The following is a 61,771-nucleotide window of genomic DNA, read 5'->3' as shown; positions in this document are numbered from 1 at the left end:
TATCTAATAAATGTATACAGGCTGAACAACCACCATATAGAACACAAGCAGAGAAAATATGATGGTTATCAGGTGATCAGTGTCTTATCCACGTTGTTATTAGTTTTGTAGGTTAGCCTATGTCTGAGGTGTTTGAGAGCCAGGAAACGATACAGCAGTGGTGGAATGAAAAAGCCATTCAATGACAACAAATAGGGTAATGGGCTAAAAAAAAAATATTGATAATGTCACCAAATAGATTTAAAGTAACAAGCCTGGTTTAAAAATTTAAGAAGTAGAAAGTACAGACATTTGTGCAAAGAATTAATGAGTGGAAGTAAAAATTTGTCAGAATAATAAATAGTAAAATAAGGTACTGATACCAGAAAAATCTACTTAAGTACAGAAATGAAGTATTTGTATGTTATTACTTCCCATCTCTGCTCACATACAAACACACACACACACACACACACACACACACATATATATATATGTATACACACATATGTGTGTGTGGTTGGGTGTGTGTGTGTGTGTGTGTGTGAGCAAGGAAAGAGAGAAAGGGAAGTTTTTTTATTTATTTCATTTATTCCATTTCATTCTCTTTAAACACCTTCCCGTTTACTGGCCATGATTTGCATTTATGCTCAATTTAAACAGACTACTTTTCAGTCAGAGATGTCATTTGGAGGCATCTATGGAATTATGCCCTAAAGGTCCAAAGATTTACAGATTAATCTGAAATATAGCACAATGATATAAAGCATCCTAGTGAACACAGTATAGAATTTCCTGTAATGCTGTCATTAGGCAGTTTATCATGTGTGTCAACTGTGGAGGTGAAAAATAAAAAACAAACAGATAATTTCACATCAATCAGCTGAAAAAGTAATTTCTATTCTCAACTGAATTGGAAAAATTTGTCCTGCACTGCCGTCTCCTGAATTTTTGGCCTCACAAACACAGACAACTGTACAGTAGCTTTATGTGTAAACCTGTTTGAGGTGACTGTGACAACGCCCTGGTTGCTCTGAATGTGCATGCGCAGACGTGACATTTGAGAAGACAATCTAAGCAAACAGAAACTCGCCAGAGGGTTCAACACGTTGCTCACTGAACAGAAACTACACATGCAGACACACAGACACACACACACACACACACACACACACACACACACACACACACACACACACACACACACACACGCATACACACGCATATACTACATACACTGGCACAAAGAGCTGGAAAGGTATGCTTCGATTTAAATGATGTCATTCACAAATAGAACAACAAAAATACTTTCAGCACAGACCGAAATTGGTCTAAAACCAAAACACATTATAAAAAAAATAATATTATAAAACATAATATTAAATATAAGGTTTTATACCATATACCATATAAATAAATATAAAATATAATATAAATAAATTATTAATAAACATAAATAATAATGTTACTACTACTACAACTACAATGCTACTATTATTATTTTTATTATTATTATTTTCTTATTTTTTAATAATAATAATTATTATTATTAAACTGTTGAGGAATTACAAAAAATGTAGGACGTACTAACTATACACTCTACTGTACCACTTAAAGTGAATAAGTGCGGTTTTTCTACCTATAAAACACTCTCAAATCTTTATATAGAAGAAAGAAATGGAAACTTTTGGGGAAATTCAGCAGCAGCATTGACAAGGTTTGTTCTGTATTAAAAGATAAGTAATGTTGAAACTTGGAGTAGTTTTAGTGATTTATTCATTTCATATGTTCATATTGAAACTTTGCAATAAATGAATAATAATCTGGAAATGAAAAGTTAAACAAATCATTATTCATAATTCTAGCTATAACATACTTTAGAAAATACAAACAGTATAACTTTTAAATATAATTAAAATACTGGCCCAAGTATTGTGCCTTTAAATGGTTCTACTAATGAGCACAGTAATTTTGGCAGCAATGTGTAATCCAGTAATAAAAAAATAATAAATCATAATGCTTTCTCATTCACTTTGCTATTGTGTTGGACCTGCTTTCATTTCCTCCTTGACTTGCCCATAATCAGTAATTAATCGCACAGAATGAACAGTGTAAACAAACGATGCTTTGCATTCTGTCCATCTCAAGATAAATCAAATTTAAGGGGTTTAATGTTATCAAATTTTGTCAATGTTAAATTGTTTATACATACTGTACAAACAAATAGTACAAAATATAAGCAAATAGAGATAAACATTATATATTGGATTTAGATAAGTTTACTACATATGTATTATATGTCTGCATATGTATGCTTTGTTTTTTTAAATACAATACCATAGTACAACAAACTACTTGTAAAGTCGTAAATCATAGGATTGACAGTATATTTCAAGCATAATATTTCTGAACTGCCCATTTACATTCCCATGGCAGCTACTGCAACAATCAGATCCCATGTCTCCTCATTAGACAATCAAAAATACCAACCAAGAACCAACCAATCATCACGATTATAGGCATTTACAGATTCACAAACAAAGTCAAATTACTCTAATAGTGTGGTTATTATGAAAATGTGCACAATAACATTTTGCCTATTTATTGGAGCTTTTTGATATTTTCTACAAAAATCCTGCATATAGTTTGGACTTATTAAGGTTGGACTTATGAATAGAAGTATAAGTTGTATGGTGCAAACAAACAAAAATGGACATCTACAAACAAAAGGAAAATTGATTTAGGATTCTAATATGATACTCCAGAATCTATGCATTTCACTGTTTCACTTAAGTTCATTTGTGCTTGAACAAGGTGTTCTGTTGCATTACTGAAACCCTAAGCCTGCTTCTCCAAAACATACCCATAAACTGTTGTGCATTTACAGTGATATGATTCTTTATAGAGATGATTCATTATACAACCAGTTTTATGGTCGGGCATAAAATGGTTTAATATTTCATACTGGTAGACTAGATTTATATCATATTACATGCATAAAACATAAGACTAATGAGTATGACAGTGATGTTAAAACTACAAAAGCTCAGTCCTAATAATACATTTTAAAGCTCTACATTAGTCATTGTTAATACTGTATGTAGACATAGAATGTAGACAAGATAGAAGAGAGAAATTTCCCCTAAGTCTTGTTTCACACACCTGCCAACACCAATGAGACTAGCTAACCATTAACCATCAGGTAACAAGACAAGCCTTGGCAGTTCATTATCGTGCAGTTTCTTTCAATAAACAAACCATTGTTGAAACTGTGCTATGGGGCCAAGGGATAATTGAAAGATCAGACCTGAGGAAGGCCAACCAATGCCAGAATTGCATCTTATCATCTGATGTCACCACTTAGACTTTTTTTTTCTCTCCTAAGCATCATAAAGGTTACGAAGGGCAGGTCCATGCAGCCATATCACTCTGCTTCATTCTGAACACAGCATTCTGAACCAGGACATGCTACTAACACACTTGAGTTTTGCTCAGATTCTATGATTATTGAATAAATTTTCTGAAGAAAGAGAAATTAAGCAAGAGATCTAAGAGCTTCGTTTACCAAGGAAACAAGGACACTATGGCTGCATTGGGGCTTGAGATCCTGGGCATATCACTCTCTGTTCTCGGCTGGATCCTCAGCATTGTCTGCTGCACTCTTCCTATGTGGAGGGTCACTGCATTCATTGGAACCAACATCATCACAGCTCAGGTTTACTGGGAGGGCATTTGGATGAGCTGTGTGTTTCAGAGTACCGGACAGATGCAGTGTAAAGTCTATGACTCCATTTTGGCTCTTCCTCAAGACCTTCAGGCAGCCCGAGCTCTGACCGTAGTGGCTATTGTGCTGGGTGTCCTGGCACTTTTGGTGTCCATTGTCGGAGCTAAGTGCACCAACTGCATCGAGGGCGAAGCTGCCAAAGCCCGTGTGATGATTGTTTCTGGTGTCACCTTCATAACTGCAGCCATCACGCAACTTATCCCTATCTCCTGGTCGGCCAATACCATCATACGGGAATTTTACAGCCCAATTGTGCCTGAGGCCCGGAAGATGGAGATTGGTGCCTCACTGTATTTGGGCTGGGGTGCTGCAGCCATGCTGCTGGTTGGAGGCGCTATTTTGTGTTGTAGCTGTCCTCCTACAGAAAGGGACGCGAAATACATTCCGGTAAACCGCATGGCTTATTCTACAACTAACCGCTCAGTGGCTCCGAGCACCTACAGCAGGAAAGACTATGTCTGAGGACTTTTTACTTGCATTAGAGTGCTTCAGGTCATTTTCTCTGTTGCTTTGGAAGGAAGAAATCTGAGCTCAGATGTCCCACGCTGGTCATGTTTTATTTGGGAGTGTTTGTCTACACCATTTATCACAATGCATGAACATCTAAAGGACATTCTGAAATAAATATTTATTCGTGTTTACATTATATACAAATAACATTTTATACTTCTTTACAATTTAACCATATATCTCAGTATCAATTTAGACACAGGGTAAGTAAAAATGTGTTTTTTTTTAAGTTTTGAAAATGAATTATTGATATTTGTGAAAATAAAAAGTTTTCAAAGTTTTTTTATGACTTAAAAAAAATATATTATTTCATTTATCCATAAATATTGTAAATGCCATTTATCATTTGGATTTTGTGATCACGTTCCAATCAGTATCTGTTTTTAAATGTACTACCATGCAAATAATTTCATGTTTGTGAATAATCAAAATGTTTTTTATTTCAAAAATCTTTCATTATTTAAGCTCAACTTCCTTTAAATGTATCATTTATAATTATGCCTGGCATTAAAATACTTTAAAAGCTCATGCTTACAATTATTATTTAACACAGTATTTAGTCATTAATCACCCCAAAATATTTTTGCTGCTTAGTTAAGTCAGTTGACATAGTAGGAGTTCATATATAACCAAACTATTCTTGCATGAATGACTGCTAGTACCACAGCAAACCTACTTGGTATATTTGTGATCATAATCTATTATTATAACAAAGCTGTTGGAATCTTGTTGAATCTTCTTAAATGCAGAACTCAGACATTGTAGCAGACTGTTGATATTAATAACAGCTTAAATCTGTCCTCATAGTTCTCAAGAGTTCTCCAGTGTTTTTTTTTTTTTTACGAAAAAGATCCAAAAGAAAAGATGGTATATAACATTCCAATATAAAGGTTTCCATTATAAAGGTTTATTTCAGATTCTAGATAATTCACATTTACAAATGAGCTCATTTAGGTGACTATTTTATTCAAACCCACTTACAGTTGAGACATTGAGCAGCAGTGAGTTAAGAGATAAGTAGCTAAACACTAACTGAGAGAATACTAAGACCAACACATTGTAAACAAAACAATGGCTAATGATTGCTATGTTTTTCTATCTATATTGCACAGTACCATCATAAAAACATAATAAATGATCTCTTTGAGGTGGGAACTCTGTAGCAGCCACTGAAGATCATTCTCTTCAAGCTCTGTAAACATTGCCAAAGACATCTCATACAATTGTGTACATCCTATATTATAAATAATGATACAATAATATACATATGTGTACATCCAGTATCTAGGTCAGAAGACTAAATGTCTCATCAGACAGTCCAAAGCCACAACTCAGTGACTGTCACAGAGAATATGTCATTGTTGTTCAAACAGATACTTTTGAATGTAGATTTTACATCAGGAGGTCTTATCTAAGGGGTTGTTGGCACAAGAATATTAAACACATTTATGGCAAAAAGGACAACAACAAAAAAATCCGATTTATGAAGTGATCAACTTTTAAAACCTGTAAACATATTTCACCCAAATAATGTAAAAATGTTTGCGTTTTCTTTCAAATCTTTAAACTTAGTTAATAGTTAAATGCAGTTTTTTGTTATTGTTTGTTTAATTGTTGTTTTTTTTGTTTTTGTTTTTAATTATGGAAGTAAGATTTGAAAATCATCCATTTTCAGAAACATTTTCAGTTCAGGAAATCTGTCACGAATATTACATAAAATATTTCAACATTTCTTTTCATCACTTAGCTCAAGGCACTTTAAAAATGACTAAACAAATAGACTCTTAAAGGTATTAAAAGCCCTTTACTTTTATATAGTTGTATTTGACCTGTATAAATACTCATAATACTGTCCCAAGCTGGCTTAAAACAGCAATTTGCTTTTGCTACTTTATCATAAATTGTTCACTATAAATTAAAGGGGCACTTTTTGGACACATTTTTACTTTTACTCATATAATTTTACACAGATATCTTACATATTAGAAACAGGCTCGTTACTTTAGTTTTAATCTATTTGGTGAAATGTCAATATTTTTTCTTCTTATTGTGCGCAATTATCAGCCCAGCCCATTTCTTGTATTTGCGCAGCTTTTTCAATCCACTGGTGTATCATTTCCTGGTTATCACACACCACAGATGTAGACTAGTTTACAAAGCTAACAGCGAGCAAGGCAGAAGGCATAGTATGAAGGTATGGGGGTAACGTGGATGAGACAGTGAAAGTCAGCAATGGAAACATGAGAACAGAGACAGTGCTGCATGAATCGGCAACGAAGTTCCTTAGCTAGAAGACTCAGAAACAATCTTTTTTTGCCTGTCCACCCTGTACATGCCTTGTGCAAAATGTAGGCATTCACCACTGCCAGGTCCAGCATATTGTAAAAATGGCTACTGGCCACCTGCGTGTTGCTGCTCTTACGGAATACATCCGCACCATTTGGTCCAACACGTCTACACCATACTGTAAAAGCAGAGATAGAGAGAGTCATGAGTATATGTGCTTTTTTTCTATAGGCCTGTATAGTACACATCAGAAAACATTGTAGCACTGGTGTAAAATTATACATACATTCACATACCTTTTTGTGGTTATAGTCTGTTATCGTGTTGGGTTTCCTCTTTCTGCCGTCACCGATCTTGGTGCATGGAACTTAGAACACACACAGTCTTGCTTTTTTTAGGTGCTTAAGTTGTAAAGGAGACACTGCCACTGCCAGACATAATAAATGCATGTATATAACCTCGAAAAGTCAACTTTTAAATAAACCAATTCACATTGAATACAAATATTCTCTGATTACGTAATCCTTATAAAAGTTATGAGGTACAGTTTCTCTGGTATCACCTCGTTTAACCTTCCGTGAAGAAACATAGCAAAGGTTCCTTTTTGTGTCCTGATAATTTACGTGATTTAAAACACCATAATTACTTTAAAACGTTTGCAAGAATCTTTTGTCTTCATGTTCTATGTTGAGTTTGATTTCACAAATAATAAACATACATTTTGCATAAAGCATCAATATTTGTCCATGCACATGTTGATTAGAATATAAAAATGGAAAATATTAATTTAAGGTACATTTAGAACAGATAAAAATGTGCTATTAAGTTGTAATTAATCGTGAGTTAACTCATGACAATCATGCAATTCATCGCGATTAAATATTTAAATCGATTTACAGCCCTAATATTGGTTGGTAGTAGTAATGACTACATTTTACTTAAGTACATGTCAGAGCACAAACTTCTTTACTTTAATTTGAGCAAAAAAGTATAGTCAGTACTTACTTAACTTTTATAGTAGTATATTAAAACATGAGTATCTGTACTGTACTTCTACTTAAGTGTAAGTACTTAACTTACAGAACCCAAAGTGTTTTCAAATAAACAATTGTGACTATAAACACGAGACAACCAACAGGTTCGAGCACTTTATGTTATTGGAAACAAATAAAACTAATCCTAAAACTACTGTTTTCAGGCTCTTTAAGACATTAAATCAGATATAGGTTTGATTATTTTCAATTATAATTTTTTATGATTATTAAACACTAATTATAATGAATTAATAGTTACAAAAAAATCAGTAGTTTTGGGTTGTTGTTTTTACACATGTTTTTAACACATACAGGGATAATGCAGGCAATCAGGGTTTTACAAGGAACTGATTATAAACTGAACTGATAGTTGTTTTTCAAGAATTTGATTGTTTTCATGACACAAGGCTGCCAAACACTCAGTATAGTTAAACAAGTACTGAAGCCTGAACTTTACCACAATTTGAAGTCTCATAACATGAAACAAAATAACGCTGTAAACCATGAAAAAAAATCATGTTTATGATGTTTCTATACTAAAAGGAACCTGTGGTTAATGTGTTAGACTCTACTGAGAATGTGTCATACTTTTTGTGCTTCTGAATATAAATTGCTGTGTTTATACTCCAAGACTTTCTACTTGCTATACAGTAAACTCTGTCCAAAAGAGCTTGCATCTAGATTTTTGTTAAGCTACGTTATGACATTGATTTTGAACCCAGTGGTGGGCAGTAACAAAGTAAATGTAATTTTTTACTGTACTTAAGTAGCTTTTTCACGTAGCTGTATTTCTCTCAAGTGTTTCCGTTTGAGGCGAATTTTCAAACTCAAATATTTAACTTATTACGCAACTACATTTTGCAAAGTCAGTAATTTATGATCAATATAACAACTTTGATTAATTATTGTATGAGGAAGTCAGGTGTGTCAGAGAAGTATGTGAGGGTGGTGCAGGACATGTATGAGAACAGTGTGACAGCAGTGAAGTGTGCAGTAGGTACGACAGACTGGTTTAGGGTGAAGGTTGGACTGCATCAAGGATCGGCCCTGAGCCCTTTCCTGTTTGCAGTGGTGATGGACAGGTTGACGGACGAGGTCAGACAGGAGCCTCCCTGGACAATGATGTTTGCGGATGATATTGTGATTTGTTGTGAGAGTAGGGAGCAGGTTGAGAAGAGCCTGGAGAGGTGGAGATATGCGCTGGAGAGAAGGGGAATGAAAGTCAGTAGGAGTAAGACAGAATACATGTGTGTGAATGAGAGGGAGGGCAGTGGAGGGTTGCAGTTGCAGGGAGAAGAGCTGGAGAAGGTGGAGGAATTCAGGTACCTGAGGTCAACAGTGCAAAGTAATGGAGAGTGTGTTAGAGAAGTGAAGAAAAGAGTGCAGGCAGGGTGGAGTGGGTGGAGAAGAGTGACAGGAGTGATTTGTGATAGTAGGGTATCTGCAAAATGAAAGGGAAAGTTTATAGGACTGTGGTGAGACCTGCGATGTTGTATGGATTAGAGACAGTGGCATTGAGTAAAAGGCAGGAGGCAGAGCTGGAGGTAGCAGAGCTGAAGATGTTGAGGTTTTCGTTGGGAGTGACGAGGATGGATAAGATTAGAAATGAGTTTATTAGAGGGACAGCGCATGTAGGATGTTTTGGTGACAAGGTGAGGGAGGCGAGATTGAGATGGTTTGGACATGTGCAGAGGAGGGACATGAATTATATTGGTAGAAGAATGCTGAGGATGGAGCCACCAGGTAGGAGGAAAAGAGGAAGGCCAAGAAGGAGGTTCATGGATGTGGTGAGGGAAGACATGCAGGTAGTTGGTGTAAAAGAGGCAGATGTAGAGGACAGGGTGGTATGGAGACGGATGATCCGCTGTGGCGACCCCTAATGGGAGCAGCCGAAAGAAGAAGAAGAAGAAGAAGATAACAACTTTGATTAATAGTGTACAGAGTAAAGTTTTAAGTAAACAAGGATGTATTGCCCCTTTAAATAATAAACAGAGAGAATAATGTGAGAACAGCGGCCCGTGATTTGGAGTCGCAAGACAGAAGAGTCTGCACGACGGGTGTGAGTGAGTGGGTGGGTGGGTGTGTGGGTGGGTAAGTGAGTGAGTGAGTGAGTGAGTGAGTGGGTGAAAAAGAGGTAGGAAGGACATTATAGCCATAGTAAAGTTGGACATTAGAGCCATAATAAATATAGTATTTTGGATACTTAAGTACATTTGAAGGCAAATCACGCCCCTTGATTTGGAGTCGCAAGCCAGTCTGCACGGTGGGAGTGAGTCAGTGGGTAAGTGAGTGGGTGGGTGAGTGAGTGAGTGAGTGAGTGAGTGAGTGAGTGAGTGAGTGAGTGAGTGAGGGAGGGAGGGAGTGAGGGAGTGGGTGAGTGAGGGAGTGAGTGGGTGGGTGGTAAAGAGGTAGGAAGGACATTATATTCATAGGAAATCATTGGACATTACAGCCATAATAAATATAGTATTTTGGATACTTGAGTACATTTAAAGGCAAATTCTTTTGTAATTATACTCAAATAGAATTTTAAAGGGAACACCTTTACTGGAGTATTATTTTATTTAGTGTATCTGTACTCAAGTACAAGTATATTTACCTCAAGTACATGCTTTATGTAATTTGTCCACCACTGATTAAACCTAAACAGCTTGTATTATTAGGCTATGTGTGTTACACGTACCCAATGGACGCACTGTGTGTGTGTGTGTGTGTGTGTGTGTGTGTGTGTGTGTGTGTGTGTATGTGTTTGTGTTCAGCATGGCAAAGCAATGCCAAAAGGGTAAAAAACAAAAAAGTAAGTCCAACTCTGTGGCACTGTTTAAATGTTACTGTCAACAAATAACATCTCAGCAGCCTGAACAATCTGAAGCAACACTTCCAAGAACAATGGATGAAAATCAATCATAAACAGCAAAATTATTTGGAATTACTCCAAAGAGACTGAAAGCTGTTATTGCATCAATATATGGTTCTTCCAAACATAGTCTTCACCTACTGTATGTAAACATTTTTAATTTTTGTTTTAAATGTTTTTATATGTTGACAAATAATGCATTGCACAATACACCTTTGTTAAATTTACTTACTTTAAAAGCATATTGGTTTGAATTTTAAATACTGTTAAATAAGTGCCACTTATTTTAATTCATTTAATCATAAACCATTAATGGAAGTTTGTAGTTTGTAGATTATTTGAACAAATGGGAATCTATTACATACAAGACAAATGATTTATCTTTACCTTCGTCTGCAGAGTGAGCTGGAATTGATTTTATTTCCCTATTACTGGCCCAATTGATCCATTTAAAGCATTTATAGGATTTGGCTTTATTTGCCCTTTCAACATGAATCCGCTTTATGTGTGTCAGAAATACTGGTTTGACTAAGCAATATGTTCCCTCCCTACCAGGTGACATTTTGTAAATAAAATCAGCTGCCTCCTGCCTCTGAAATGATGTCACCACACTGAGAACCTCCTCCTCTCACCTTGTTGTGGCTTCGGGATTATAAAAGGAGCTTGTTTTCCCTACAGTAGCAGCACATCCTATAGCCACACAAAGAGGTTAGATTGGTTTCTAATATTTTTTGCCTTTGTATCATCAAGGCCAAAGCATCTCTAGCTCACCATGTCAATGGGAATGGAACTTGGGGGCATTGCCCTGGGTTTAATAGGCTGGATCATATCTATTATAACCTGCGCTCTGCCGATGTGGAAGGTCACTGCTTTTATTGGAGCTAACATCGTCACAGCACAAGTCATCTGGGAGGGCATATGGATGACCTGTGTAGTTCAGAGCACCGGACAGATGCAGTGTAAGATATACGACTCAATGCTTGCTCTTCCTCAGGACCTTCAGGCAGCCCGAGCTATGTGCATCGTCTCCATCATCCTAGGCATGCTGGCTGCATTGATCTCCATTATGGGTGCAAAGTGCACAAACTGCATTGAGGATGAGGCATCTAAAGCAAAAGTCATGATTGTCTCTGGCATCTGCTTCATCATCTCTGGCATTCTGACACTCATCCCGGTATCCTGGACTTCCAGCACTGTTGTTCAGGATTTCTACAATCCGCTGGTCCCGCCAACTCAGCGCAGGGAGCTGGGAGCATCTCTGTACATAGGCTTCGGGGCTGCCGCTCTTCTTATCATCGGAGGAGCATTGCTGTGCTGCACCTGTCCACCACGTGAGAACAGCTACAAGCCCCCCAAAAAAGCATACACTGCTCCTCGCTCTGCCAGTGGCTACGGGAAGGACTATGTATAAAAATCTTTCAAAGACAGGTAAAGATTAAATCAAAGAAGACAAAGGATCTTCTGAAAAGACTCCGACATGAAGGGCTGTGTAATGCTGTTCATATTTGCTTTGTTGCTCTGTTTGCAGTGTATGTGTTCAAAATTGCTTTCAAGAATGTACCCTTTAAATGTGGATTTGCAATGTGAAATGGTTAAATATGCTGTAATTGCTGGTGAAGATGGTTACATTTTTATACACAGTTTTTCATTTTTTTCTTCCGATAACCTTGCCCTATAACTATACTCAGGAAATAAAGAAGCACTGCTTTTTTTTTTTTTTTTTTTTTTTTACATGTATTTGCTTATGGAAATTCGACCAGGGGCCGAAACTGACTTGAATGAATGATGACTAAGCTTTCCATTGTTTTTATTCTCTTCTACAAGGTTTAAAAATGTATATGGACTTCTGTTTTCATTCATTTTCATTTGCAGCCCTGCTTTTTTTTTTTTACTTTTTTGTTAAGATTCCACTTAAATTGTTAAATCATTTTATATGGAGTGCTATAGGCACTACTGTTTTTCAGTATCTTATCTAAATACTTACTTTTTTTTAGCAGATACGTACTCACTAAGACTTTTGTGATATATTAAAAAAAAACTGAAAAGGTGTGTGGTTTAAATGACTGATTATATTTACTTTGTTGTTTTGTAACAACAAAGAACACTGACTGCTTAATGGTGGACTGAAAACAAATATACTAGCACTCAGATCTTTAAAAAGCAGATATTGTTTGCCAGGGGTGGCGGTCAATAAAATACACCAAAGCCTTTAGAGAGCAAGGGGGGGTTTGGGGTATATATATAGTATCTGTAGTAAGGGGGTTCCAAATATATTATAAGTCTTCTCAAAAAAGCTTTGTTGCATGACATAATATTTATTGGTCATCTTTCATGTTTTTCTAATTGATATTTCCATTTAATGATTTTAAATATCAATAAGACAAGTTAATTCCTCTTTTTGTGTACAGTTATTGCCTCACCAATTGTCACTTGAAGAAGATAAACATGCAGTTTATGATGTGAAAATAGGACATGAAAGTGCAAGACTCTGGAAAAAACACTAGCCATCAATACCATAAATGCTGATTAAGTAAACTTCATTCTGTGAAACACTGGTATATTAGATATGGGTTTTTTTTGTTGAATAAAAAGACCTTTAAAAATCTATTTATTCCTTACCTTAGATTATGTAAATTACATGTCACTATAAATCAGTTGTTGCTATCGAAACAATGTAAGAAATAAGACCAGGCACAGAAGCCTGTAAATGATAAACATATCAATATAAAATTTAATTACAGTACTTGTTTACAGCTCATGTCCAATTATCAGCTTATATCCAAGGTAAAAATGGACACACACACACACACACACACACACACACACACACACACACACACACACACACACACACATGGAGTGCAGTATTCCAATTCAACTCAAAGATGGTAAATAGGGTTGAGATCAGAGCTCTTGCAGACTAATCAAGATCTTCCACCAACCCACGTAAAGAATATTTTAATTGAACTCTTTGTGCACTGGGACATTGTCATGTTGAAACAGGTTTGCAACTCCTGGTTTAACTCCTGGTTCAGGTGAACCAAATATTTTTAAGATACTGCATCCAAGGACATCCCATACAATAGTGTTTGGCAAAGAACCACATATAGCTGGTAATGTCAGGTGTTCCAATACTTTGGCCCAAATAGTATACAAGAATAATAATAATAATAATATTAATAATAATAATAAATAACAAAAATATATATTTGCCTGAAAAAATATTTAAAAAATTAAAATCCTCTTAGTTTTAAGACATCACAGTTTAAAGACCGACATCAAGACTGAGAATATTCTAAACTTGAAGTTAGTTATAAAGGTTAATTTTGGACATGTGTATAATTAGAGATTTTTCACATCATCACAGGTTGTTGGAAGAGGGGGTAGTACTGTAGTACAGTACGGTAGTAGTGTCTTACAGCTCCAGGGTCTGGGGATCAATTCTAAGCTCAGGTTACTGTCTGTACCTTAGTGGGCTTCTCAGCAGGTTCTCCAGTTTCCTCAATCCTCCCAAAAACAGATTAGTAAGTGGCTTAGTTACTACAAATTGCCCTCAGGTATGAATGTGTGTGAGAATGAGTGTGAGTAATGTGTTCTATTTGAGAAATAAAGTCGCAATCTCGTGGCAAAAGGTTCTTTATGGGTACTTTATAGACTTTAATAGATAATTATGAGATTTAAGCGCCTTAAAACAGTTCTAAATGGAGCCCTGTTGGATTGAAAAAGGGTTGTCATTTTCTCTATGAACCTTGGCAACCAAATAGCTATTATATATATTCATAGAATTGATCATAGTCATAGAACAAAATGCACCCTTAAATCCTTCAACTATATGTTTCTATTTATCAGGATCGATATAATAATTGTGTGGTCCCTAAATGTGGAGAAACATGTTACTAAAAGATTGGGTGAACTTATTCTTACAAATTTAGTTTCTGTATGTTGGGGTTTTATATAATATATAGAACTTACTGCGTATTTGTGTGTATCTGTGTTCTCTTAGTTTTGTTGATAAGGCAGTCTTAATTAAATAAGATGCAGGGTTTCTCACAAAAAGCATCATCAATGATTAGACAGGCTTTTATTCTTTACAGATGAACTGTTTACAAAGGTTGGGAATATAGTTGCTCCTTTGCTGTAAACTATGATTTTTCATCTGCCATGTTTTATTCCTAATGTAACACATTATTTGAGTCTATGTGATACTTTATTGAATACTTAATGTTTCTTAGTTTGGTCACAAAAGCTATGCAAACAGTTCGTTAGTCAAGAACTACACAGAATAGAGAATATATAAGGATGTTAACACAATAACTAGGATGTGTTTGCAGTTGAGCTAATACAGCCTTTCCCCCTGCATCATATTACACAAAGGAACAGATGGATCACATCTACCTTAAGCAAAGTCACCATAGAGACAATACACTTGGGATGAACTACCTGTTTTTCTACTTCTTGAGAGAGCAATCATGCCCACTTTTCATAGCACAACATCTACATCAATCTCTATAATTCGTTTACCGCTTGATTTAACCTAGTGTCCATATAAAACATAGCAAAGCAGAGATTTTCTAAGTGACTTTAGTTTCTCAGTATCTGACAAGATTAGCTGTGGTTTCTAAAATGGCCTGATTACAAAGATTATTGTACAGTTACATATAAAAGCAAATGCCAATAATCTTGTAAATTAGGAATATGTTGGGAGAAAAGAAAGAGAATCAGACCATTACTGGGGTGATGTGGATGTGGTCATACAATTATAGAAGTAAAAGGAGAAACAAATAAAAAGGTCAGCATCAAAGCAGAAGCAGTACATTTTGAAAACAATAAAATATCGCAAATGGTAATTTTCTTCCCCATTGCTTATTCCTGCTGATTGTTAAATCCTTAATATTTGTGCTGATTCTGTAAAATACTCTAATGAAACATCTATATGGACTACAGACAAGATGTACACATTGTAGAACCCAACACAAATCAGTCAGCTTAAACTAGTTCCTGGATGAACATTCCCAAGCAGTCAGACTCAATTTTAAGGCAAAATACATAGACTAATAACAGCCAATGTTTAGATGTGAAGATAACATTGAAGATGAAAAATAAGATTTTATAACTCAAGTGTCTATGATTATTTTCAAAACTAGGATTCTTGTCACTTGGGGTTTCAGAAAAATCTAGAACCCAAAAGCAAACCTTTAACTTATGTAAGCTCCAATGATGACATGCTGGTTATCATGCCTTTTTCTTCTGTCTCAAACAATTTGACAAAATGAAAAGAATTAGTAACTGGTCATAGTTTATAAAACATTTATTTAACTATGTTATACCTTAACCAATTTGTAATCTGCTGTTCTCAGTCATTTTCTGTTCTTGTTCTTGTCAATAACACTTGTAATATTATACAAAATAATATACAGTTTTAATGCTATTAGTTTCTGTGACAGTACTATAACATAATGGATCTTAGGTGCATTCCAATGTCACCTAATTTGCATTTTGATACTCCAAAGTTTTCCCAGGTTCTATTTCCTGTGGCTTATCTGAAAATGGGACAGCATTTGTGGTGAAACCTCTGGCATTGAATAACTAAAGTTCGATAGAAATCATTTCCTTTTTTCTTAGACCCGGAACATTTAAAACAATGAGATATTAGTGTTGATCATCCTGAAACTGGGTCAGCCAGTTTACAAATCACAGTTTAGACTTAACGGACTAAATATGTTTTCATCAGCACTGATAACAAATGCATAACCGAAATTAGGTGTGTAGTGTTTCGCAACCCCCAAGCAAGGTTACATGATAGCATGGAATTTATGTTTAGTGTCATGGTAATAATGCTGTGTAAAGGTCACGTTAGATCATGTAGTGTTACTACAAGCATATTCGGATATGATATGTGCTTTTCTGGACAAAAGGAGAAATTATGATCTTTTCTCAAACTCACTGTACAGAATCAACAATACTGATCAAATCATCATTCACTTTGGTCTGTTCATGAATTTCATTTTAAAAACCAAAACAACATCCTTTAACAGCGCAATTAGGAATATTATTATTATTTATTATTATCATTTATTTATTTATCTTACATAAAGATATACATATGCCAGCATCTCATACACATGCTTAGAAATGAAAAAAATTGTGGTCAGGGCACAAAATCAACAGTCATACAACATCCCTGGGTTCAGGGGACTTTTAGTCACTCAGAGCCTTTTTTATTTGTATTTGATTCAAACTAAAGCCTAAACTAAAACCTAGAAGCTATTTTGCATTTTATTGTCCACTTACTGGCATGTTTTTTGAGGTAATAGGAAAATGAAGAACCTGGAGAAAACCCAATAAAACATGGTGAAAACTCAGCACCGATAGATAATCCAAACTTAGTATTAAAGCAGTAACCTGGAGCTATAATGCTCACAGTGCCTTAGCTTTTAATTAGTTCATACATCTTCAGCTCCACCCTGCAATTTCCATTATCAACAACATCGGCTTCCTGCTTATGGTCTAGTGTCTGCTGGGCTCCTTATATATCCTTCACTGTTAGCTATTGGCCTAATCATTGTAATATAGATATTTACTCAAGTTTTCAAGTAAACATCATTGTATTTGTTTCAGTTTGTTTTTGCGTTATGGTCACCCTGTGCAAATATTGTTTTTATTTTTGATCAATTACAGAAAAAGCACACAGACTCTACATGATAATGATCACATGATTCATATACATACAAAAATCCTCATTATAAGTGTAGTTTGATTTACATATTTCATGCATGATTCATTTTGTCATTTTGTCATTTCGTTATTTTATACATGATTCATTTTACATGCATTTTTAACCCATTGTACGTTTATTCTCACATGTATTTTTCAACAAATATTACTATAGTTTTTTTTTTTTACATAGAATTATTTTAAACACAATTTATTTTCTTTCATGTATTTTTCTTACCTCTAATTTATATACGTCTAATTTATTTTTACAAATAATTATATATATATATATATATATATATATATATATATATATATATATATATATATATATATATATATATATATATATATATAATTTTATTACATTTTAATTTTTTTATGAATTTATTTGCATTTTATGTAATTTCACTTGTATCATCTCTCATGTTCCTATCTGCAGTGAGGGAATATCAAGTTCTAATGTTCTTTTAGATGTTTCTTCATCATATATTGCTTGTATAATGATAAAAAAAATTTTTTTCTATAAATAGATAAAGGTTCTTTATCTGTCACTGCTTCAAACCCATTTTGCTTCAGTCCCTCTGGCTCTAGAAGCCATTCTCCTGGCTGTTAAGTCACCCTCACCTCACATTTATCTGATTTTAGATATCTGAAAAAAACCCAAAGTGATCCTGTCTTTTACATCATAACACTTATATCCACCTAATGTTTCAAACTTCATAATTCCCTGAAAGTGAGGTGAGAAATTCTTCAGCATCTTCTGAAGTTAAATCTTAAAAATAGAGTAACAAAATACCTGTATATATAGTCTCTGATACTGAGAAAACCAACCCAGTTTTGTTGCTTCACACCTCTTTACACAAAAATGTACTCTTTTTCATGTTCTGAAGTGTACGTATTTGCCACTGTTCAAAGTGCAGCTTGCAAACTGATTAAAACCCCCTAATAATCTTTAGCTTTTAACAACCACAAAAGGTCAGTGGTGAACAGTAACTGATTACATGCACTTTGTTTTTGCACTCAGATGTTCTTTATTGGGTATTATTGAACCATCAGTACTTTTACAACCACTTTAGTGCAATCCACTAGTCCTTATAAAAAGTTTATTGGACTGGACACACGAATCCACAAAAATTTGCAAACTGTGCTCTAAGAATGAAAGAAATTCGAGAGATTTGTGTGTGTACTATTAAATTCACATTATGAAGCTTTTTCTTTTATTATTGTTTGCTTTTATGTTTAACACAGGAAAGGATTTTTACACTTTATCAGATACACTGCGGGTCAGGTGACCAGAATAAAGCCCCAAGTCATGTGACCGAAACTGCCACAGGTGTGTTTATTTGCCTGTGACATTATGAGTCTACTGTATATTCCGTCTTCTTTCAGTGAGTCAGATCATTTGAATCACCTCACCATTGAACCGACACTTTCAGGTACCATTTAATTCCCATTTATTTCCATCACTGTGGTGAATGAAGACTCAAAACATACATTCATGTCATAATGTATAAAAGGCATTTAATATAATTGGTGCTGTCTTAAATGAGCAATGTACTACACACAATGTGTATACTAATCTTCATACACACATAACTCACTATTTACACAAATAAATAAATGCCAAATAAGCGAAAATAAACGAATGAATCGAAATTTCATCTTACAAACGCAAATTGGTGCCAAAAAGCAGACTCAAAGAACTGAATCTTTTGCAAGTGACACATGAATCATTACAGAGGCTGTAACTGCACTTGGTAAATTAATTGTCCTGTTCGCAGAACCCTTTAGGGGTGTTTCTGAATTTCCAGAAACATTTACTGCTATTGTTTTAAAAGAAAATAATTCCAGCTTTTGCGCCCGTTTGAGAATTCACCATGGCTACATTGTGTATAGTTTTATCGTGGTGTTGTCTTTTGTTCCAAGCACACACAGCCACTGACTCTTTCCTTTCACAATACTGTCATAGTTAGCCCTGAGTAAAAACATGCAGTGGCTGTAATAATTTGGAGAGGCCAGGAAAGGGAATTTACAGAGAAACATAACTTCAGATTACAATGGGGGGAACTATTTAAAAAATCAAAACCATGGCTAATATCTGATATCATTGTTATTGGGATTCGGACAAGGTGTGATAAATAATATACACTGTAGTGTTTATACTTTAATAAACTTAAAATATATACTTTAATAGTTTTTTAATACTGCACAAGTGAAATATTGTTAATAAGTTAATGATGACTTGCACACATCTTTTGTCAAACTATCCTACATGAAAATGTATACAAAAGTCGTTAAATTAACATGTGACATTTGTGAATCATTATTCACATATTCATTCCACATTTTGCTGTTTACTTTATGGGATTACAGTTTACCATTTACATGAAGTTTTAGAGTTTTGGTTATAGAATATTATTTTAGCCCTGTCGCTCTGGAGCCATGCAAAAAGATTTGCCTGAAAAACATTAGTCAAGTAATGTTTACATGCATGTAGCTCAAATATTATAAATTCTTACAGTGATATGTTCAAGTCAAATCAATTGCAAGTGATTTATTGTGTTTTAGAGTGTAAAAAACAGGTGTTTTGAATAATGTAGAAGTTTTTAGACCTAAAATTGTAATTTAAGTCTCATGATTGACATAATGAATCTGTGCATTAAAAAGAGCATAGATTTAAAAAATGTCATCTGATTATGTTTCTTGATTACATTTAATGCTACTTTGAAAATATGGAAAACAAGTTGCATGCAGGCCAATTTTGATGGCATAAGTTAAGATTTGTAGTTATATTTATATTATTTAATACAATAACGGTTTGCAAACTCACAAAGCAGGATATCATTTGCATTTCAAATAGGCTAGGATTCATTGTGACAGAAAAACATTACGTCAAAATTTCAACATCCCTTCAGAATGAGTGTAAAACACAGGTTGAAATATAGGGCCAATTACATCAAGTTAAAAAAATTAATGAAGGAATGAAAAAATGGCTTGGCCTAAACACTGACTAAATATAGATTAGTCAAAAAGATTCACAATTTTTATTTTTATATGTACAAGCTTTCTTGCACATTTTCCAGAGTAGGGAATATAAGATCAACAATGACCAATACTAACATCAATGTAAGAAATTTGGCTCTGTCGCCACCTTTTGGTGTACACACATACACACACACACACACACACACACACACACACACACACACACACACACACACACACACACAATATATCGCCAAATGTGTGTGGACACCTGACAATTGGCTAGAATGTATTTGTGTGCTGTCACCCAGCCATTAAAAACTAATGTTGGCCAAAGAAGGAGAAGGAGAGGAGGAAGACGTCTACAGAGAAAGCAGAGAAAGGAGAAGTGGAGGTGAGTGGAGGTTAGAATTGGTATTTTAAATGTTGGTTCTATGACTGGTAAAGGGAGAGAGTTAGCTGATGTGATGGAGAGGAGAAAGGTATATATGTTGTGTGTTCAGGAGACCAAGTGGAAATGGAGTGAGGCCAGGAACATTGAAGGTGGGTTTAAACTGTTCTATCATGGTGTGGGTGGAAAGAGAAATGGTGAAGGGGTGATTCTGAAGGAAGAAGGAAAAGTACAGTAAAAGTGTAGTGGAGGTGAGGAGAGTTTCTGACAGGGTGATAAACATGAAGCTGGAAGTTAAAGGGGTGATGAAAAATGTCATCAGTGCCTATGTGGGATGGAGGAGAAGTAAAAATTCTGAAGTGAGTTAGATGAAGTGGTGGAGAGTGTATATAGGAATAAAAGATTGGTGATTGGGGCAGATTTCAAGCGAACAGAGGTGATGAGGAGGTGATGGGTAGGCATGGCCACAAGGAGAGCAACGTAGAAGGGCAAATGGTGGTAGATTTTGCTAAAAGGATGGAAAGGCAGTCGTAAATACTTATTTTAAGAAGAAGGGTGACGTATAAGGTGGAGTGGAGGAAGGTGCACACAGGTGGACTATATACTATGCAGGAGATGCAACCTGAAAGAGATTGGAGACTGTAAGGTGATTGCAGGGGACAGTGTAGCTAAACAGCATCGGCTGGTGGTCTATAGGATGGCTATGGAGGTGAAAAAGAAAAGGAGGAGAGTGAGGACTGAAAAAAAGAATAAGATAGAGGAAACTAAAGGAGGAAGACTGTAGTGTGAGGTTCAGGGAAGAGGTCAGACAGGGGCTCAGTGGTGGTGAAGAGGTGCTGGATGATTGGGCAACTACTGCAGAAGTGATAAAAGAGACAGCTAGGAAGGTACTTGGTGTGACATCTGGAAATAGAAAGAAAGACAAAGATACGTGGTGGTGAAATGAGAAAGTGCTGGAAAGCATAAAGAGAAAGAGGTTGGCAAAGCAGAATTGGGATCAGCAGAGAGATAAGAAAAGTAGGCAGGAGTACAAGGAGTTGCGGCAGCAGGTGAAGAGGGATGTGGCAAAAGCAAAGGAAAAGTCATATTAGGAGCTGTATGAGAAGTTGGACTGTAAGGAAGGAGAGAAGGATTTGTACCTACTGGCCAGGCAGAGGGACCGAGCTGGGAAGGATGTGCTGCAAGTTAGAGCAATAAAAGATGCAGATGGAACTGTGTTGACTAGTGAGGAGAATGTGTTGAAAGGATGGAGGGAGTATTTTGAGCAGCTGATGAATGAGAAAAATGAGAGAGAAGGTTGGATTATGTGGAAATGGTGACGCAGAAAGTGGATAGGATTAGTAAGGAGGAAGTGAGAGCAGCTATTAAGAGGATGAAGACTGGAAAGTCAGTAGGACCAGATGACTAGTAGCAGCATGGAGATGTTTGGGAGAGATGGCAGTGGAGTTTTTAACAAGATTGTTTAACAAGATTCTGAAAGGTGAGAGGATGCCTGAGGAATGGAGAAGGAGTGTGCTCATACTCATTTTTAAGAATAATGGAGATGTGCAGACCTGCAGAAATTACAGTTGAATAAAGTTGATCAGTCAAACCATAAAGTTATGGGAAAGAGCCTGGCTGTTAGAAGAGGTGACCATCTGTGAGCAGCAGTATGGTTTTATGCCGAGGAAGGATGTAGGACATGTATGAGGACAGTTCGACAGCAGTGAAGTGTGCAGTAGGAACGACAGACTGGTTCAAGGTGGAGGTTGGACTGCATTACAGATCGGTTCTGAGCCCTTAACTGTTTGCAGTGGTGATGGACAAGTTGACGGACGAGGTCAGACAGGAGTCTCCATGGACATAGAAGAGTATCTGCAATAGTGAAAAGGAAAGTTTATAGGACTGTGGTGAGACCTGCGATGTTGTATGTTTTAGAGACAGTGGCATTGACTAAAAGAAGGGAGGTGGAGCTGGAGGTAGCAGAGTTGAAGATGCTAAGATTTTCATTAGGAGTGATGAGGATGGACAGGATCAGATAGGAATCTCAGTAAGAGAATGTTGAGGATGGAGCCACCCAAAAGGAGAAAAAGAGGAAGGCCAAGGAAGAGGTTTCTGGATGTGTTGCGGGAATACATGCAGGTAGTTGGTTTGAAAGAGGCAGATGTAGAGAACATAGTATGGAGATGAATGATCCGCTGTGGCAACCCCTAATGGGTGCAGCCGAAAGAAGAGGATGAAGACTTTGTGTGCTGTATCTGTACACTGGAACTAAGGGGCTTGTTTCATGTTCATGTTTTCATGTTCATGTTTTTGTGTTAGTGACCAAAAGTGGGAGTCTGAACATTTATTTAATAAAGAATTCTGTAGGACAAAAAACAGACAAGCTTACAGCAGCCCTAAAGACATTTACTGTGTTAGTTTTAAAAAACGTTTTTCTACAAGTCGGGAAAATGAGCATGTCTCATCAAAGTCATGATATTTTGAAATGAAGGAATTAACAAGTTAAAATTACAAAAATTTTAAAGTGGATTTCCTTAACCTTGTTACCACATGTCGTATCCTTAGCTAACTGCGCACGGTCTGTGCCATGACTGAGCTTTGCTAAACATGGGAAAACAGTTTCTGAAATAGCTTATCTGTTCTGTTCTTATCGTCAAACCGAATACTAGCAGCATGCGGTATTGTGCATGGCAGACTTTCACTTCCTGTTCAGTGGCAGGTTACTGTAAAAGTGGCAAAGCAGTTTGACATCCGTTTGTAACATCTTCAAAAGACTGTGCAGTGTTTCAGTCTGATCAGATATTACGGGTTTTGCACATACAACCAGATTTGGAAAGCAGAACCACATCTTAAGAAATTCCTGATAAAATTGTTGTGTCCCTGCTGAATTAGGTAAATGCATTTTTTTGTTATTGTTTGTTTAATTGTTGTTGTTTTTTTCCTTTTTAATTATGGAAATTAGATTTAAAAATGGTTGTACTTTTCTTGCAGTTGAGAATCATACATTTCCAGAAACATTTTCAAATCTGTCACGAATATTAAATAAAAGATTTCAACATTGATTTTTCATCTTTTAGCTCAAGGCACTTTAAAATGACTAAACAAATAGACTCTTAAAGGTATTAAAAGCCCTTAACTTTTATATAGTTGTATTTGACCTGTATAAATACTCATAATACTGTCCCAAGCTGGCTTAAAACAGCAATTTGCTTTTGCTACTTTATTATAAATTGTTCACTATAAAATAAAGGGCATAACATTGAAATGAGTTATTATAGGCATTATTCAGAAGTTGAAAATAACGACGTACAAATACTTTGTTACTGTACTTAAGTAGATTTTTCTGTTATCAATACTTTACTTTTTTTGGACAAATCTTTACTTTTACTCATATAAGTTATACCCAAATATCTGTACTTTCTACTTCTACATATTCAAAAGATGTTTGTTACTTTAGTTCTAATCTATTTGGTGAAATGTCAATATTTTGTATTTATTATTTGTGCTCTATGTGGTGGATGTTCAGCCTGGACACATTTATTAGGTTACAAAATATTTAATTAGTAATATATATATATATATATATATATATATATATATATATATATATATATATATATATATATATATATATTAATTAAGGCTGTCAAAATGCTAATTAATTTTAACAGCACTGTTTTTTTTTTTTTATTAATGCAGCACGCATTTCTGTTTGACCATTTTGTAAAAAAAAATATAAATTAATAAATATAAAAGAGGTGAAATTAAAACCTTTATCGCAACACACATTTATTCACTACTTTCTTTGTTTACTCAGATATAAAAAATTATAAACCTCCACCAAAAAATCATTTTAACGCAGTAAACATTTGTTTTACTGATGCACCAAGTCTCAGATCCGCCATAATGCACACATCCGACAATTAACCCTCTGGTTTCGACAAACGCACCGGTGTAAAGGGTCTACTTTTATTTGTATACTCTCATAATAAAGTAAAATAAAGTAAACAGACGGTGCGTATTCTCCCGTCTCTGTCTCCTCTATTTACAGACACACAAATTAAACAACCTGAATCTCACTGAATATTTGCCTCACAGACATAATAATTGTATGTATATAACCTCAAAAAGAATCATTTGTCTTCATGCTCTATGTTGAGTTTGATTTCACAAATAATAAACATACATTTTGCGTAAAGGATCAATATTTGTCCATGCCCATGTTGATGGTAAAAAATCAAATAAAAAAATTGGAAAATAATTTAAGGTACATTTTGAACAAATAAAAATGTGCTATTAAGTTGTAATTAATCGTGAGTTAACTCATAACAATCATGCAATTAATCGCGATTAAATATTTAAATCGATTGACAGCCCTAATATTAATATTATGTGACTTTTAGTTACACCAAAACAGATAGTAGTAATGACTACTTTTTACTTAAGTACATGTCAGAGCCCCCTGCACCAATAATTTTAAATATTATTTAATATTGTTTAAATAAGTAATTCAGGTAATCATAAACCATTATTGGATGTTTGTAGATTATTTGAACAAATAGGAATCTATTACATACAAGACAAATTATTTATCTTTAACTTTGTCTGTTTAACTTAACTGATCCATTTAAAGCATTGTTGGCATTTGGTTTTCAGATTGGTTTCTAATATTTTCTGCGTTTGTGTCATCAAGGCCAAAGCATCTCTAGCTCACCATGTCAATGGGAATGGAACTTGGGGGCATTGCCCTGGGTTTAATAGGCTGGATCATATCTATTATAACCTGCGCTCTGCCGATGTGGTGGGTCACTGCTTTTATTGGAACTAACATCGTCACAGCACAAATTGCCTGGGAGGGCATCTGGATGAGCTGTGTAGTTCAGAGCACCGGACAGATGCAGTGTAAGATATACGACTCAATGCTTGCTCTTTCTCAGGAACTTCAGGCAGCCCGAGCTATGTGCATCGTCTCCATCATCCTAGGCATGCAGGCTGTAACAGTCTCCATTATGGGTGCAAAGTGCACAAACTGTATTAGGGATGAGGCATCTAAAGCAAGATTCATGATTGTCTCTGGCATCTGCTTCATCATCTCTGGCGTCCTGACACTCATCGCGGTATCCTGGACTTCCAGCACTGTTGTTCAGGATTTCTACAATCCGTTGGTCCCACCAACTCAGCGCAGGGAGCTGGGAGCATCTCTGTACATAGGCTTTGTGGCTGCCGCTCTTCTTATCATCGGAGGAGCATTGCTGTGCTGCACCTGTCCACCACGTGAGAACAGCTACAAGCCCCCCAAAAAAGCATACACTGCTCCTCGTTCTGCCAGTGGCTACGGGAAGGACTATGTATAAAATTATTTTTAAAGACAGGTAAAGATTAAATCAAAGAAGACAAAGGATCTTCTGAAAAGACTCCGACATGAAGGGCTGTGTAATGCTGTTCATATTTGCTTTGTTGCTCTGTTTGCAGTGTATGTGTTCAAAATTGCTTTCAAGAATGTACCCTTTAAATGTGGATTTGCAATGTGAAATGGTTAAATATGCTGTAATTGCTGGTTTGAATGAAGATGGTTACATTTTATTAGTTTTTACAGTTTTTCATTTTTTCTTCTGATAATCTTGCCCTTTAACTATACTCAGGAAATAAAGAAGCACTGCTTTTTTTTTGTTTACATGTATTTGCTTATTGAAATTTGACCAGGGGCTGAAACTGACTTGAATGAATGATGACTAAGCTTTCCATTGTTTTTATTTTCTTCAAAGTTTAAAAATGTATATGGACTTTTGTTTTCATTTGCATTTGCAGCCTTGCTTTTTTTTACTTTTTGTGTTAAGATTCTACTTAAATTGGTAAATGATTTTATATGGAGTGCTATAGGCATTAATGGTTTTCAGTATCTTATCTAAATACTTACTTTTTTTAGCAGATACGTACTCACTATTAAACTAAAAATACTTTTGTGATATATTAAAAAACTGAAAAGATGTGTGGTTTAAATGACTGATTATATTTACTTTGTGTTTTTATAACAACAAAGAACACAGACTGCCTAATGGTGGACTGAAAACCAATATACTAGCACTCAGATCTTTAAAAAGCAGATATTGTTTGCCAGGGTGGCGGTCAATAAAATACACCAAAGCCTTTAGAGAGCAAGGGGGTATATATATATATATATATATATATATATATATATATATATATATATATATATATATATAGTATCTGTAGTAAGGGGGTTCCAAATATATTATAAGTCTTCTCAAAAAAACTTTGTTGCATGACATAATATTTAATGGTCATCTTTCATGTTTTTCTAATTGATATTTCCATTTAATGATTTTAAATATCAATAAGTTAATTCCTCTTTTTGTGTACAGTTATTGCCTCACCAATTGCCACTTGAAGAAGATTAAACATGCAGTTTATGATGTGAAAATAGGAAATAAAAAAAGTGCAAGACTCTGGAAAAAACACTAGCCATCAATACCATAAATGCTGATTAAGAAAACGTACACATATTAGATATGTTGTTTTTTTGCTTCGTTGAATAACAAGACCTTTAAAATCCATTTATTCCATACCTTAGATTATGTAAATTACATGTCACTATAAATTAATTGTTGCTATAGAAACAATGTAAGAAATAAGACCAGGCACAGAAGCCTGTAAATGATAAACATATCAATATAAAATTTAATTACAGTACTTGTTTACAGCTCATGTCCAATTATCAGCTCATATCCAAGGTAAGAACAGACACACACACACATACACACACACACACACACACACACACACACACACATGGAGTGCAGTATTCCAATTCAACTCAAACATGTTAAATAGGGTTGAGGTCAGAGCTCATGCAGACTGATCAAGATCTTCCACCAACCCAAGTAAACCATATTTTAATAGAACTCTTTGTGGGACATGTTGAAACAAGTTTGCAACTCCTGGTTCCGGTGAACCAAAAAATTTTAGGACACTGCATCCAAGGACATCCCATGCAATTGTGTTTGGCAAAGAATTACATATGGCTGGTAAAGTCAGATGTTCCAATACTTTGGCCCAAATAGTATACAAAATTAATAATAAATAACAAAAAATATATGTATGCCCAAAAATATATAAAAAAATAAAGAAAAAAAAATAATAATACGTACTTACTAACCATGGTTCTGGGGTAAATCTGGTCAATTTGGAAATTCAGGCTTTGTATCGGGACAGCTGTGGCTGATTTCTGGAGGTGTGAATGGGTTGTGGCTGGGTTATGGTCTGCTTTTGGCTAAAGTCTGGATTACTTCAGGCATGCAGCTTTAGAGCCAATTAAGGACCGTAAGCCGTGGTGGTATGTGAGCCAAAAGAACAGCCTGAACTCAGCCATTTCTGGCCCAGAAGAAAAAAAAATAAAGGTAGTAAGCTAGTGTTATAAATATTACAAATTAATTAAGCTACATACTCACTAGGGATGAGCGAGTACAGCATTATCTGTATCTGTTAACCATATGAATTATCTGTATCTGTATCGTGATCAAAACTATTGATCTGAAGCTCAATCCTGATGCTGTCCTGTAAATATTTTTCTAATCATCAATAAATATAACAATTTCTGATCAACCCATATCAATTGCATGCTTAAAATAACATACCCGTTAAAGCCCCGCCCATTTCAAGGCAAGTCCCGCCCACTTACGGGTTAGGCCCCACCCACTCCGAGTAGGTACAGATACGAATAATTCATATGGTTTACAGATACAGATCATGCTGTACTCGCTCATCCCTACAAAATATAGAGCATTTCAGTTTTCAAACTGAGAATATTCTAACTTCTAAACTTGAAGTTAGTTATAAAGGTTAATTTTGGACGTGTATAATTTGATATTTTTCACATCATCGCAGGTTGTTGGAAGAGTGGGTAGTACTGTAGTACAGTACGGTAGTAGTGTCTTACAGCTCCAGGGTCTGGGGATCAGGTTACTGTCTGTACCTTAGTGGGCTTCTTAGCAGGTTCTCCAGTTTCCTCAATCCTCCCAAAAACAGATTAGTAAGTGGCTTAGTTACTACAAATTGCCCTCAGGTATGAATGTGTGTGAGAATGAGTGTGAGTAATGTGTTCTATTTGAGAAATAAAGTCACAATCTTGTGGCAAAAGGTTCTTCATGGGTACTTTATAGACTTTATTAGATAATTAAGGGATTTAAGCGTCTTAAAACAGTTCTAAATGGAGCCCTGTTGGATTGAAAAAGGGTTGTCATTTTCTCTATGAACCTTGGCAACCAAATATCTATTATATATATTCATAGAATTGATCATAGTCATAAAACAAAATGCACCCTTAAATCCTTCAACTATATGTTTCTATTTATCAGTGCAAGTGATTGTGTTTTAGAGTGTAAAAAACAGGTGTTTTGAATAATTTAGATGTTGTAAGAAAGTAAATTGTAATTTAAGTCTCATGATGGACATAATTAACCTGTGCATTATAAAGAGCATGGATAAAAAAATTGTCATCTGATGATGTTTAAAATATGGGGAACAAGTTGCATGCAGGCCAATTTTGATGGCATAAGTTAAGATTTGTAGTTATATTTATATTATTAAATATTTGTAGTATCATGAGGAATATATAAATTAAAAACCTAACAATAACGGTTTGCAAACTCTCAAAGCAGGATATAATTTGCATTTCAAATAGGCTAGGATTCATTGTGACAGAAAAACATTACGTCAAAATTTTAACATACCTTCAGAATGAGTGTAAAACAGGTTAAAATATAGGGCCAATTACATCAAGTTAAAAAAATGAAGGAAGGAATGAAAAAATGGCTTGGCCTAAACACTGACTAAATATAGATTAGTCAAAAAGATTCACTTTTTTTTTTTTATATGTACAAGCTTTCTTGCACATTTTCCAGAGTAGGGAATATAAGATCAACAATGACCAATACTAACATCAATGTAAGAAATTTGCCTCTGGCGCCACCTTTTGGAGTATATACACACACACACACACACACACACACACACACACACACCAATATATCGCCAAATGTGTGTGGACACCTGACAATTGGCTAGAATGTATTTGTGTGCTGTCACCCAGCCATTAAAAACTAATGTTGGCCAAAGAAGGAGAAGGAGAGGAGGAAGACGTCTACAGAGAAAGCAGAGAAAGGAGAAGTGGAGGTGAGTGGAGGTTAGAATTGGTATTTTAAATGTTGGTTCTATGACTGGTAAAGGGAGAGAGTTAGCTGATGTGATGGAGAGGAGAAAGGTATATATGTTGTGTGTTCAGGAGACCAAGTGGAAATGGAGTGAGGCCAGGAACATTAAAGGTGGGTTTAAACTGTTCTATCATGGTGTGGGTGGAAAGAGAAATGGTGAAGGGGTGATTCTGAAGGAAGAAGGAAGAGTACAGTATAAGTGTAGTGGAGGTGAAGAGAGTTTCTGACAGGGTGATAAACATGAAGCTGGAAGTTAAAGGGGTGATGAAAAATGTCATCAGTGCCTATGTGGGATGGAGGAGAAGTAAAAATTCTGAAGTGAGTTGGAAGTGGTGGAGAGTGTACCTAGGAATAAAAGATTGGTTATTGGGGCAGATTTCAAGCGAACAGAGGTGATGAGGAGGTGATGGGTAGGTTTGGCCTTAAGTAAAGCAATGTAGAAGGGCAGATGGTGGTAGATTTTGCTAAAAGGATGCAAAGGCAGTCGTAAATACTTATTTTAAGAAGAAGGGTGACGTATAAGGTGGAGTGGAGGAAGGTGCACACAGGTGGACTATATACTATGCAGGAGATGCAACCTGAAAGAGATTGGAGACTGTAAGGTGATTGCAGGGGACAGTGTAGCTAAACAGCATCGGCTGGTGGTCTATAGGATGGCTATGGAGGTGAAAAAAAAAAGGAGGCGAGTGAGGACTGAAAAAAAATAAGATAGAGGAAACTAAAGGAGGAAGACTGTAGTGTGAGGTTCAGGGAAGAGGTCAGACGGGCTCAGTGGTGGTGAAGAGGTGCTGGGTGATTGGGCAACTACTGCAGAAGTGATAAAAGAGACAGCTAGGAAGGTACTTGGTGTGACATCTGGAAATAGAAAGAAAGACAAAGATACGTGGTGGTGAAATGAGAAAGTGCTGGAAAGCATAAAGAGAAAGAGGTTGGCAAAGCAGAATTGGGATCAGCAGAGAGATAAGAAAAGTAGGCAGGAGTACAAGGAGTTGCGGCAGCAGGTGAAGAGGATGTGGCAAAAGCAAAGGAAAAGTCATATTAGGAGCTGTATGAGAAGTTGGACTGTAAGGAAGGAGAGAAGGATTTGTACCTACTGGCCAGGCAGAGGGACCGAGCTGGGAAGGATGTGCTGCAAGTTAGAGCAATAAAAGATTCAGATGGAACTGTGTTGACTAGTGAGGAGAATGTGTTGAAAGGATGGAGGGAGTATTTTGAGCAGCTGATGAATGAGAAAATGAGAGAGAGAAGGTTGGATTATGTGGAAATGGTAAATCAGGAAGTGGATAGGATTAGTAAGGAGGAAGTGAGAGCAGCTATTAAGAGGATGAAGACTGGAAAGTCGGTAGGACCAGATGACTAGTAGGAGCATGGAGATGTTTGGGAGAGATGGCAGCTGGGAGATGGGAGTTTTTAACAAGATTTTTCAACAAGATTCTGGAAGGTGAGAGGATGCCGAGGAACGGAGAAGGAGTGTGCTTATACTCATTTTTAAGAATAATGGAGATGTGCAGACCTGCAGAAATTACAGTTGAATAAAGTTGATCAGTCAAACCATGAAGTTATGGGAAAGAGCCTGGCTGAGAGTAGAGGTGACCATCTGTGAGCAGCAGTATGGTTTCTTGCTGAGGAAGGATGTAGGACATGTATGAGGACAGTGGGACAGCAGTGAAGTGTGCAGTAGAAACGACAGACTGGTTCAAGGTGGAGGTTGGACTGCATTACAGATCGGTTCTGAGCCCTTAAATGTTTGCAGTGGTGATGGACAAGTTGACGGACGAGGTCAGACAGGAGTCTCCATGGACATAGAAGGGTATCTGCAATAGTGAAAAGGAAAGTTTATAGGACTGTGGTGAGACCTGCAATGTTATATGTTTTAGAGACAGTGGCATTGACTAAAAGAAGGGAGGTGGAGCTGGAGGTAGCAGAGTTGAAGATGCTGAGATTTTCATTAGGAGTGATGAGGATGGCCAGGATTAGACAGGAATCTCAGTAATAGAATGTTGAGGATGGATACTGTTATAGAATAACATTTGATTTTATTTGAATATTTAAGATTTACTGGACTGGACATTTCAGTTCCTAAATGAATGAACCCTACATGGCCTTCTGCTGTTGTAGCCCAGCCAGTTTTGATGCTTTATCCATGTTAATATGCTTTTCTACACAAAACGTGTCTAAAGAGTGATTATTTAATCATTCCGTCCTGTGAAATTGCCCTGTTCAGAGGCTTTCCACTAGATTTTTAAGCAGGTTCTGGGGATTTGTGCTCATTCAGCCAGAAGAGTGTTAATGACCAAAAGTGGGAGTCTGAACATTTATTTGATAAAGAATTCTGTAGCACAAAAAGTTTTAAAAAACTTTTCTTCTACAAGTCGGGAAAATGAGCATGTCTCATCAAAGTCATAATATTTGGAAATTAAGGAATTAACAGGTTAAAATTACTGAAAATTTTTAAAGTGGATTTCCTTAACCCTGTTACCACATGTCGTATCCTCAGCTAACTGCGCAATAATTTACTTCCCCACCAAAAACAGAAGTTCCTTCAAACTATCATCTTCACCAATACTCAGGCAATATAATTCTGTGTCTAAAAGAAATGAAAATGCGAAATTGAATTAACTCTGGGACCGTTTTGGGAATGTCTTAAGGGTAAAAATTGTAAAACATACCTTTATTCCATAAAAGTATTAACCAAACCGAAACAGGTTTCAGACATGTAAAAATAAATGTGTGTTGTGGTTTATAACAGTCAAGGAGAGTATTAGACCATCTAAACAACTAAGACTAAAATAATTCAGCATATCCAGGACTAATCTTGTTATTAGAGAGAAACCCTTAATGAATCCTGATTCTTCTTCTTCTTCTTCTTTTTCTTCTTCTTCTTTTTTCGGCTTCTCCGATTATGTGTTTCTAAAAAATATTATATAGACCAAGTTTTAATTTATAAACACTGAAGCTAATTTTTTATAGTATATTGTTAAAAGAGCAATAGGACATCAATTATCAGTCGATAATCCTTAGGCATTAGAAAAACCTTTATGGTAGCAGTCATTTTTCCCTGATTGATGCATTTTCTCATATGTATAAAATCGAGGCATTTTTATTAACTGCCAGAAGTGTACATAAAACGTAACAAAAAAGCTATTAAAACCAAGGAAATATATACACTGGCAATCAAAATTAGAGAACAATTTCTAAACAATTAAACAATTCTGAAATAATGTCATATTTACTGCTCAACAGTTGAAGGAGTTTTTGTCCTGTCTGTACCATGCTACCAGAACACCTTTTCCACAAAATAACTAAGGCATTTAAAAAAAAAACCATTATTTTGAAGAAAACACACTGATCAAAATTAGAGAACAACAATGACTGTAGCATGAAAAAAGATTCCAACAAAATTTTCTAAAGGTTATAACAGTCAGCAATTAGTAGGAAGTGTACAGGCCTCTGCTCTGAATGACTTCAGCACATCTGCGGCTACATGACAGCACTAGTCTCTTACACTGCTCTGGTGTGATTTTGGTCCACTCTTCTTCCAGGCTCCTCCACAATTCGGTGACTGTAGTGGGTTTCTTGGCCATAACTTTGTCGCCAAGGATTTTCCAGAGGTTCTCTATTGGGTTAAGATCAGGACTCTGGGCAGGCCATGTCATTATTTAAATGTTTTCAGTTTCAAGGAACTGCTTTACCCATTTTGCTGTGTGACATGGAGCGTTGTCCTGCATGAACACTGCGGGCTGATTGGGTAATGAACGCAGGGAAGGAACCATATGTTGTTGAAGAAGGTTCTAATAAACATTTGCATTCACTCTGCCATGTAGCTGTATAAAAGGCCCAACTCCAGCTGCAGAAAACATGCCCCAAACCATGACACTTCCTCCACCACTTTTTACTGACTTCTTTACACACTTTGGGTTCAATCTTTCTCCAGTTTGTCGCTTAACATAATGTTTCCCATCTGACACAAATAAATTAAACTTGCTTTTATCACTGAAGTGAACTTTGGACCAGTTCTCCTCTGTCCACACAACATGCTTAGTCTAGCCTTTTGATTCTTTCTGCTAATGAGAGGTTTGGTCACTGCAGAGTGGGCTTTCAGTCCAAATGCTCTTAAACGTTGAGACACTGTATGACGAGACAGATCCTTACCCTGTTCAGCGCTAAACTGGTAAGCAATTCCAGCTGCAGTGTGGAAACGATTGCCCATTGAGATCCTCCGCAGTATCCTTCTGTGGACGACCAGCCTTCTTGGCGGACTTGAATGAGTTTGTGATGTTGTAAAGATTCAATATTCTTTAAATCATAGATTTGGAACGACCAACTTGTCTTGCTATGGCTGATAGGGTCATCCCTTTGGCCTTCATCTGGACAACCTGCTGCCGGAGGCTTTCAGTCACTTTAGACGCCCCACCATCTTGCAGAGTCAGTGAAACTGGAAGTTAGGCTGCCAGTTAAATAGGGGTTGACAGATAATCAAGGAAATTAGCACCAGGTAACAATTACAATTTTATTATATGATCTTTATATATATACAACACATCATTCTTTTACCTGTATAAATATTTATAATTAATGTTGTTGAACATTCTTAAGATTGTTTTGTTAAGGAATACATTTTTAAGACTTCTAATGGCGAATAAAACTAATTTTTTATTACGTGGCACATCTGTAATGTAAGTTCCTTCAACACCTTCTAATCAGGCAGGTTCATTAATTTAACAGCACTGTGCTATAAAAAGGACTAGTAATATTGACTCCATAACTTAGTTTTCAGAAACTGTATGCCTGCTAGTGTCCTAACTGTACTTTGTCTAGTCAGGTGCTGACAGTAGATGCTCGTAACCATGGCAATAGCAAACACCACCCGGTCTTGACGTATGAGGTGATGACTAACGATTTGAAGCACCTGCTTAACCAGCTGCATATCGGAAATTGTATTCTCATCGGTCACAGCATAGGGGGCAAAACTGCAATGGCTACAGCTTTCGGCTCCGGAATCATGTTAAAGTAAGCATACGAAATCAGGGTTTATATTGCCCTCTCTTTTCTGTGAATATATTGTGTTGGGATTTCTCTTGCAAAATTGAAAATCACTACCAACACTTTAATATGCTCAAGTAAATATTTTATTTAGTCATCAACTGCTCACGATGTTAATCACCAAGATTAGTTTTCAAGTTTGACGTTTTTATATTCATGTAAAGAACATGATTTGTTCCAAACCAACTTGATTAACATGGATCCTCCTTATTGTTTATATACTGTATATATATATATATATATATATATATATATATATATATATATATATATATATATATATATATATATATATATATATATATATATATATATATATATATATATTTTTTTTTTATCTTATTATAAAAGGTTATTCTTTATTTACACTTGAACCTCTGAGAGTTTTTTAGGAATCCCACAATAGGGGATCACTTCTCTAACCAAGTATTTAGCCACTGTAAGTGCATCTTTTCTCCAACAAGGAAAATATTTATGGTATTTAAAAAGATAAAAGTTAATTACATCTAATCAATAGCTGTATTTATGTGCAGGGGTAAATTCAATTAATCCATCATTAAATGCGGAAAATGTATAATTTTCAGTTGTGCACTTGCTGTGAGTATAATCAAGTATTAATTTAAGTATTTGTAAAATAAATTGATGCATATATCATAAAATTGTTTAGCAAAAATTGAAAAAGCAGGTGCATACCTGGTGCGTATATGTTTGCAATGACTAGCATACCTTTCTTAGATACACGGTTTGTGCCATGACTGAGCTTTGCTAAACATGGGAAAACAGTTTCTGAAATAACTTATCTGTTCTGTTCTTATCGTCATACTGAATACTAGCAGCATGCGGTATTGTGCATAGCAGACTTTCACTTCCTGTTCAGTGGCAGGTTACAGTAAAAGTGGCAAAGCGTTAAAATCTGAGTTTGACATCCGGTTGTAACATCTTCAAAAGACTGTGCAGTGTTTCAGTCTGATCAGATATTACGGGTTTTGCATATACAACCAGATTTGGAAAGCAGAACCACATCTTAAGAAATTCCTGATAAAATTTTTGTGTCTCTGCTGAATTAGGTAAATGCATTTTTTTTGTTATTGTTTGTTTAATTGTTTTTGTTTTTTTCCTTTTTAATTATGGAAATAAGATTTGAAAATGCTTGTACTTTTTCTTGCAGTTGAGAATTATACATTTCCAGAAACATTTTCAGTTCAGGAAATCTGCCACGAATAATAAATAAAATATTTCAACATTTATTTTTCAGCACTTAGCTCAAGGCACTTGAAAATGACTAAACAAATAGACTCTTAAAGGTATTAAAAGCCCTTAACTTTTATATAGTTGTATTTGACCTGTATAAATACTCATAATACTGTCCCAAGCTGGCTTAAAACAGCAATTTGCTTTTGCTACTTTATTATAAATTATTCACTATAAAATAAAGGTGCATAACATTGAAATGAGTTATTATAGGCATTATTCAGAAGTTGGAAGTACTTTTTACATATTCAAAACAGGCTCGTTACTTTAGTTTTAATCTATTTGGTAAAATATCAATATTTATTTATTTATTATTTGTGTTCTATATGGTGGATGTTCAGCCTGGACACATTTATTAGGTTACAAAATATGTTATTAGTTTTGTATTAATATATTAATTAAGGCTGTCAAAATACTAATTAATTTTAACAACACTGTTTTTTATTAACGCACGATTAATGGAGCAGCATTTCTGTATATCTTTTGTATAAAAGATATAAATTAATAAATATAAAAGAGGTGAAATTAAAACCTTCATCACAACACACGTTTATTCACTACTTCCTTTGTTTACTCAGATATAAAAAATTATAAACCTCCACCAAAAAAAATATTTGAAATCAGTTAACATTTGTTTTACTGATGCAGCAAGTCTCAGATCTGCCATAATGCACACATCCGTCAATTAACCCTCTGGTGTCAACAAACGCGCCGGCGTAAAGGGTCTACTTTTATTTGTATACTCTCATAATAACAACAAAATGCTGTGCTTTTGTAAAATAAAGTAAACAGACAGGGTGCGTATTCTCCCGTCTCTGTCTCCTCTATTCACAGACACACAAATTAAACAACCTGAATCTCACTGAATATTTGCCTCACAGACATAATAAATGCATGTATATAACCTCAAAAAGTCAACTTTTAAATAAACCAATTCACATTGAATACAAATATTCTTTGATTATGTAATCTGTATAAAAGTTATGAGGTACAGTTTCTCTGGTATCACCTCGTTTAACCGTCCGTGAAGAAACATAGCAAAGGTTCCGTTTGGTGTCCTGATAATTTACGTGATTTAAAACACCATAATTACTTTAAAACGTTTGCAAGAATCGTTTGTCTTCATGCTCTATGTTGAGTTTGATTTCACAAATAATAAACATACATTTGCGTAAAGCATCAATATTTGTCCATGCACATGTTGATGAGAGTATAAAAAAATTGGATAGTATTAATTTAAGGTACATCTAGAACAGATAAAAATGTGCTATTAAGTTGTAATTAATCGTGAGTTAACTCATAACAATCATGCAATTAATCCTGATTAAATATTTAAATCGATTGACAGCCCTAAAATTACTATTATGTGACTTTCAGTTACCAACTTGACACTAAAACACGTAGTAGTAATGACTACTTTTTACTTAAGTACATGTCAGAGACACCGCTACTTTTGCCACCTCTATATACATCTTGTTGTGTTTTTTAATTAATATTGTTATACTCAAAGAGTTTTAAATGATGTGCTGTTGATAAAATAAGGATTATAGCATTAAGTGGTTGAAATGTGAATAGTAGGTATTTATTACTTCAGACTTTTCCAGAAAGATTTTTTTAATCATTAAAAAATGCCTAGCAGATTTTTCTTTTTTTTTTTTTTAATAGATGTGTTTGTAAATTCTTAATACTCTGAGTGTGTGTGTGTGTGTGTGTGTGTGTGTGTGTGTGTGTGTGTGTGTGTGTGTGTGTGTGTGTGGATTTCAAGCATGTCTGTCTGTTTAATATATTTTTTTACTACTTACTGAACTGTACTTACAAAACCCAGAATGTTTTAATATAAACAATTGTTACTGTAATTGGCATCAACAGGTTCGAGCACTTTATGTTATTGGAAATAATAAAACTAACCCTAAAGCTACTATTTTCAGGCTCTTTAAGATATTAAATCATAAATAGGTTTGATTATTTTCTATTATAATTTTTTATGATTATTAAACACTAATTATAATGAATTCATAGTTAAAAACAAAAAATCAGTAGTTTTGGGTTGTTGTTTTTACACGTTTTAAACACATACAGGGATAATGCAGGCAATCAGGGTTTTACAAGGAACTGATTATAAACTGAACTGATATTTATTATTATTGATTGTTTTCATGGCACAAGGCTGACAAACACTCAGTATAGTTAAACAAGTACTGACGTCTGAACTTTACCACAATTTGAAGTCTCATAACATGAAACAAAATAGCGCTGTAAGCTATAAAAAAAAAACAATCAACCAACCAACCAACCAAACCAAAAAAAAAATAAAATAAAAAATCATGTTTATGATGTTTCTATGCTAAAAGGAACCTGTGGTTAATGTGTTAGACTCTACTGAGAATGTGTCATACTTTTTGTGCTTCTGAATATAAATTGCTGTGTTTATACTCCAAGACTTTCTACTTGCTATACAGTAAACTCTGCCCTAAAGAGCTTGCATCTAGATTTTTGTTGAGCTACGTTATGACATTGATCTTGAACCCAGTGGTGGGCAGTAACAAAGTAAATGTAATTTTTTACTGTACTTAAGTAGCTTTTTCACGTAGCTGTACTTTTCTCAAGTATTTCCTTTTGAGGAGACTTTTACTTTAACTTCACTACATTTCAAACTCAAATATTTAACTTTTGCATGCAACTACATTTTGCAAAGTCAGTAATTTATGATCAATATAACAACTTTGATAAATAGTGTACAGAGTGAAGTTTTAAGTAAGCAAGGATGTATTGCCCCTTTAAATAATAGACAGAGAGAATAATGTGAGAACATTGGCCCGTGATTTGGAGTCGCAAGACAGAAGAGTCTGCACGACAGGTGTGAGTGAGTGGGTGGGTGGCTGAGCGAGTGAGTGAGTGAGTGAGTGAGTGAGTGGGTGGAAAAGAGGTAGGAAGGACATTATAGCCATAGTAAATCATTGGACATTAGAGTTATAATAAATATAGTATTTTGGATACTATATATTATTCAAAGTACATTTGAAGGCAAATAACGCCCCGTGATTTGGATTTGCAAGACAGTCTGAATGGTGGGAGTGAATGAGTGGGTAAGTAAGTGGGTGGGTGAGTGAGTGAGTGAGTGAGTGAGTGAGTGAGTGAGTGAGTGGGTGAGTGAGGGAGTGAGTGGGTGGGTGGTAAAGAGGTAGGAAGGACTATATCTATAAGAAATCGTTGGACATTACAGCCATAATAAATATAGTATTTTGGATACTTAAGTACATTTGAAGGCAAATTCTTTTGTACTTATACTCAAATAGAATTTTAAAGGGAACACCTTTACTGGAGTATTATTTTATTTTATTTAGTGTATCTGTACTCAAGTACAAGTATTTGTACCTCAAGTACATGCTTTATGTAATTTGTCCACCACTGATTAAACCTAAACAGCTTGTATTATTAGGCTATGTGTGTTACACGTACCCATTGGACAGTGTGTGTGTGTGTGTGTGTGTGTGTGTGTGTGTGTGTGTGTGTGTGTGTTTGTGTTCAGCATGCCAAAGCAATGCAATAAGGGTAAAAAACAAAAAAACAATGGATTAAAATCACTCATGAAAGCAAAATTATTCGGAATTACTCCAAAGAGACTAAATATATATATATATATATATATATATATATATATATATATATATATATATATATATATATATATATATATATATATATTTAACTTTGTCTGCAAAATGAGCTGGAATTTATTTTATTTCCCTATTACTGGTCCAACTGATCCATTTAAAGCATTGTTGGCATTTGGTTTTCAGATTGGTTTCTAATATTTTCTGCGTTTGTGTCATCAAGGCCAAAGCATCTCTAGCTCACCATGTCAATGGGAATGGAACTTGGGGGCATTGCCCTGGGTTTAATAGGCTGGATCATATCTATTATAACCTGCGCTCTGCCGATGTGGAAGGTCACTGCTTTTATTGGAGCTAACATCGTCACAGCGCAACTCATCTGGGAGGGCATCTGGATGAGCTGTGTAGTTCAGAGCACCGGACAGATGCAGTGTAAGATATACGACTCAATGCTTGCTCTTTCTCAGGAACTTCAGGCAGCCCGAGCTATGTGCATCGTCTCCATCATCCTAGGCATGCTGGCTGTATTTATCTCCATTATGGGTGCAAAGTGCACAAACTGTATTAGGGATGAGGCATCTAAAGCAAAAGTCATGATTGTCTCTGGCATCTGCTTCATCATCTCTGGCGTCCTGACACTCATCCCGGTATCCTGGACTTCCAGCACTGTTGTTCAGGATTTCTACAATCCGCTGGTCGCACCCACTCAGCGCAGGGAGCTGGGAGCATCTCTGTACATAGGCTTTGTGGCTGCCGCTCTTCTTATCATCGGAGGAGCATTGCTGTGCTGCACCTGTCCACCACGTGAGAACAGCTACAAGCCCCCCAAAAAAGCATACACTGCTCCTCGTTCTGACAGTGGCTACGGGAAGGACTATGTATAAAAATCTTTCAAAGACAGGTAAAGATTAAATCAAAGAAGACAAAGGATCTTCTGAAAAGACTCCGACATGAAGGGCTGTATAATGCTGTTCATATTTGCTTTGTTGCTCTGTTTGCAGTGTATGTGTTCAAAATTGCTTTCAAGAATGTACCCTTTAAATGTGGATTTGCAATGTGAAATGGTTAAATATGCTGTAATTACTGGTGAAGATGGTTACATTTTTATACACAGTTTTTCATTTTTTCTTTCGATAACCTTGCCCTATAACTATACTATAATTACTATAATAACTATAATAACTATAACTATAAATATATTTTTTTTTACATGTATTTGCTTATGGAAATTCGACCAGGGGCCGAAACTGACTTGAATGAATGATGACTAAGCCTTCCCTTGTTTTTATTTTCTTCAAGGTTTAAAAATGTATATGGACTTCTGTTTTCATTCATTTTCATTTGCAGCCTTGCTTTTTTTACTTTTTGTGTTAAGATTTTATATGGAGTGCTATAGGCACTAATGGTTTTCAATATCTTATCTAAATACTGTTTTTTTTTTTTTTAGCAGATACGTACTCACTATTGAACTAAAATGACTTTTGTGATATATAAAAAAACTGAAAAGGTGTGTGGTTTAAATGACTGATTATATTTACTTTGTGGTTTTATAACAACAAAGAACACAGCCTGCTTAATGGTGGACTGAAAACCAATATACTAGCACTCAGATCTTTAAAAAGCAGATATTGTTTGCCAGGGGTGGCGGTCAATAAAATACACCAAAGCCTTTAGAGAGCAAGGGGTGGGTATATATAGTATCTGTTGTAAGGGGGTTCCAAATATATTATAAGTCTTCTCAAAAAAGCTTTGTTGCATGAAATAATATTTTTGGGCATCTTTTGTTGTTTTTTTAATTGATATTTACATTTAATGATTTTAATTATCAATAAGACAAGTTAATTCCTCTTTTTGTCAGTCATTGTCATTTGCCTTACCAATTGTCACTTGAAGAAGATAAACATGCAGTTTATGATGTGAAAATAGGAAATAAAAATGCAAGGCAAATTTTTTTTTGTTGAATAACAAGACCTTTAAAAATCCATTTATTCCTTACCTTAGATTATGTAAATTACATGTCACTATAAATCAGTTGTTGCTATCGAAACAATGTAAGAAATAAGACCAGGCACAGAAGCCTGTAAATGATAAACATATCAATATCAAATTTAATTACAGTACTTGTTTACAGCTCATGTCCAATTATCAGCTCATATCCAAGAAAAAAAACGGACACACACACACACACACACACACACACACACACACACACACACACACACACACACACACACACACACACACACACATGGAGTGCAGTATTCCAATTCAACTCAAAGATGTTAAATAGGGTTGAGGTCAGAGCTCATGCAGACTGATCAAGATCTTCCACCAACCCACGTAAACAATATTTTAATAGAACTCTTTGTGGGACATGTTGAAACAGGTTTGCAACTCCTGGTTCCGGTGAACCAAAAGATTTTAGGACACTGCATCCAAGGACATCCCATACAATTGTGTTTGGCAAAGAATTACATATGGCTGGTAAAGTCAGGTGTTCCAATACTTTGGCCCAACTAGTATACACGATTAATAATAAATAACAAAAAAGATATGTTTGCCCAAAAATATATATATAAAAAAAATATGAAAATTCGCTCAGTTTTAAGACATCACAGTTTTAAGACTGACATTGAACGTCAGTATCATACAAAATATAGAGCATTACAGTTTTTAAACAGAATATTCTAAAACTTGAAGTTAGTTATAAAGGTTAATTTTGGGCATGTGTATAATTAGAGATTTTTCACATCATCGCAGGTTGTTGGAAGAGGGGTAGTACTGTAGTACAGTACGGTAGTAGTGTCTTACAGCTCCAGGGTCTGGGGATCAATTCTAAGCTCAGGTTACTGTCTGTACCTTAGTGGGCTTCTCAGCAGGTTCTCCAGTTTCCTCAATCCTCCCAAAAACAGATTAGTAAGTGGCTTAGTTACTACAAATTGCCCTCAGGTATGAATATGTGTGAGAATGAGTGTGAGTAATGGGTTTCTATTTGAGAAATAAAGTCACAACCTCATGGCAAAAGGTTCTTAATGGGTACTTTATAGACTTTATTAGATAATTATGAGATTTAAGCGTCTTAAAACTAAATGGACCCCTGTTGGATTGAAAAAGGGTTGTCATTTTCTCTATGAACCTTGGCAACCAAATATCTATTATATATATTCATAGAATTAATCATAGTCATAGAACAAAATGCACCCTTAAATCCTTCAACTATATGTTTCTATTTATCAGTGCAAGTGATTGTGTTTTAAAGTGTAAAAAACAGGTGTTTTGAATAATTTAGATGTTGTAAGAAAGTAAATTGTAATTTAAGTCTCATGATGGACATAATGAATCTGTGCATTATAAAGAGCAAAGATAAAAATAAATTGTCATCTGATGATGTTTCTTGATTATATTTAATGCTAATCTGAAAATATGGGAAACAAGTTGCATGCAGGCCAATTTTGATGGAATAAGTTAAGATTTGTAGTTATATTTATATGATTAAATATTTGTAGTATCATGAGGAATATATAAATTAAAAACCTAACAATAACTGTTTGCAAACTCACAAAGCAGGATATAATTTGCATTTCAAATAGGCTAGGATTCATTGTGACAGAAAAACATTAAGTCAAAATTTCAACATACCTTCAGAATGAGTGTAAAACACGCTAATTAGAACAAGATAAAAAATGAAGGAAGGAATGAAAAAATGGCTTGGCCTAAACACTGACTAAATATAGATTGATGATTCACAATTTTTATTTTTATATGTACAAGCTTTCTTGCACATTTTCCAGAGGACATTTCAGTTCCTGAATGAATGAACCCTACATAGCCTTCTGCTGTTATAGCCACTTTTGATGCTTTATCCATGTTGATATGCTTTTCTACACAAAACGTGTCTAAAGAGTGATTATTTAATTATTCCATCCTGTGAAATTGCCCTGTTCAGAGGCTTTCCACTAGATTTGTAAGCAGGTTCTGGGGATTTGTGCTCATTCAGCCAGAAGAGTGTTAATGACCAAAAGTGGGAGTCTGAACATTTATTTAATAAAGAATTCTGTAGGACAAAAAAAAAACCAAGCTTACAGCAGCCCTAAAGACATTTACTGTGTAAGTTTAAAAACTTTTCTTCTACAAGTCGGGAAAATGAGCATGTCTCATCAAAGTCAAGATATTTTGAAATGAAGGAATTAACAGGTTAAAATTACTGAAATTTTTTAAAGTGGACTTCTTTAACCTTGTTACCACATGTCGTATCCTCAGCTAACTGCGCAATAATTTACTTCCCCACCAAAAACAGAAATTCCTTCAAACTATCATCTTCACCAATACTCAGGCAATATAATTCTGTGTCTAAAAGAAATGAAAATGTGAAAATTGAATTAACTCTGGGACCGTTTTGGGAGTGTCTTAAGGGACAATAACAGAACTATTGATGCCATTGTAAAACATACCTTTATTCCATAAAAGTATTAACCAAACCGAAACAGGTTTCAGACATGTAAAAAGAAATGTGTGTTGTGGTTTATAACAGTCAAGGAGAGTATTAGACCATCTAAACAACTAAGACTAAAATAATTCAGCATATCCAGGACTAATCTTGTTATTAGATAGAAACCTTTAATGAATCCTGATTCTTCTTCTTCTTCTTCTTCTTCTTCGGTTTCTCCCATTAGGTGTTTCTGAGAAATATTATATAGACCAAGTTTTTATTTATAAACACTGAAGCTAATATGTTATAGTATATTGTTAAAAGAGCAATAGGACATCAATTATCAGTCGATAATTAGGCATTAGAGAAACCTACGAGTTTTATGGTAGCAGTCATTTTTCCCTGATTTTCTTATATGTATAAAATCAAGGCATTTTTATTAACTGCCAGAAGTGTACATAAAACTCAACAAAAAAGCTATTAAAACCAAGGGAATATATATATTGGGGCTTGTGTTTGTTTTTAAATAAATATATTTATTTATTTATTTAAAAAAAAAAAATTCTGTTGTTGTTTCTCTGAGAGGAAGAAGGGGGCGCCATTTACTATTTTCCTACTTATGACGTCGGAACCTGTACATGCCGGCCGGACGTCAGAAGCTGTCAAGCTGTAGGCTGTGGGATTTAAATGCGCGCTTCCTGTCGGCTCGTCACAGTTCATGTATCAGCGCAACCATGAACTTTCTCAGTCGTGTCTTAACTACAAGAGTGTTAATCGGGAAGCCGCAGCCGCCGTCCGCAGCCGGAGCTCGGTGTTGGTTTAGCGCGGTGTCGCGGCTGGGCGGCGTTACCCAGTCCCACAGCGCTGCTCCTTCCACCAGGTACTGACTGACCTCTTTCACTAAACAGTTCCAGCACATGCTTGTGACACAAATGTTGAATTCTGTGTTAGTGTTAGTTATTTTTGGCTTCATGACCTATATTTTATATGTATTGTCTACTTGGTAAAATATATTGTTTTTTTGTTGGACACAACAGAAAGCTTTACTCATGACCAAGCTAGTCGTGACCTAGCTAGTCAAACCGTTACCTCTGCTGCACTGCATTCTTCTCAATGCACTTTTATACACATATACTCTCTATAAACAATTATAATACAGTAATGGTATATATTATATATACTTTTTAATTCCGCATGAAATGTATTAAAAATCGAAAGTCTGTGTCTTAAGGACAAACTGGTGACATTTCTTATGTAACACGACATACATATTACATGTTTCAAAAAGTGTCCAAGAGACTAATAATCATTAATGTTGACCCTTTTTTTTTTGCTTTGACTGATGACACTGAGATCTCCTCAGGATATTTACTTCTAGAAATTCAGACATTGATTGAATGAGGTGTTTTGTAATAGTTACGGATCTGGGAGCTGATTTCTTTTAAACAGCGAAAGGCATAAAAAGTGAAATAATCTACACCACATGTTCAGTTGCCCTGCTAATCTTCTGTAGTAGTAATAGATTTATATGTATATATTTGACTATTGATCTGATCGTATTTAGTGTGTTGGTTGTGTTTTTAGTTAAATCATCGTAATAATAGTGTGTGTTCTCTTGCAGCCCTGTAAACCTGAGCTATGATGTGTATGATGGTAAAGAGGATGGTGTTCCACTCGTCTTCCTGCATGGCTTATTCGGGAGCAAAACCAACTTCCACACTATAGCGAAGTCTTTGGTGCAGAGGACAGGCCGAAAGGTAAAGGAGAGGACGCTCTTCTAACAGGATAACAAAACTATGTGCAAAGAAACTCACAGCAGAACAGTATTTTTTTAAAGAAACTATACAGTGTGATGCAAAACATAATGACTCTTACCCTCCCAAGGTGGAGTATTTTCAAGCATGTCTTGACATGCTAATCCCTCAGCGATTTCCCGCAACAATTACAATTTTATTATATGATATTTATATATATATATATATATATATATATATATATATATATATATATATATACACACACATCTTTCTTTTACCTGTATAAATATTTATAAATAATGTTGTTGAATATGCTTAAGATTATTTTGTTAAAGTATACGTTTTTAAGACTTCTAATAGCGAATAAAACTAATTTTTTATTACGTGGCACATCTGTGATGTAAGTTCCTTCAACACCTTCTAATCAGGCAGGTTCATTAATTTAACAGCACTGTGCTATAAAAAGGACTAGTAATATTGACTCCATGACTTTTCAAAAACTGTATGCCTGCTAGTGTCCTAACTGTACTTTGTCTAGTCAGGTGCTGACAGTAGATGCTCGTAACCATGGCAATAGCAAACACCACCCGGTCTTGACATATGAGGTGATGACTAACGATTTGAAGCATCTGCTTAACCAGCTGCATATCGGAAAGTGTATTCTCATCGGTCACAGCATGGGGGGCAAAACTGCAATGGCTACAGCTTTGTCACAGGTATTGTCGTCGGACATTTTGTCTGAAATCAAGTTAGAAATTGTGAAGAACTTTTTGATGAAGTTTTGTTCCGTATCCCCATATTTGATTTCTTTTTCTGAATGGCAGCCCAGTTTTGTGGAGCGTCTCGTCGTGGTAGACATCAGTCCTGTTCCGACGTCCGGTCGCACCTTCATGAGAGGCTATATCGAAGCTATGAAGGAGGTACAAATACCTAGCAACATTCCACGCTCAACTGCTCGCAGGGTGGCCGAAGACCAACTCCGGGATCATGTTAAAGTAAGCGTGCGAAATCAGGGTTTATATTGCCTTCTCCTTTCTGTGAATATAATGTGTTGGAATTTCTCTCCAACACTTTAATATGCTCAAGTAAATATTTTATTTAGTCATCAACTGCTCACACTGTTAATCACCAAGATTAGTTCTCAAGTTTGACGTCTTTATATTCATATAGAGAACATGATTGGTTCCAACATGGATCCTTCTTCTTGTTTATATATATACATATATTATATACACACAAACCTGTAAGAGTTTTCTAGAAATCCCACAACAAGGGATCACTTCTTTAACCAAGTATTTAGCCACTGTAAGTGCATCTTTTCTCCAACAAGGAAAATACTCATGGTATTAAAAAAAAAGGTTAATTACATCTAATCAATAGCTGTATTTATGTGCAGGGGTAAATTCAATTAAATTCATAATTAAATGCAGAAAATGTATAATTTTCAGGTGTGCCCTTGCTGGAAGTATAATCAAGTACTAATTTAAGTATTTGTAAAAACAAAAAAAAAAAACGATGCACTTCTAAAATTGTTTTGCAAAAATTGAAAAAGCAGGTGCATACCTGGTGCGTATATGTTTGCAATGACTAGCATACCTTTCTTAGATACACGGTCTGTGCCATGACTGAGCTTTGCTAAACATGGGAAAACAGTTTCTGAAATAACTTATCTGTTCTGTTCTTATCATCAAACCGAATACTAGCAGCATGCGGTATTGTGCATGGCAGACTTTCACTTCCTGTTCAGTGGCAGGTTACTTAAAATGTGGCAAAGCATTAAAAACTGAGTTTGACATCCGGTTGTAACAACATCTTCAAAATGTGTGTCTTGTGACTGTGCAGTGTTTTAGTCTGATCAGCCAGTATGGGTTTTGCACGTACACCCAGATTTGGGAAGCAGAACCACATCTTATGAAGTTCCTGATCTAAATAAATGTTGTGTCTCTGCTGAATTAAGAAACCCTTTGTTTTTCTGAAATATTATATATATATATATGTATGTATGTGTGTGTATGTATATATATATATATATATATATATATATATATATATATATATATATATATATATATATAAACACAGATTATCTTATTTAAAGAGGTCATGGAAACAACTCATTCTCATACGTTGATCATGTTGCTACTAAGAATTTGGGAACTTGGGTTTTCTGGTTGATTTTGAAACTGCTGACAATGTCTCTTGTAAGCCGCAATGATAACAAGCAGGTGCCACCGAGCTGCTGTGTGATAATACAAGAAGAGTGTTTTGGCAGATGAACACACACGCAATAATGTTTTAAAATGTTTTATTTATCTTTATTTTCATTAGAACTATTTTAATATTATTATTAGTATTATTATTATTATAATACCTAATTTTGTTCAGAGTGCTGTATTACTTTAAACGTATTTACTCTTAGCAATAGGTGCAATGAGTCACACTTTAGTCTTAACATGAATAAAGGATAGTGGACATGTGTATATTTGAAATCTCTTGTTGGTTTGTGCATAGGAACGCTCCGTTCGGCATTTCCTCCTCACTAATCTGGTAGAGCAGAATGGACACTACTCCTGGAGAATCAATTTGGAGGCCATATCCAATCACCTGACGGACCTTATGTCTTTCCCCAAGTTTAACACAACCTATGAAGGTCCCACCCTCTTTCTGGGCGGCAGTAACTCCGAATACCTTAGGTAACAACACCAGAGGTTTTTTTTTAAACACACAAATCACACTGATTTAAAACTGATCAGAAACTGAATGTGGAAAGGACAGACTGAATTATTTTTAATTCAGATTCGTTTTGGCGGCAGTTCAAATCTATTTTTATATTTTTTCATACTATAAAGTTTTAAAACTGCCAGAAGCTGTCAAAAATAGAATTTAAAATTTGTAGCTATTACTATAGCTTTTATGTGGAATGGAAGACACACAAATTCAGTCTGAGAAGTCATTCTGTAAAAACTAATGCCACAGTGGGTCTGTTCCATTCATTTTTTTCCCTCTTCCCAGCTCTGAGGATTACCCTGAAATCCAGCGTCTCTTTCCGTATGCAGATATCCAGTATATCCCTGATGCCAGTCACTGGATTCATGCTGACAAACCCCTGGATTTCATCAGTTCTATAATTACTTTTGTACAGCCCTAAACTCATGACTGACTCACTCACTCACTCTTTTTGTTTTTTTTTTTTTTATTTGATTTCATTTTCCTTTTAAATTATTAGTCCATGACTTTCTAATACACATACAGTGCTGTGCAAGAGTTGGAAGCATTGGAAAGAATTATCAAATTAATTAATACATTGAGCAGTATATGAAAAAGAAACAAGTATTGTGGTATTTATAGTGAAATAGTGAAACTTTGACTTGTTCTAATGTTTTGTGGAAATGAATGATTTGAAATGCTATTTCTGTTTTCATACCCACCTTTATTCAAATGCAGCTGTTGTGTTTGGTAAAACCATATCCTGAAAAGATCTTTGCAGAAAGCCTATACAAGTTTAGATTTTTTAGAAGACGTGTCAACACAAATTACTGGTTAAAAACTAGAACCAGATTTTTTAAATACAGATTAATTTTTTAGGTTAATGTTTGAGAATTATTTTGTTTAGTTACTGACACTCACCTAATGCAGTAGGTATAAATTAACCATCTAAGGCAAAATCGAACTGCAAATGAATGGTGCCTATGACTATTGCACAGTACTGTAAATCCAGTTGCACTGTTTCAACACTCACTAAGTCGGTTTCACACAAACACATTCAGCAGACATTTAAAAACGTTTTGTTTTTCATACTGGAAAGTAACACAGCAGATCAGTAGATTGTAATTATAAACAACTCGACTCTACGTGACCAGCTGCCGTTTCAAAAGGGTTTTTTTTTTACTTACTTGAATCTTTTACTGTCTTACACAAGCACGGAGACTCCACTAGTGCAGTAGTCATCTAGACATTGTATTCTATAGGTAGTGTTTTTGGAAGTTGCAGTCGGATGAAGCTAGTTGCAGTTTTCAGTTTGTTACAGTAGAGGTGTCAGTTGTGTGCTTGTTTGTTTGTTTGGTAGTCATGAGACTGGAGTTCTGTTTTAAAGTAAAGGTGAATGTTTAGAGCTCGACAAAATATCAGATTTACACAATTTTCCACTTTCTCCAAGCTTACTCCATGTTTTTGTGTTCGCTTTGTTAGATTTGTAGATATAAAGGTGAAGGTAGCTTGGTGACGTTTTTAGGATCATGCAGGTATATAACTCTCTGACATGCACGATACGCACAGCACGTCGTTCGATGGATAAATGTCGAGAGAAAATAAAATGCTAGCTAGAGAGAAATAGTGTTATTACTTACAAATGTGAAGAGAGATCACCACGGTTCATCGCCAAAATGCTTGCTGACAATATTGTTCATCGTATTACAATGACAATTACAACTACCTAAGCATTTTGACGTATACCTGTTTGTTTAGTTGATTTTTTTGTTAATATGTTGTTATTACTTTACAATAGCTATATGTATTGCGTTTTTAAGCATGGACTGGCAACACACTGGAGCTTGTACTTGTACAGTGGTCCAGCTAATGAACTAATTTGTTCATACCTGCAACCTCATCAAAATCTGCCTTCTCGTTGCTCTGAGTTTTATTCCGACTCCAACCTCACCAAGCTAGGGAAAATTGTTTAACCAAAAATACCATACGTAACTAAAATACATACATTTCTAAGAGCTATGCTGCCGGGAGTTATACCCTTGACACTTTTTTTCATCAGGGTCAATAGCACTGTGTTGTACGTGAGCACCTGTAAGCCGCTGTTAGATGTGTGTCTGTATTTTGTGACTTAAATGTATTTTATATTCCTATATTGAGTATATTCCTAAATTAGTACTACAATATAATAAAAGGGAAATATTTATATTTTATGGCTGTTAGTTGTTTGTAACCTTCTATTCTACATGTGTATGTTTGGAAACGGTATTTTTTAGGATTATGACACATGCTGCAGAATTCAACACAAAACCTTTCTGTTGTGTTTCAACAGAATAAAGCCCATGTATGTAATTACAGTTAAGACGGTTTGTGGTTAAACACTGAATATCAAGAAGTAGATATAATATATACTGCCAGTTGTCTGTGGTGGATTGATTGAATGTGTCAATTTACTAGCACATGTATTTATCTCTCCAATTATCTGTGATAATAATTATATATATGATATATTAAAATGACTAATCAAAGTACGAACAATCCTGGCATCTTGAAGACAGAATGGTTTGCCTTTAGACATTATTAAAGCTGTGGATAATCTTTTTAAAACAAAACAGCTTTAATAGATTGTATCCATTTCATTTCAGTATCACATCTGCATTTTTATTTTATCTTCACTGAAAGTTAATACTCATAATATATTGAAACATTATATTTGTCTTGTAATTAGTGGAATACTCAAAACAAAAGGATGTTTGCATGGAGCAGAGATCATGATTTTTGTGGAGAAATTGTCATGTGTTATGTCTTACAGTAAAGTCTTGATGTCCCTGTCTTGTGTGCTTTAGTTTCTTTTTCACAGTCACAAGCACAATGATGTTACTGTTGTAGATTTTTTTTCATGTGTGCCTGACTGTACCTTGAACATAATCTAAACTTGAGTCCTTTTATTACTTCTGACAATAAGGACTATCAACTTTATTTGACTTGTTTTAATAGTTCGCTGGTTGATGCTGTTGCTCTATACGTTTAATCCAGAGTAAGATATTGCACAGATAATACAGTTGCTGCGAAAAGCAATATTCGGGACCATGCTCTAGCACCAGCGCTCATCTGAGCAGCTGAAGTGGTCTTGTTATGGTTGGTTATGTGTTCAGTTTGTGTAGATGTTGTTCTCATTGCATGCAAATTTTTTTTTTCTTAAATGTGGCAAACTAAATTAAAATTCAAGATTTCAAAACAGTTATGATGTCATGTAATTTTTACTTCATTATTGCGTTCACGATTATTAGGTGCAACTTTTCTCATTGGACTCTTCTGTTCTAGAATTCACTATTAGAAATAATATTTAGGAAGTGATAATACTGGAAATGTTTTCTTTTTATGAACCATATCTGAAAAGGTGCCAACCAGTTTATCCATGTTGCCTGGTTTTCAAACCCGTGCTACAGCAAAAACGTGAGCTCACCCAGTGGAAAACTCTGTTCACTGGATGCATCATGTGAAAGATGTGCATTTGCTTATCTCAGCAAGGTGAACCTTTGCAAGGTGTTGACTCCATTTAGGTTGAACTCTGTAAATTTTACGTGCTACAGGTTTTGATAGTCAGCTTAAAAAAATAAAAATAAAAAAAACCCCAGATGGTGGTGTTTGGTTTATTAAAATAGTGGACCTGCTAATTTTGTAGTCCTCCCACACATTTGCCTTATTTTTATTAGTGTGAATGCAGGGTATTGATTCTTTTTGTGCACATTGATAAAAGTTAATAAAATCCATTTTATTTTGTAAATCATTCAGATGTATACATAATGTACAACAAACATTATTTGTGCCTTTCCAGGGTCATGTTTTGGAGAAAGTGGCACCAGTTCAAATAAAGCATAAAATAGTATATGAACCTCGCACTTCTGAAAACAACAGACTCAACAGAAATCAGTATTAGCTTACTGATCAGCTTTTTTTTTACAATTGTGTATCCTGTAAAATAGAAAAAAGTGGAAAAGCTCAGTCAAGAGAGACTGTTTGAAAACTCTCGTCCTTGCTGCTAACTGAAGAGTCCATTATAGTTGGGCTGGATGACTGGTCACGGGTAGCAGAGGAAAGATGACTGGGGCGTCCTCGTCTCAGTCTGTCTTTCCAGCGCTGGGCCACAGGTGTGTTGGGCGACTGTGATGCAGGAGAGGATGCTCGGCTCATGACTGGAGACTGTGCTGGACTGGGCTGTTTGGAGCGCCGTAATACACCGAAACCTCTGGACTTCTTCTGAGCCTGTTCTGCCTGCTGCTGACTCAGGAGCTGGTGGTGGATGATGGTCTGCACATCATCCTGTTAGAAATGCATAAAATTAACTGTTAAAACTATATAAATAGTAGTTTGTCACTAATTAGTAACACATTCTTTAAGAAAATGGTCTGCTCAATGCAGCACTATTCCAAATTCTAATTGTTAAGACAGCTGATAAGGGAAAGGCACCAAATATAGGCTGGTTTATAGGTAACAACTAAAGAATTTTTGCAGTACAGAAAAAAACTTTATTTCCGTAGCTGCTGAACTACAGATAATATACTACAAATCAGATAAATAAGGATTGTGTTCACTAAAATGCTGGATATTCCTTTAAGTTCACAGACCACTGGGTTTTAAAAAACAGTGTTGAAAGCAGACCACAGGCCAGATGGTCATTCTGGCTCTAAACTAAAAAGAAATCCTGCAGAGACAAAGCGACCAGCAACCTCACAATTATATGCACTGATATTTTTTTGCAAATATATCAGACATTCCAACCTTTACACATTTTACACAGAAGAACAATCTTCATCTCACCAATATGGTGATTCCACTGGAATAAATCTACACAAATATTTTCAATTCCTGCAAAACTTAACCAATCACATTATGTGAACTAACGACACTATATACTATATACAAATGGTTCTCTCCTAACCTCCTGCAAAAAATAAAAAGCACACAATTGTGAATATGAATGCTTTTCTATGATATAGGGATACAATTTACCTTCAGTAGAACAAAGCAACCCAAACCTGTACAAGCATGACTATAATTCTTTTGCACAATGTGAGCTCCATAAACACCTGGTTTGTTAGGTTTGTAGTGAAAAATCTGAACAGAGCTCGTCCTCAACCCCACAGAAATCTTTTTTGGTGAATTGTAATGAGCCATAAACCTTCTCGCCTGGCCTCAGTAATGCTCATGAGGTTGAGCGAACACAAATTCCAGAAGACCACACTTCAGAATCTAGTGGAAAGCCTTCCCAAAAAATTAAGGATAAAAGCAAATGGGGGACAAATATGTAATGGGATGTTCAATCACTACAGGGATTTTGGTCAGGCAGGTTAAGGACTGATCTAGTGTAAGTCTGCCCAAAATCATTACTTGTTCAGTTTTGAAATGTTTTATTGATTTTTTTATTTTGGCATTTCACCTGATTATTCATTCAAATTTTATTTCAAATCATTTTCAATGTACTTAGGTTGCACAAAAGCAAGCCTCTAAGAATTCCTGTCTTTGTAGCCACAAGGACAGGACTAGTTAACACACCCACACACACACTACCACAGACACACAATCACACCCTCACACACCCATTCATTGTCATCTAGCTAATACTATTTATAGTATGCTGCAGAACCTGATGTTTAAACTGATGACGTTTTAATAATGGTTACCTCCCAGAAACCATTTCTCCTGAATGCAAATTAAAAAACTAGCATGCATATCTAAAAAAAGGTTTGACACAAGACAAATATGGCAATAAAAACTTTTGAAAAAAATGCATGCACATCATCCTCCATCATTAAGAAACACATCAAAAGTGTATCTAGTATGTCTATGGTCCTGGCTTCCACCTGACTCCATCAATAAGCAGAAGACATATTGTCTTCAATGCACATGAACAAGACAATGGCAATTTAAAACAATAATGCATAAATGTGTATGCATAATACAGATTGAGTATACTGTATTTACTGCACTTTGTCATGAGTAATGACTTGTGAGTGGCAAGTTTGGCAAATCTAGCTAAGAAATTGGTATGCAGGATATTATTAATGCTTATTATTAAATGTTTCGACTAAGACTAATTGAAACAGTCTCGATCTAATTCAATCTGCAATCTTATTCATGTGTAATTATGCACTTGCTATACGAAAATAATCAGACAGCATGGCGTCAAAACCTTTATTTTTTATTCTTCCCTAGACCACTAGAGTGCACTATTACTCACTTTTTGAATCCTTCTGTTTTTTTGTTGTCTGTTTCATTTTTTTTTTTTGCCAACCTATTTGTTATTTCCATATTAGTCATCCTATTTAGTTTGCTGGAGCCTTAAGTTTATTTTTATGTCTGTATTCTTTGTTAGAGTATTACTCACAAAGGATACAGATTTGTGTGTCGCTTTTATGCGTGTGTCCTTGGATAGCATTAGCCCAAACCTTTTAGCCCTAGTATTGAACTGTTCTCCATTACAGAACTCTGCACTTGAATCTGCCTCCTTGATTATTGGATCTCCCCGTGACATTCAGTGTGTTGAGGCCGAAAAAAAAAAGTGTTTTCTTATAGTGTTATTCTTACAATAGCACATCTTGAAGGGTTTTATTCCTTTAATACCATCACATTTTGCCAACATCTAGTTCAACCTCATCATTTACATTATTGCTTTTATAATCAGCATTATTCATTCAGCTTTAATACATTAATGAGACCAAAAAAGCAGCTCGTACTGTTACAAGAAACTTCAAAAGTGCAAAGTGCTATGGTAAAGAATTTTCCAAAGTGAAACATAGCTGCCTGCTACAAAGTATTAACACTGGAGACCATTAATATTCTTTAAAATTAATCAATTTGTCAGCATTAAAACAAATCTGTCAATAATTAGGGGATTTATCAGAAAATAAATGTTGCTATAGTGTCTATATAAATGATATAATGTCGATATAAAACTCACCTTCCATGCTTCCAACTCTATAGCCATCTCCAGCCGGCGCTGCACTGCCTCCAGGAGCTGATTGTTCAGTAACATTAGTTCTGTTTTGCATTTCAGGAGCTCTGACTCCATCGCTTTTTTCCTGTCAGGTTCAATTTGTTGCCATGAATGTCAAAAGTAATAAATAAAAATACATTTTAAGACAAACTACAAACAACTATGCACTTACTTTGCAAGAGCATCATCTCTGTCCCGTAGAGCTTGTTGTAATACACCAACCTTATCTGTCGTCCCATCTTTAGCGTTTCCCTGTGAATTAGGGGTTTTAGTTTCATCATCCAAATATCAGCCAAAAAATACGTCTGTACTCTGATAACAATATTAGTTGATAACAATATTAGTAACAGCTATGCTGATCTGAGATTAGGTTAAATGGTTTGGATGAGTTTGAGGCTTGATGAGATGAAATTATTTGTGGATGGTGATTGATTTACTTCAGACGTGTGTTTGAGAGCAAGTGTGCGTGCAACGTTCTTCAACTGCGTCAGTGCCGTATCCAGCGAGTTGGTTTCAACGTTGGGATCTGACGTTGTCTCCGCATCAGTCAGAGGGACCAGGAGCTTTACAATGGACTGAATCTCCTCGGTCACCTATAGATTAACAACAATTAAAATCAATCATGTAGAATCAAGTAAATTCTGTTAAATAACAAAGAGGCAGAAAAATGTAATAAAACAAAAAGGTGCACATAGATCTAGCTATTGCTAATGTGACAGAGGTTGAAGCTGAAAAGAGAAACATATAGGAAGTGTTTTTTTTTTTTTTTAACATTTTTATTTTGCATCATTCTATTGAATTCAGATGTAGGTACTTTTTAGTAATATCTATTAATTCACAGTCCAAGAGTGTAAATCTGGTCTTGCATTCTGGATATGAGGGATGGCATACTCTCTCTGCCATCTCAGCTATAATGGCACTAGCCGATCGAGGGTGCCGGAAAGCTTTTGCATGCAGTTCTCTGGGTGTTATGCTGCACTGACATGCAATATTAACACCAGCTCAAAAAGATTTAGTTGTCTGGATCTACTTGTATAACAGGAAGCATGTGTAAGCCTTCCCTGGATCATGGGTGACAAGACTGGAGGAGGGGAGTGTGATTAAAAGAAGAAAAAATCAGTATGAATAATTATGAGACTAGTAAAAATTTTAACCTATTACATATTTGAAAACACTTATTAAAAAAAATAATAATTTATATGAAAATTATAAAAAATATATTTTGTAATTAAAAAACCAGGTGCTTAAACTTTTATGGCAAAAACTAATTAAAAATTACTGAATGTGTGACAGGCAAATCATAAATTATACACAATGTCATGTTCCATATGCAAATGCAAATGGTAATAAAAGTTGAGGTAAAGGATGTATGTGTGCGTGCGTGCGTGTGTGTGCGCGCATGTGCTTCTTTCATTTGTATATAATCACAGAACTGGATTAATCAATATATAATTAAATAACCAGTTATGTTTTGTGGGCCTGGACTGTCTGTCTCACCCGCACTCTGTGTTGACTCCAAACAAGCCCGTCTTGACCCTGCTCCTGAATTTTATCCACTTGAGCCTTCAGTTTTATACTCCTACGCCGAGACAGTTCCACCTCCCGGCGCATCTGTTTTAACTGCAAAACAAACACACAAAGCAAATAAGCAAACACACCCATTTACATGGTCAATGAGATTTTTTGTTTCGTAAACTGTAAAACTTGTTTCCATCACATTTAACATTTAGATGGCAATACAAACAGCATCAGAGTAATGCTGTTTAAAATTTATTACATTTATTTTTTGCCATCGAAAGCCTCAGCATGTGATGTATAATGTCATTCGAAACCCAGCAAGGCCACATTCCTCAAGGGGAATCCTGTTAATCTAGCTGAGAAAAACTAAGCCTTTTATTGGACTGTAACATTTTGAAAGTTTGCTTACGTAGACATCAGACCATATGACCAATACACAAACCATGCTGGTAGCATAAAAAATATATGAGTTGCATTTTTACATTTCCAGTATTTTTCACAATGGAAACACTCTTTATGAGTTATATAACCTTTATGATAATTTTGGGAAACTGGGTTCTGACTGCAGAAAAATTGTAAAGAAAATTGTGCACAGTTTTGTAGACAGACCCTCTAACACACCAGCATAGCTCACTTTCTTAGCAGTATTAACCCTTATTCAAAGGCATTTAAATTATTTGCTACATTTCCAACATTTCTATGTCATTTTTCTAATAATATCAGAAAAAAAATGCTCTGGTGTCACAAACTGATTTATCAGAACATCTGGTATCATAAATGGTTTGTAATTTCACAAATTATATGTAGAACAAAAATCTATATCTTTTCCTGTTTTATTCTATCCATTTTTTTCTTGTTCATTGTTAGTCATTTCGTATACAACTTTTGTGGGATGAAAGCACTGGAAAGGAGGCACCTTGGACTGTACACCCACTCCCCCACTTAGAGCCACAAACAAACATATTTTTGAAAGGTGTTTGTGAGTATGTCATGGGTATTGGGGCAAAAACAAAATTCGCAATAAGGGTAGTTTTTGTATGTTTTTCAGGGACCTGAGTAACAACCTACTTGGAAACCTCTAATGGCAAATCAGATCTTTCAATCTCTATAATATAGTTTAAGTTACAGTATATGACTATGTAAATGAAATAAATCACTTGTAATCAGTTATCAGACAGCATAATATTTTTATGCAGTATTTATCCACTTGACACTTTTATCAGTATAAAGAGTGAAGGTTAAGCTTCACAAACTTTCCTAATTCATTTGTAGGATATTGAATGGAAACTAACCACATCACCACTTAAAGATCAGGTTAATATTAATATACGGTATACAGTAATCATAAAACTATGGAATTATATACTTTAACATCTTACCGTGTCTGACACTGGGCTTGATACTCGTCTCCGGAGCGGACTCCCACTCCTCAGCAGGTCCGGTAAACTCTCATCTAGGTATGCCCGAATGGGTTTGCCTAAAGTTGGATCTTTCGACCCCAGGGTCATCTGCTCGATTCCGTCTGTTTGCTCCATTATATTGGAATTAGCACTGTCTTTGATTTCTTCCAGCTGTTCCACTCTCTCATCAAGTGTGGATGGAGTTGGCCCCAACGTGTCTGTGTTTGTATCGAAAAAGATTGCTTCATCCTTCTCAGCAAAATCTGGGACTTTCTGTAGACTATGCTTGCGAGATTGAAGTAAATCTTCGACGAGATTAGATGGTTGCAACAGGTCTCTGAATCCTGCTGGAGTGTCTTCACATGGATTAGAATATGGACTTAAGCCCTCCATTGCTCCTGAGAAGTAACAAAACCAAGTGCTTCTACCTGAGCAAACAAGATATGACTTGAATGGGTGGCACCACTAAAACACAGAACCTGAGGACAAACTTGTTTTTCCGGCTCTTTGACAGAAATAGCATGTGCATTTTCACTGCTTACCACGTGTAATGACAAAAGAATGACACCTGTGCCTTGGGGACAAAGGCTTTCCCACATGCTTGACGTAATCAGCACTGTAGCTAAGATACACATGCACAGTCACATTTATGACAGTGGGTTAGGCAAACCATATATTAGGCTGTAAATGTGTCAGGCCTGTTGTTGAAATCAGAGAAGCCTTGATTTTGCATCATACACAGTAAAAACATGAAAGCTAACTTTTATGTTAACATTTCTTAAATTACTGACCTGAGTGATCATTAGGGGTCGCCACAGCAGATCACCCATCTCCATACACTGTCCTCTACATCCCCTAATTGAAGAACCCAAAAGAAGAAGAAGAAGACTGACCTGACTGATCATGCTGATCCCTAAAAAATGTTAGCAATGTGCGAATATTAATTTGTTGCAGTACATGGATGTACTGAATACTGAATGTATAAAAGCAAGGTTCGCTGCTGTGCGGCAAAAGTCTAGAATATGGTATAAAGATTATAGACATCATGCCATCAGACAAAATTATCTGGCTATGACGTGTAATTTGTGCTGTGCCTTCCATAGAAATTTTCCTACATGCCACTGCGACAGCTTTGTTTTCTTTCTACTATGTCTGCATTTATATTAACTGCAAAAGTGACAACAGTTATGTGCTAGCTATTAAAATCATTGCCTCAGAGAAATAGTTGCTTACACTGTCATCATGTTCAAATGTATTTTTTTATGACTTACAAGGAAGCCACGATTTGGTCACCTACTGTATTACATGATAAAAGCTCTGAGAAAATGGTTACTAGCAGACTGATAAATATGCTGAGCATAAGCTAGTTACAACTACTGCTAATTAATCACTCAGCATATAGCTGTAAAGCCTTTTATATGAACAATATGAACGCAAAAAAGCAGTAAAAACCACTGTGATAATATTATTTTCATCACAAATGTCAGTAGATTATTAAGAGAAATGTAAATATGTATGTATGAATAAATTACTTTGATTTGACTCTAAAGGACTTTTGGTTTCTTTATGATATTGTTTTAAGCAGTGTTTTCAATGCCTTTGATGAGAGCTGGAGGGAAAATCCTGAATTTCCCAACCAAACCTGTACAGAAAATCAATGTTGTCGCCCACCTTCTATGTGTTAAACACCCAGAGCCATTCTCAATTGTCCTCAGCCACAAATAGTACAAACAGATCTACTTACTGTTTTCTTACAACAGCTTCCCCATATTTTCTTCCTTCTTATACCTCACTAACAATTGATGGACTTAATGGATTTATTGTTTAGTTTCTCTTCACAAAAATAACGAGCAGATTTTAAATACTTGACCCTGACCATCCTGGGCACCATGCACATCTACTGCAGCTATCTCCGGGCCAAACTAACATGATTTGTAGTGACCTGTGTGACCTCTAACCATTGTGGAAGCTAATCAAAGCTTGTGCCTCTACAATTTACAGTCATGAGGTCAAGAAAGGACAAACTCAAAATAGAGCAACTCTATTTGAGAACACTCCCAAATTCATCCTGCTGTCTGCTGTGGAAGGTGAGCGATACGACCTTGAGGAAACTTCAGAATACAAATACGAACAAAGCATTATGCAAGAAGAAAATTGAGTAGACCATCAACAGCAGTGGTACTCTAAATAGAAAATGTCAGGAGAACGCAGTGCTAAAGCTCAAATAAATGAAAATATATTCTACACACTTATATAAACATGCCAAAAATCAATCTGTTCCTGGCCACAAAGAGTGAAAACCATCAAACTAAAATGATTTTGTACAAATGTTACATTATTAAGGCTACTGCAAATTCAAAGTGTAGGATCATGAGAAAGTGGAAGGCACTGCCACACGTACTGTGATACCTTGGTAATTTGTTCTGGAACTCTTAACGTATACGAAAACTAAAAAGTACAAGTAGGTGGTAGCATTTTAACCACTTTAGAACCAATGATTTAGGCTTAAAATGCACAGAAAACACAAAAGAGAACCCCATGGCACTGTTCCCGAGCTAACATGAGACTTTTCATGCATCTGTTTTACCGCAAGACTGAAGCGCTCACGAGTTTCATTGCGAGAGTCAGTGGTGTCGAGTTCTGAGCATGCTCTTTACTTTTCCTGTCATGAGATGCACTTATCCAGAACATGGACACACACAGTTACAAATAACTAATTCATACAGATGTGGTTAAAGGTTGAGGCCCTTCCTCAAGTTGGGATTTGAAATCACAATAATCTAAAATTTAACCTCTAACCTACCACGTTCCACATTTCACTTATAAATTTAATTAGGTGTAATTATTAAAAGCGCTATACAGATCAAAATGAATTGAATTCATATAATGTTTGTAATCTGTGTATAGTTAATACCAATGTCTGGTCAAAATTGTTTGTGAATTGCTGTATTGGAACTGTGCTTATTTAAAAAAAAAAAAAAATTGTAATAAAATGTTGATATGCTGAATATCACCTTCCCCACACTGTATGTATGTAAAGGAAAAAAATAAACATCTGAAACACGTGTCCATCAAAACAAAAAAGGAACTCACTTTATATACTATACTATATATATATAAAATGTAAAAAAAAAACACTAAGCACTTATAAAAAGTACAACACCTCCTCATTGGTCCCTGTCCTATATCTCTACACGACACAATACATAGAAATAGAATAATTTTTGCATTACTGTCCTACTATCATCCTTTTTTCATGAGCCTTCTATTATATAAAAGCTTATTTGTAGCCTGATATGGGTTC

The 61,771-nt window shown here is 35.4% G+C and overlaps 4 protein-coding genes and 1 long non-coding RNA gene across 14 annotated transcripts; 3 read left to right on the top strand and 2 right to left on the bottom strand.

Annotated features, from left to right (window-relative positions):
* The first annotated feature begins 3,386 nt into the window (after nucleotides 1-3,386).
* Nucleotides 3,387-13,002, top strand: LOC124397902 (claudin-3-like). The gene is made up of 2 exons (XM_046867775.1): nucleotides 3,387-4,045; nucleotides 11,217-13,002. Exons 1-2 carry the CDS (start codon nucleotides 3,563-3,565, stop codon nucleotides 11,859-11,861), a joined length of 1,128 nt encoding a protein of 375 aa, XP_046723731.1. The 5' UTR covers nucleotides 3,387-3,562; the 3' UTR covers nucleotides 11,862-13,002.
* Nucleotides 5,015-10,937, bottom strand: LOC124397903. The gene is made up of 3 exons (XR_006927983.1): nucleotides 10,838-10,937; nucleotides 6,856-6,986; nucleotides 5,015-6,737 (listed from the first exon to the last, which is right to left on the bottom strand). It is a non-coding gene; the product is annotated as an uncharacterized LOC124397903 (long non-coding RNA).
* Nucleotides 13,003-20,410: 7,408 nt separating the features above from the next.
* LOC124398021 (claudin-3-like) lies at nucleotides 20,411-41,428 on the top strand. Of its 10 annotated transcripts, none has more exons than XM_046868004.1 (3): nucleotides 20,411-20,546; nucleotides 25,182-25,720; nucleotides 39,903-41,428. In XM_046868004.1, exons 2-3 carry the CDS (start codon nucleotides 25,241-25,243, stop codon nucleotides 40,545-40,547), a joined length of 1,125 nt encoding a protein of 374 aa, XP_046723960.1. In that variant the 5' UTR covers nucleotides 20,411-20,546; nucleotides 25,182-25,240; the 3' UTR covers nucleotides 40,548-41,428. The 10 variants fall into 10 exon arrangements, with proteins under 10 accessions (XP_046723960.1, XP_046723956.1, XP_046723959.1 ...); XM_046868002.1 differs by lacking the exons at nucleotides 20,411-20,546; nucleotides 25,182-25,720 and adding exons at nucleotides 29,582-29,717; nucleotides 29,827-29,866 and having other exon boundaries at nucleotides 39,887-41,421; XM_046867998.1 differs by lacking the exons at nucleotides 20,411-20,546; nucleotides 25,182-25,720 and adding exons at nucleotides 29,582-29,717; nucleotides 34,574-34,765 and having other exon boundaries at nucleotides 39,887-41,420.
* Nucleotides 41,429-44,714: 3,286 nt separating this feature from the next.
* abhd11 (abhydrolase domain containing 11) lies at nucleotides 44,715-50,765 on the top strand. Its single transcript, XM_046868590.1, has 6 exons — nucleotides 44,715-44,972; nucleotides 45,714-45,849; nucleotides 46,392-46,565; nucleotides 46,674-46,844; nucleotides 48,361-48,542; nucleotides 48,862-50,765. Exons 1-6 carry the CDS (start codon nucleotides 44,731-44,733, stop codon nucleotides 48,995-48,997), a joined length of 1,041 nt encoding a protein of 346 aa, XP_046724546.1. The 5' UTR covers nucleotides 44,715-44,730; the 3' UTR covers nucleotides 48,998-50,765.
* Nucleotides 50,766-52,306: 1,541 nt separating this feature from the next.
* bicdl2l (bicaudal-D-related protein 2-like) lies at nucleotides 52,307-59,279 on the bottom strand. The gene is made up of 6 exons (XM_046868089.1): nucleotides 58,447-59,279; nucleotides 57,047-57,169; nucleotides 55,987-56,142; nucleotides 55,722-55,801; nucleotides 55,514-55,634; nucleotides 52,307-52,875 (listed from the first exon to the last, which is right to left on the bottom strand). The coding sequence occupies exons 1-6, from the start codon at nucleotides 58,858-58,860 to the stop codon at nucleotides 52,555-52,557; spliced, it is 1,215 nt and encodes a 404-aa protein (XP_046724045.1). The 5' UTR covers nucleotides 58,861-59,279; the 3' UTR covers nucleotides 52,307-52,554.
* Nucleotides 59,280-61,771: the final 2,492 nt, after the last annotated feature.

This window comes from Silurus meridionalis, chromosome 15 (assembly GCF_014805685.1).
Source record: "Silurus meridionalis isolate SWU-2019-XX chromosome 15, ASM1480568v1, whole genome shotgun sequence".
Classification (NCBI taxonomy): domain Eukaryota; kingdom Metazoa; phylum Chordata; class Actinopteri; order Siluriformes; family Siluridae; genus Silurus; species Silurus meridionalis.
The sequence above is the reverse complement of the archived record's forward strand: the minus strand, read 5'-3'. Positions and strand labels throughout refer to the sequence as shown.

Excerpts from the sequence above, each read along its gene's own strand:
- LOC124397902 (XM_046867775.1), top strand. The coding sequence starts at position 3,563 with ATGGCTGCATTGGGGCTTGAGATCCTGGGCATATCACTCTCTGTTCTC. Across the intron at positions 4,046-11,216 it reads CCCGGAAGATGGAGATTGGT|CTCACCATGTCAATGGGAAT; the intron begins GCCTCACTGTAT and ends AAGCATCTCTAG.
- bicdl2l (XM_046868089.1), bottom strand. The coding sequence starts at position 58,860 with ATGGAGGGCTTAAGTCCATATTCTAATCCATGTGAAGACACTCCAGCA. Across the intron at positions 57,170-58,446 it reads CAAGCCCAGTGTCAGACACG|TTAAAACAGATGCGCCGGGA; the intron begins GTAAGATGTTAA and ends TTTGTTTTGCAG. Across the intron at positions 56,143-57,046 it reads GGAGTCAACACAGAGTGCGG|GTGACCGAGGAGATTCAGTC; the intron begins GTGAGACAGACA and ends GTTAATCTATAG.
- LOC124398021 (XM_046868004.1), top strand. The coding sequence starts at position 25,241 with ATGTCAATGGGAATGGAACTTGGGGGCATTGCCCTGGGTTTAATAGGC. Across the intron at positions 25,721-39,902 it reads CTCAGCGCAGGGAGCTGGGA|CTCACCATGTCAATGGGAAT; the intron begins GCATCTCTGTAC and ends AAGCATCTCTAG.
- abhd11 (XM_046868590.1), top strand. The coding sequence starts at position 44,731 with ATGCCGGCCGGACGTCAGAAGCTGTCAAGCTGTAGGCTGTGGGATTTA. Across the intron at positions 44,973-45,713 it reads AGCGCTGCTCCTTCCACCAG|CCCTGTAAACCTGAGCTATG; the intron begins GTACTGACTGAC and ends GTTCTCTTGCAG. Across the intron at positions 48,543-48,861 it reads AGTAACTCCGAATACCTTAG|CTCTGAGGATTACCCTGAAA; the intron begins GTAACAACACCA and ends CCCTCTTCCCAG.